Genomic DNA, 72,089 nt, shown 5'->3' on the forward strand with positions numbered 1-72,089 from the left:
CAACTGGCTGAAGAAGGACTCAAACCCCACGGGACCCTTTGAAAGAATGGTGATGATATGTACGGGGTGGATTAACAAACCGTGGGGAGGTGAAAATTTCCCATATTTTTCATGAGCAAAATAAGGTAGGAGATAGGTTAGACAAGATTTTGTGAGGAGGAAATGTGATTGGATTGAGTTCCACAGACCGCAGGAAGAAGTTTAGAGACGGGTGCAGAGACTTCCACACCAAGAGCAATAACTTAGGCAGGCAATAAGCACGTCGGGTCAACCCCTTCTCCATGATCCAAATATATATATATATATATATATATATATATATATATATATATATATATATATATATATATATATATTTGTTCAAAGAAGTGATGACTTTCGATATTAATGTGGCAAATTTATTATGAGAGAACATTCTAATTCAAGAAAAACATATCAAGCTTTTACTTCACTATAAAGTAAGCATAACGTTTTCCCTTATTAAATAACTTGATAGCATAGTTTTCTGAAAATTTAATTGTTCAACAAGTAAATTAGGCAATCAGAAGAAAAAACATATCTAAGACTATGTGGTCTAATGGTACCTGGATTGGACTTTCATTTGGAAGGTTATGAGTTCGAGCACAGATAACATTCAAAAAATAAAATTAGGCAATCAGAAGAAAAAACTAAGTGGGCGTTTGATAAATAGCTGTTAACATTAGTTGTTAACTAATTGTAGAAAAAGCTGTTTTGAGCAACTTTTTGAATTTTAGCATTTTGGGGAAATAAGCTATTACAAAAAGCTAATTAATTAAACATATTGGCCATGCTTAGTAAATGGTTGTTTGTTGTTAGCTGATTGGGTTTATTAGGGGTATAACTAATTGATAACATTAGCTGATTGTAGAAAGATGTTTAGTAAATTAGCTGTTAGCTAATAACTATTTAGTAGAATTTCTTTTCTCAAAAAGCTAATTGAAAAAGTTGTTTTGAGTACCTTTTTTAATTTAGCATTTTGGAATACAAAAAGCTAATTAACCAAATACTTATATTAATTTTTAAAGCAAATCAAACACCTAATAGTGATCAAAAAAGCCAAAATTGACCTATAAACTAACTATTTTACTAAACAGGATCATTGATTGTTTAGTCAAGTCAAACATCTAATAGTGGTCAAATAAGCTAAAATTAATTGATAGACTAACTATGTTTACCAAGGAGGGCCTAAATGTCAATGTATCTTCAAGCAAGGGAGCAAGGGAGCAAGGCAGCAAGCTACCAACCTTAAAGGGGAAGGGGAAGGTATATTTACCAAAATACCCATTGCATACTAAGATTTTTCAGTTCTTTTTTTTTGGGGGGGGGGGGGGGGGTCACAAGTTAATGGCAAAAACTAAACTCAACACTTTACTTGAAATTTGAAATATTACTCCGGAATAAATATGCCACTTCAAATGACATGCAAAACATGAAATGATGTATAAGGATTTTGTTCAACACTGTTTTTCCATGGAACTAACATGATATGCTGATCAAACAAATACTGCAAACCCTCAGGAGAGACTTTCACCGGTTGGCGGAAAAACTTATCTGTGTATTCAAACTGCTGCAGATCATGCCCCTTTTACTTCGAGATGAAGAAAAGAACAATGATATCAAATAATAAATAATGAACAAATTATAATGATAAAACACTCTGTGACACAAATACAATCTTCAGAAGCACATTTTGATCTCGACTTTAGGCTACTCACAACGCTACTGTCCACTGGCTTGTCTTTTTACCCCTCAGGAATCACTGAAAGACGGTGTAGTAAAAAGTTAGCATTTTAGCATCTAAGAAGCAAGAAAGCAAGGGAAAAGAATAGAACCTGTGACTTAGAATACATTTTACTAATAGTGGTAAAGATGATTGACAAGTAGTAATATAAATATATATACCTTATTATCAGTTTTCTTTTCACGTTCTTCATTCTTGTTCATATCATCTTCTATGTCTTCCGCTTCCTCATCATCCTCGTTAGCTTCGTCATCTTCATCATCTGGAACAGCCTCTCCAGTAAACCATGACACAGCGTGAGGAATGATTTTTTCTCGGATGGTTGACCTGCAAGACAAATTATCAGAAAATAATGAGAAGATTTGTTGAACTAGAAGCAATAACTAGATCCTAGTGGCTAAATCAATAATAAGATTTCTGAAACAAAAAAAAAATTAATAATGATAATATAGTTTAGAAAAGCACTTCACAGATTCAGCAGGCAAAGCAAAATAGACTAATGATAATATGATATAAGAGTGACTCTCCTTTGAGACTGTCTTACGGATAAGTCCTTATCCGTGAGACGGTAGGGTCAAGATAGAAATGTAATACTTATACTGGAAAGTTCTTTTTTTTTTTTTTTTGGGTATACCCAGGGTTTCCACCGTCGGACACAGTTACTAATCCCCTCGCTGAATTCTAGGCACCTCTTTTGGGCGGGCAGCTGGCCTGGAGATTTAAGGCTGCTACATACCCAAAGCCAAGGATCGAACCATTGACCTTTGGTTTAGGATGGATGAGTCCCTTCCACTAAACCACACCTCCCGGGAATGGTGTGTACCACAAATATGCATACTTGACTTACCCGATCTCATAATCTTGCTCTATCTGACACTGAAGCAGTTCAGCCTACAGAAAAGTGACACAGAATCAGCAGAGTATTAAAATTTGGGCAGTAATTCTCGGATACTGAAGTGGCATTCTATCCAAGAAACTTACCGTTTCCTCTTCAATTGCCTCTTCATCTTCTGGTAGTTGAGGTGGATCAAAAAAGAGAAAGAAGCTTTCACAGTCCTCAACTTTTGTGATTGGCTTGGTTTCCTTGGATCCTTTCTTTGGTTTCTTCTTTAAAATCTTCCGCGTCAAGTTTTTCCCAGGAAGCCACTGAATCTCAGTCCTAAAAGGTAACCAGGAAAACGACATAAGGGAGAATTAAAAAGCCAAAGCATTTTCAGGGCTGAACAACTTTAGCAGTACATGTACCCTATTGCTTCCTCTAGGATATGTTCCTCCTCGCTAATCATGCGATATGTTTTAGTCAGCACATTGTTGCTAAAATAGGGATTTGGGTCGAAGAAGAACTCAAGCTTAAAACCCTTTTCACCATCAAGTCTACTGCACTTAATATCTTTAAGATAATGGAGGGCACCTTCATCATTCTCAGTAATCTGAAAAAAAAAAAAAAAAAAAAAACATATCACTAATCAATCCATAGTACAGCTACATTAGAGAATCCAGAATAAAACTCTTATATTGAAGTTACCTCTCTAGAAAGTGTTTGATTATTCTTCATTGCTGTGAGCCAGAAATGGGGAATACCTTTTTCTGGATCAAAAAGTATTTGTTAGAGTAATCGAAAAGCCTTCACAAAAGATAAAAATAGATCGGGCTTTAAGGAGTACCTTCAACAGTTCGTTCTAATTTTTGGTCCATTGAACTCTCATCCGAGACTCCTTCAATGTGACTCACACCATTCACAATCTCGTAACGCTGGAAATGGCAAAAGAAAATAATAAAACTCTGAAACATCTGAACTTGAAATGGAAATTCAAAGATTTATTTTAGCAAGGAAGCATAGGACTACCTTGGTATACAGTGGCTCATAAAGCTTCTGGAACTTTGCTTCTAACACCGCTCTCTCTTCAAAAAACTTCGCCTCGAGCTCGTCATGTTCGCTCTGTCAGATAAATAAAAAACCAGACTTCGGATCAAAGTGAAAATGAATGGTAGCAGGCATAGCCTAGGGTTTCCACCGTCGGACACAGTGACTAATCCCCTCGTTGGATTGTAGGCACCTCTATTGGGTGGGACAATTGGCCTGGAGATTTAAGGCTGCTCCATACCCAAAGCCAATGATCGAACCCTTGACCTTTGGTTAAGGATGGATGAATCTCTTTCACTCAACCACACCCCCCCAGGTTATCCAGTACCTTATCTATTCCTAAGGAATTAATGCTTACAAAGGCACATAGTCTATACAACAGGGAATTTATTCCAACTTATTCGTGATCTATAATTATCCCACGCTTCTTTTTCAATAACTGAAACATTCTTTGGCAGAGGTGATTCAAAATAATACGTACCCTCCAAATCATCAAGATCCTCATCAAAGAAATCTTATACAACTACCAAACTAAAATAATATAGTTTATACAATATGCATACTGGTTTTCTTTGCCAGAGAGCAAATATTATATGGTATTTGAGTTAAACTTTATCAAAAGGGGCAATGAAATCCATTAAAAACTAAATTGTGAGTTTACAATTGCATAAACTGAGAGCATATAACAACACAAAACCAATATGTAAAACAACAAAGCGATCGGGGTCAAAATAAATAACAGTAATGAACAAGAAATGAAGTTTATTTTGAACCTGAATCTCCCTTAGGAAATCCACACGTTTCCTAGCTTTGGGGGGAAGAGATTCCAGAAAATCAGAATGGCCCATTGACAACTCCTGAAGCTTATTCTGCAACAGAAATTGAAAAATTCCACAAACCCAAAGCTTAAATAACTCCAAACCACCCTTTGATCCTTAATTCATATTTATGTTAATGTAAAAGCTAAAAGTGTAAAGATTAGCAAAGAACTCATCACCTTGATGGCGTTTACAAGATCTGCACGATCCTCAGCACTAAGCGCTAAAAGCATCCATTAAAAACCAAGAAAAGAACATTCAATATTACCAATTAAATCACCAAAAAGACAGTATGGTACAGAGAGAGAGAGAGAGAGGAGAAGAGTAAAATCATACCCGCAGCAGCAGCAGGGAGATCAGAAGCTTGAGGCTGATCCTTTTGATCACTCATTGCGCTGTGGATTTTGGGATATACTCGGATCAAGAGCAATTCCCAGACAGTTTTTTCTAGCGATAGTAATCCAAAGTATATAAACTATAAAGAGGATGCTAAAATAGAAAATTGAAGAACAGTAATAAAGAATCTTAATGACAGGAAGCAAATAGAGAAATTGTTGATTTGTTGGAGCCTTTTAAAGGGATTCTGGAGAAGGCGACACCTTTTCCCTGAGGGGAAGTCCCAGTCAAACCAAAAGCTGACTTTATCAGAAAGTCAGCAGGATCATTCATCATTGTTTTTTTTTTGTTTTTTTTTTTTTTTGTTTTTTTAAATTTATGGATTTGAGATGTTTTTCTCTTTAGTTGATTTGTGTATGGTACATTGTGGATAAAATTTTAGTTGTTTTGAAAAGCATAGTGATGATTAAGTATTTATCTTTAAAAATGTGTTTTAATTTAATTAGGTCACTGGACTTAAAAAACCAACAATTGGGTCCCTAAACTAATCAATTTCAAACAATTCTTCCCATTTGAAGGTTTCCAACATGTCAACAGGTCATCCTTCTAAATTAATTATTTTTTAAAAATAAATTTTAAAAATTAATCATTTTTAATTTTTTTTTTAAAAAAGGACTCTACCGTCTCCGGCCGGTTTCTTCATCTCCACGCCCGGAGACGAAGAAACCGGCCGGAGACGGTCGTCTCCGGCGGGGTCCTGTTTTTTTTTTTCTAAATTTAAAAATAATTAATTTTTTAAATTTATTATTTTTTTAAATAATTAATTTGGGAGGATGATCTGTTGGAAACCTTCAAATTGAAAAAATTATTTGAAATTAATTAGTTTAGGGACCTAATTGTTGGTCTTTTAAGTTCAGTGGCCTAATTGTATTATTGTGTGCAGTTCGATGGCCTATTTGACCCTTATTTCAATATTTAATTAGAAGGAAAAACGTGTTTCATGTGGTGAAGTTGTTAATTAGTGAACAGTGCACGCCAAACACTCGTATGGAGGTAGGGTGTACGATTTTGAATTCCTCGACAAATACAATTTGTAATATGTTACGCAACCCTATAATTAGCGCACACACAGAGTGTTTTTTTTTTTTTTTTTTTTTTTTTTTTTTTTTTTTTTTTTTTTTAATTTAGATGATCACAATTTCGTCGTACTAATCTTAAGTCCTTAGGACTCTGTCTTTAGAATCACTGTGAAGGTAAATTGTGCATAATGAATTCAATCCAGACCTTTCAACATCCTTGGACAATTTTCTCATACCTACACTGTCACCTCCTGTCATGACATTTAAGTCAGGTGATGAACCAACTACGGTAAGTCTCAGGAGCACATTGTGTTTTTATCATTATATGATATGATGTGATACTTTTTTGTATGATTTTTTTTTTCTATTTTAAATATCAAACTAATTTGACAAATACTGATTAACAAAGAGTGATTTTCATAGAGGTGCATAATATTGCTTTTGAAATTTTATGTCTAAAACCACTATGTTACAATTTAATTTTTTTTAACTTAGTGGTATAAGTGTATGACTTACCCACTATGTTACATATTTTCTTGTGATCATTTCTTGAATAAGGTCACAAAACGAGATTTATCTAGTGCACATTGTTAAATAGTAATTGTGGATTTCTTTCATCACCAAAAAATAAAAGAAATATATTACACATTTAGTTATGTACTTAAACATTATATTATTAAAAAAAATAAATGTCAAATATTCTCTAAAAATCTTGAAAAGCAAACGTTGTTGTCCCATGTATTGGAAAATAAGTTATATACGTTTCCAAATGAAAACTCTTTACTATAAAACATTAGAGTAGCTTAATTGATATATGACCAGGACTATGTGGTCCAATGGTACCCAGGTTGGACTTCCATTTGGAAGGTTGTGAGTTCGAGCCTTAGTGGAGGCGTTATTAGCTCTTTGTGTTATAGAGCTAGTAGCATTCAAAAAAAAAAAAAAGCTTAATTGATATATGAAGATAGTAATGTAGGGAGGATTTTGTGATATTCGGACCCCAATCCACGCTAAGTAGGTCTTCATGAGGCATGTACATTGAGGTGGGGTAGTGTGATGTTGACAACCGCTTTATATTTGGTTTGGTTTCTATTTAATTTTTACTCAAAATTTAAATGTTATTGATATTCTTTAATTTTTATTGTACTAATATTTATACATGTGGTGCTAACTATCATGTGATGTGATGGTATCTCGGTTATCATTCTAAATGGACGGTCATAAGTTAGAACCCCGGTGGTCGAGTTTAGATTTTTTGAGCTGAAAATATTTGCGAAAATATAAAACATATATTATCTTGTAAAGAATCATTAGTATTTCAATAAATAAATAAATAAATTGTTAAGCCTATATGTGGCTGATATTTTCTATATTTGACATGCATGCACCTTCGGAGTGTCGTCACTCACAGGCTGCTAAACGGCTTCTTCGCTATCTCAAAGGTACAATTTGTCATGGTCTGTTCCTTCAGGCCGGTCAATTGTTGTCGTTGGGTATGTATACTGATTTTGATTGGAGAGGTTGCACTACTGCTGGTTGTTCTACTATCGCATACTTGGTGTATCTGGGCAATAATCTTATCTCTTGAAAGTCCTCACGTTAGAAGTCTGTCTCTCATTCGTCTACGGAAGCTGAATACCGTACTTTGGCAAATGCAGCAACGGAGGTTCTCTAGATTAAGAATTTGTTACAAGAACTGAAGTTGTGTCTGGAAAAGCCTCCGGTGGTGTTCCGGGACAACGTCAATGCCACATATGCTTGTAAAAATTCAGTGTTTCATTCACGAATGAAACATATGGCATTGGACTACTTTTTTGTTCGAGATTTGGTTACTAATGGTATGATGGTTGTACAACATATTCCCTCTTCTGAACAGCTAGCTGATCTTCTTACCAAGCCGCTTAGTCGTCACCTGTGTCTTCAGTTTTGGTCCAAGATTGGAGTGTCCGACGGATCCTCAATCTAGTGGGGGTGTGTATGTTAAGCCTATATGTGGCTTACATTTTCTATTTTGTTTAATTTATCTATTCTAAATGTGTTCCTATAGACTAGCTTTAACTTCCTCTAACATTTTGTTGTTCCAGTTAAGAAAAAAATATCGGTGGTATTGCTTATTAAAATGAATGTGTTCCTATAGACAGTGTTGCAAAAATCGCGCCTACGCGCTAGGCGATCGGCTTTCTAGGCGGCCGCCTAGGCGCTCTAGGCGCGCCCTAGGCAGTCCCCAGCTGGCGCCTAGCGATTTTTTCAACATTGCCTATAGACTAGCGTTTTTTTTATTGTGTAATCTATCAAAAACATTATATTGTAATTTATAATGTATTTTCTATTTTAACCTTATTATGATTATTTGATATTTTGTAATTGACATTTTTATCGTCATTTAAACTTCGCTCCCCACTCAAATAATTTTCTTGCTCCGTCCCTGCACACATATATACATGGTGTCGAGTTTCAGTCGTATCCTATTTAGGAAAAGTTCTTTTATGACTATTGCTACATACAGAATTTATGGTTTCACCTTGGTTGGACCCATTCATAACAACTTTCTTAATGACATTTTTGCATACACAGTTGATATAATGATATGCAAGACCTAATATCTCTAACAGATATTTTCAATTTTAATTTAGTTTAACTGATATATTTAAAAACTTAGAGAGGGTAACTTCAATTATAGAATCATAAAATTTGATTCCTTTCATAACCAAAACTGAAAATACTAGTTTTAACAATAATTGATTTGGTTTGACTAAAGTGGCCGGTTTGTACTGAACCTATATCAATACATCATGATTAGTGAGGTGCATTAGGTGCAAACATGTCACGGACATCACATTAAAAAAAATTAAAATATAAAAAATACAGATTTGGTTAATCATGTAACCCAATAGTTATATCGTGAACCAGAGTGCAAGTTACTACATGTATCCAACACATTCTTATTTTTTTTCAACTTAATATTATTTTGCTTGTTTTCTTTTTGTAAAAATAAAATTAGTGTATAACTAAAAATCACTAACTGAGATCTTTTAAATAAAATTCATATATATATATATATATATATATATATATATATATATATATATATATATATATATATATATATTGTAATGTTCTCGTGCGGTTGAATGCTTCCCGTGCGGTTGTGCGGTTGATTAATGTGCGTGAGGTTTGTATTCAATGTGCGTGAGTATTGTGCTTAATGTACCTGAAATTTGTACTTAATGTGCGTGTGTGTAATGTTAATGTGCGTGAGTTTTGTACTTAAGGTGTGAGTCTTGTGCCTAAGGTGCGTGAGTTGTGTGCTTAATGTGCGTGAGTGTGTTCTTCATCCACTGCTGCGAAAATTATGCGCATCCACTGCTGCATTTTCTTCTTGTTTTTTGTTTCGAAGTGGTGGAGGAATGGATTTTGTCTTGTTTTTAACATAAAATCAGCCATATGTGTGTTTACATATATCCATCCATTCACACACAATCAGAAAAGCTTCACTCACATTTTCTTTCTGTTCTGCTTCCTTCTGAGCTCGTAATTCTGAACTCAAGTCACGCACATTAAGCACAAACTTCACGCACATTAAACACAATACTCAGGCACATTAAGTACAAAACTCACGCACATTAACATTACATACTCACGCACATTAAGCACAAATCTCAGGCACATTAAGCACGCGACTCACGCACATTAAGTATATAACCCACGCACATTAATCTACCGCACAACCGAACGGGAAGCCACAAATGCACCCGATCCCTTCCCTATATATATATATATATATATATATATATATATATATATATATATATATATATATATATATATATATATATGATGGTTCACGTGCGAAGCTTCTCCTAGGTTAAAAATGGGGTGAGATTTGAGTCGTTGATTTAGTCTAGATCAACAGCTCAAACTGAATGAAAATTTTTAAAAAATGTGTTTATTAACAACATGAATACAAATGATCAAGTGTCTCGAACTGACGTTGTAATACCGCGTTTGTTCAAACTATATTATTTTCATAAAAATATCCATTAATACAAAAATTATTTTGATAATCGTAATTATTTTAGTACTCATGATATCAAAATAAATTATTTTACTTCAAACATCAAAATAAAACTACTTTGCTAACCCCAAATATCTTAGCATTAATATTTTTAAATTAAATTCTTATTTGAAAACCTAGATGAAATTATTTTATAACATATCTATAATCATAATAGTATATCATTATACTTGTATGTGCAGCTCAATTGATCATAGAGGTGAAAGTTGGAAAGAATAGTATATCATTATTGGCGCAACCATTTGTTTTATTAATTAGCAAATCTCAAAACCCAAGCCTTAACATTTAATTTTTAAAGCTTGATTTACCATGAGCCCGAAATTTATTCACTCAAGCCCAATCAATATTTTCCCAATACTTATGCTGTTGAACCGTGTTCACCATGCGCATGGTGAACACGGGATAGATCCATAATTTCTAAGCTGTAGATTCATAATTTCTATATTGTAGATTCATAACATCTATACTATAGATTCATAATTTCTATACTGTAGATTCTAAATTTCTATATTGTAGATTCTTTATTTCTATACTGTAGATTCATAATTTCTGTACTATAGATTCATAATATATGTATTGCGAAGACGAAATAATGCGATTGCAAAGAGAGAAACGTCGTTAACAACAAATGAAAAACAAAACTATGAATCTACAGCATAGAAATTATGGATCTACCCTTGTGTTCACCATGCACATGGTGAACACGTTTCCACAGCATAATTTGCGATATTTTCCGACAAATTATGCTGGCAACCGTGTGCACCATGCATGGTGCACACGGGTCTAGATTCATAATTTCTATATTGTAGATTCATAATTTCTATACTGTAGATTCATAAAATCTATAGTGTAGATTCATAATTTTATAAATATATGTTCATAATTTTTTATGTTCATATTCCCAATTTTTGAACTCTGTAATAATTTGATAACTATACAGTTTAGAAATGATGAATCTACACTACAGAAATTATGAATCTACAGTACAGATATTATGAATCTGCAGTATAGAAATTATGAATCTACTGTATAAAAATTATGAATCTACTATATTTAAATTATGAATCTACGGTTTAGAAATTATGAATCTACAGTTTAGAAATTATGAATCTATAGTATAGAGTTTATGAATCTACAGTATAGAAATTATGAATCTACAATATAAAAATTATGAATCTGCATGGTGCACACGGTTGCACAGCATAATCATTCATATTTTCTCTTCCTAAAATATGATCCAGCCCATGCTTTGTTATGCCAATCGTTATATCGTGCACCAGGGCGCGCAATGCATTGTGCGTCCAAAAAAAATCCATGTTTCGGTATATACAGAATTGTATGGTAAATTACACATAAACTCCTAACATAATACACATAATCTAACATAATACATAATACACATAAACTCTAAACATAATACACATAAACTCTTAACATAATACACATAAACTTTTACACATAATGCACATGAACCCTTAACATAATACACATAAACTCTTAACATAATACACATAAACTCTTAACATAATACACAAACACAAAAAAATAAAATTGTAACGGGATTGGACGGACGGAACGGTGTCCGTCTCGTCAACTCCCACAACTTATAGAAACGATGTCGTTTTGGGTCAAGCGCACAATGCATTGTGCGCCTTGCTGCACGATATAATTTGCCTTGTTATGCTCTCTACAACCCAACCTAAGATCAAGTTCCCTAGGATTTAGTGACACTATAAATAGGTATTGTACCCATTTGTTCATCTTTATTCCCTTCTCTACGCCACTCTCTATTCCTGAAGAAGTCATATTCACTTCTTAGCTTACAATTCCGACCATGGTAAGCTCTTTCTCCTCTTCTTCTATTGCACTCTCTACCTACTCATTTTCTTAGCTCTGTTTACTCCATTTTCCCAAACCTCAAATAGGTTGTTTGTGTGTGTGTTGGAAATATCTCCTTGAGCAGCCTCTCCTACGCTTCATTAAGGTTGTCTCCTATCCTATGCCTCATTAAGGCTGTGTCTCCTTGAGGAGAGGAGGAGTTGTCTTGGGCAGATTGTTTCATTTATTATGACTCTTCCCTATGCTCTTTCTTTAGCCTATATATTGTTGTAATCTGATGTTCCAAGTAATCATGTCAGAAATAAGAGAGTACTTTCATTTCTTAAGTCTTTCAACATGGTAGTTCCTTAAGTCTTTCAACATGGTGTCGGAGTCACTTTTTTGGGGCCTGAAAATTACTCCAATTTCTTCAGTTTCCTACTAATGAACATTGTTCATCTGTCCATCCCCTTCAAGAAAACCCTTTGTGTTTAGCTCTCAAGACGATCTGGTGCAGCAAACCTCTCGAGACGATCTGGTATCCGCCACGCGCTGCCACCCTTGCTGCCTTCCAACGCCACGCACCGGCGCGTGACTGCAGCTCCGGCAACTTTTTCCGGCCAAAATTTCCAAATCGTCTTAACTCCTTGCTGCGACCCTACCCTGAGTTTTTCACTTTTTTTCTAATCACTATGGCAGATGAAGTTATTAACAGTGTTCAGAATACTCTTCTCCCAGTTTAACCTAAAGTCCATGTTTGAAATCTTTCTAGGAGTTTAACTATCACTAGTGAAAAACTTATTGGCTCCCAAAATTATCAAGATTGGGCATCAACAGTGGAACTATGGTTTATGGGTCAAGGAGTGGTTGATCACCTCACTACCACAGCAGAAGAAATTCAGCTTAAAAGGAATATCTGGGAGAGAGTTGATGCCCAACTATGTAATTTATTATGGCAGTCCCTTGCTCCTGATTTAATCCCCATGTTTAGACCTTTCAAAAACTGTTTTCAGTGTCGAAACAAGCTCAATCTCTTTATATGAATGACATCTCTCGCTTTTACTTCATTGTAAGTGAGATATTAAATATCAAGAAGTCAAAAATGTCCATGGAAAAATTTCTAGGGAAAATCCCAGGACTCATGGCTGAATTCAATAAACTCATGCCTATTGGAGGATCACCCGAAGAGCAACTTACTCAATGCGACAAATTCTTTGTTGTTCTTACACTTGCCAAGCTTTAACCAGAATTTGAGTAAGTCCGAAATAGTATACTCAGTGATGGGGTTGTTCCGAACACAAAGGAAGTGTTCAAAAAACTTCTACAAGTCTCCTCTATTTATAAAGGGAATACATCATCATCAACCAGTATTGATCATTCTGCTTTTACTACTCAAAGTCATCATGGTCACAATAGAGGAAGAGGTTGAGGAAGCAGTCGAGGTGGCCGAAATTTTACTCCTTTTTGCGATTTCTGCAACAAACAAGGGCACACTCACGAAGCTTGCTCGAAACTTCATGGAAAACCATCTATGGCTAACATAGTTCAATCTTGGGATTCAAATACTGAGGACTCAAATACACAAGTTATCTCAAGGGCTGAATATGCAGAATTCTTGCAATTAAAGGCTACCAAGATAACTATTTCTCCCGACATCTCCCATACTGCTCTTGCTTAACAATCAAACTAAGTTTGGGTCTTAAACTCTGGAGCTACCGATCACATATTTGGTAATCCCTCCTTTTTCTCCCAAATTGATTTCTCATATTCTCTCCATCTGTTACCTTTGGTGATGGATCAAAGGGAAAAGCTAAAGGAATTGGAAAAGTCACTATCCATTCCTTTTCTTTAGACCATGTTCTTTACATTCCCTGTTGTCCTTTCAACTTGATTTCAATTCATCAGCTTACTCATTCTCTTAATTGTTTGGTTACCTTTTCTTATGATTCTATGGTTATTCAAGACCGACAGACGAGGGAGACGATCGGTACGGGGCATGAATCACGAGGACTCTACCACCTTCTATGTTCCACCAATACCAACACAGCTTGCATGGCTACTCTTTCACCCCTCAACCATTGTCGTCTAGGGCACCCAAACATCAATAAATTACGACAATTTGTTCCTAGTTTGTCCAATTTAAAAGAAATAGAATGTGAGTCACGTCAACTTGGGAAGCACTCGAGGTCCTCATATCCTAGTAGAGTGAATAGGATGGCTAATGCACCTTTTTCTTTATTTCACTCCGATGTTTGGGGACCATGTCGTGTTCCAACCACTTTGGGGTTCTTATATTTTGTTGTCTTCATTGATGATTTTTCTCGGTGTAGTTGGGTCTTCCTAATGAAAAATCGTTTTGAACTTTTTGATGTATTCCAAAAATTCTATGATGAAATCAAAAATCAATTTGGAGTCTCTCTCAAAGTCCTACGCAGTAATAATGCCAGAGAATATTTTTCACACTCTTTCACTTCTTTCTTTTCCTCACATGGAATACCTCATGAATCTTCTTGTGCTAAAACCCCTCAACAAAACGGTGTTGCTGAACGGAAAATTCGTCATCTTGTTGACACAACCCGCACTTTACTCATTCACTACAAGGTTCCTAAGAAATTTTGGGGGGATGCTATACTTCATTCTTGTTATCTTATAAATTGAATGTCTTCTTCTGTCTTGCAAGGGAAAATTTCTCTTAATCTTTTACTCCCACATGAACCTCCCTACAAGCTTCCATTACGGGTTTTTGGATGTACCTGCTTTGTCCATGATTCCTCACCAGGACGAGACAAATTTGATGCCAAGACAATAAAATGTGTGTTCATTGGGTACTCTCGCCTCCAGAAAGGCTTTGTGTTATTGTCCTAAAATACATCATTTCTATACCTCCTTTGATGTTACATTTTTTTAAACTACCCCATTTTTTCCTTTCCACTTCAGTTGAAGAATCTGACTTCTTAGGAAATGCACTTGAAGCCACATACATTCTCTCTGAAGCAATCTCCACGTGCCTGGTTTGGAAGATTTAGTGATGTGATCCAACAATTTGGCATGATTCAAAGCAAAGCTGATCACTTTGTCTTATATAGACATCTATTTGGAAAAAAAGCATATATTTAGTGGTTTATGTTGATGACATTGTGATCACATGGAATGATATGGAAGGAATAAACGAACTAAAGAAACATATGTTTCAACATTATGAGACAAAGGATCTTGGAAAATTAAAGTATTTCCTTGGTATTGAAGTTCCTCAATCCAAACAAGGTATCTACATGTCACAACGGAAATATGCTTTGGATATTCTTGAAGAAACACGTATGACAAATAGCAAGTCAGTTGACACACCCATGGATCCGAATGTCAAACTTCTTCCAGCACTAGGGGGAACCTCTATCCGATCCAAGCAGATATCGAAGATTAGTTGCAGCTATCAGAATTTTAAGACATGTGAAAAGATATCCAGGTACATGTTTACTCTACAAAGATCACGAACATACAGAAATTGTTGGTTACACAAATGCAGATTGGACAGGATGTCATTTGGATAGGACATCAACATCTGGATACTGTATTCTGTTTGGAGGTAATCTAATTTCTTGGAAAAGCAAGAAACAATATGTGGTTGCACGATCAAGCGCAGAAACAGAATACCAAGCAATGGCACAAGGGACTTGTGAGCTAATTTGGGTGAAACAACTCCTCACAGAACTCAATTTTTGCAAGCGCGATCCTATGAAATTAATTTGTGATAATCAGGAAGCTTTACACATTGCATCCAATCATGTCTACCATGAAAGGACCAAATATATTGAGGTTGATTGTCACTTTATACGAGAGAAGGTTGCAACCGGAGACATTGTCACCACATTTGTTGGGTCAAATGATCAATTTGGTTATATACTCACTAAATCTCTTTGTGGACCTAGGATTGATTTCATTTGTAGCAAGCTATGAGCATTTGATTTGCATGTTCCTTCTTCAAGGGAGTGTTGGAAATATCTCCTTGCGCAACCTCTCCTATGCCTCATTAGGGATGTGTCCTCTCCTATGCATCACTAAGGTTGTGTCTCCTTGAAGAGAAGAGGAGTTGTCTTGGGCAGATTGTTTCATTTATTATGAGTCTTCCCTATGCTCTTTCTTTAGCCTATATATTGTTGTAATCTGATGTTCCAAGTAATCATGTAAGAAATCAGAGAGTACTTTCAGTTCTTAAGTCTTTCAACATGGTAGTTTTTTAAGTCTTTCAACAGTGTGTATGAAAGCTTATGTGTTGACTGCTATGATTTGGGGTGAAACAGTTCCGCTGCCCAACTCGTGAGAAGACCATGGAACTAGTGGCGGAACTCTCTAGTTCATTCACAAGGTTCCTTGGTGACCGTGGAACTCAGCGGCAGAACTAGATAGTTCCGTCACTAGTTCCGTGGTGATGTGGTCTCCCTCACGGAACCATTTGGGTTTCGTGAGACTTCTTCTTTGCAGCACTGCCTTTTGTGTTTCTTTTGAGTTTAGAAATACTTTTTGGGAAATATATATATATATATATATATATATATATATATATATATATATATATATGTATGTATATATGTATGTATGTATATTTTTTAGGAAACAAGTGGTTGGAAGGTTGTGTAGTGGTGAGCTCCGGCTCAGTTGCGAGCTCTAGTCAATTTAGTAAGTCTGTATCCGGTAGAAAACATCCTAGATACCCTATTATATGTGAAGTAGCTTGGTAGAAAACATCATGTGCTACTTGAACTAGTTACTACCCTTTGAGCATGAAAACCCCACTAGGGGTGAGCACACTGACAACACGTTTGGTTCATGGAATGAATTTTGAGGGAATAGCAATACTATTCCACATGGAATGGAATAAGTAAGGAATAGAATAGGAATTGTATTATATCGTTTGGTTCGGTGAAGAATAGACTTTAGGAATTGTATTATAGTGTATGGATGGTTAAAGGAATAAAAGTGGAATAGATTTTTAAAAGACATAAATACCCTTATACAGAATATATAATAGGAAAAAGTGTCAAATTGGCCCATAAGTTGAGTAGATATTGCAATTGGGTCCCCTAAGTAAAAAAAAAACTCTGTTCAAGTCCCCTAAACTAGTAAAATTGTTCAATTAAGTCCAAATTGACTTGTTTATCAGGTTAAATCTATGCGGTGTTGACATGTGTCCTTTTTATTTTATTTTTTAAAACATATATTTTTTATTAAAAATTAAAAATATTATTTATTATAAATAAATTATTTAATTAAAAAAACAACCACCGGCTGTTCGCGCCAAGGACGGAGGACTGGAATGAGGGCGGCGGCCAAGGTCGTAGCCCTTGTTCCAGATCTAGAAGACGGCCATGGTTGTCTTCCTTCGTCGGTCATGGTTGTCTTCCTTATACGATCGTGGCCGTCCTGCCAGATAGCCGTGAAGAAGATTGTGACACCCCGGAAAATTATCATTTAAACAGAATTAATCATCCAATTAATTCTAAATTTCCCTACAATTCCCTTTCCAATTTCCTTGCTAAAATAGTTGGAGGACCTAAATTGACTAAATACCTTAGTCAATTGAATTAGTCAATGGGAGAGACTTTATGCTTTATGCTTTGTACCTAGCCTTTGAGTTCTTCCTAACCTTTTTGTGGACAAGGGAGGCTATTATAGTCTTTTCCTAACTTTTACTTGACCTCTAAGATATTTCCCTAGCACCACCACTCTTGTATTTCCCACATTAGGCAAGAAATCCATTTCTATCTATCTTCTCTCTAAAGTTTAGCTTCTTCCCCAAGCTAGACTAAAACCCACCCCCTATCTTGCAAGGAATCCACCAAGATCCTAACTTTCTTCCTCTACCACCTTAGGAAGGGTAAGTCCTAAGCTTGGCTAGTGTTTTTACTTAGTCTTTCCTTATCTTTTTCTAAGTTTTGTTGTCTTGTTTGGGTTTTTTGTTGTGTTTGATAAGATCTTGAAGAAGAAGACCTCCAAGAGGAAGGATAGGAGTTGGTGAAAGTGTTCTTAGGCTTAAGAGGTAACCCATGTTCTACAAAACCTACTTTATGCTTGCTATTGATGATTTCTTGATGTTCTTAATGTTCTTGAGTAAATTTGTGCATAATCTTGTGTTTATGCATGTTAGAGCTTGTGGTTAGGGTTCATAAATGCTATTCTTTGAGCTATTCTTGTTGTTCAAGTTCCTTTGTTGTTGAATGTGAGATTTTGGATGTTTTGGACTTGCACTTGGACTCCATTTCAATTTTCCCCGAAGGGAAATTCTTCTTGGCTCGGGTGTACCAGCGGGTACATGGGCGGGTGGTGTGCCACCTGCCGGTCTACCCGCTGAGTACGTGGTTGTGGCAGGGGGAGGGCCACGGGTGGTTGGCCACCCGCGGTTCCACTCGCTGGTACACAGTGGGGGGCGTGGCGGGTGGTTGACCCCCCACCGTTCCGCCCACTGGTACGTGATGTTTTGGCCTCCGTTTTGTTGAACCGTTGTGCAATTGTGTGTCTTCTTTGATGTTTTGTACGTCTAGAACGATGTCCTAAGTATCCATGGTAGGATTTATGAGTCGTGAATCATGTTTAAGGTCCAACTTTGTGATTCGTTGGATTAATGTGAAGTCTTTGATGTTCATTTGAACCGTTATGTTTATCATATTGATTTGCATGCTAGTTACGATGTTGTTGGTACTAGTATGTGGTTGTTCATTCGTTCTCAATTAAGATTGGTAACTTGTGTTCTGATGAGGACGTTTTTCACGCATCCATCAAGTATCAAATTACAGTATAGTGTTAAGATATCGTTCCACTGGAGATGGCTCTTGTAATGTTAGGAATTGATGCAAAGTGAAGTTAAGCATAAGCTAGAACTATTCTTTTAGAAGCTAGACCTATCGATAAGGAGTTGGTTTGATATGATTAGGCTAATAACAAATAAGACAAGTAAAACAAAGGACCGGGATTTGGTTGATTCAAGCTAAGATGCCAAATATTGTACTAAGGATTAGGGAATTAACTCAAGGCATAGGGTAAGTGAGATGTACAAAAGTGTCTAAATACCACTCTCGTAGCTATTTGGACTTGCAACCTCACATTGAACTCCACTCTCGTGACAATTCAACCCAAGGATGCCCAACCAAGAACACAAGGCAAAGATTCCCCTTAACACCCAAAATACTCTCGTATTGGGTATTAAGTGTGTGAATGTGTGGCTAGTGTACAAGCCCTACTCTCGTAGCAACAAACACACTCCAAATCAAGCATATAATTGGGATCCAACAATCATACACAAATTTCTCAACAAACCCATTTCACACAACAACCCTAGATCACCCAAATAATCCCCTTTATGCAATACAACTCAAATAGGCATAAATAGCAAGAAATCAAACCAAATCCTAGTCCCAAAATACTTAGCTACTCATAATATAACAATAGATACACAATATTAAAAGAGAAATTGAAAGCATAGATGAAAAGTAAAGAGAAGAGATGAATAAGAAAACTTCTCTATTGAAGCCTTGAAATCCAAGATTTGCAATGTTCTTGAGCTTGGAAATGGAAAGGAAACACAAATCTACAATAATCTAAGCTATTCTAAACTAATCCTAACTAGAGAAATGAAAGGGAAATGAAAGATGTAATGAAAGATATGTTTTGGGGTGGAAAAATCCCCTTAAAAGGGTAAAAAACGGGCTGCAAAAAGTTGCAGAGGGCTGGCCACGGGCGTGGCTTCACCCGTGGCCAGAAATGCAGGGCACACTGCCCAGTGGCCACGGGTGTGGCCACGGCCGTGGCCAGACCCGTGGCCACAGGCAGTGTGCACTGCCTGTGCACTGAGGTCGTCTTTTAGGCCAGTTTTCACCCTCAAAACCTTTTAATTAGTCTTTGGTGCTTGAATCAAAGTTGTATCCCTTCAATTTAGCTTTCCAATGATATAAAATTCACTTGGTTTGGACATTCCTACGTAGAGATATGATCAAAAAACCGAGAAGTGGACGATTTGTGCGGAAATTTCAACTTCTTGCTCTTTTGCTCCACTTTTGCCTTTGTTTGTCCAAATGACCAAGACCAATAAACACACCATAATTTGGCTCTCTAAAAGGTGTTTCTCCATCTTCATAGCTTCTCATTGACTCCCATTGACTCTACATGCATCCGAAATGCCCCAAAAATCACTCAATTCATCTAAATCATCAAGAATTACTCATAAGCACACAAATGAATCAAATGAGGATACTTCGGACAAAATTATAACAAATAACAAGGAAAATAAGCTTAAATGCAATGTGAAATTATAAACTTTTAGACTCTTATCATGTTCACCAATCATTGTAATCTTTGGATTGAAGTCTAACGTTATTGTGCCATTGTCTTGAATGTTCCTTTCATGTCTATTCTTGAAATCCTTCGATTGAATCTCTTGTTGTAAGCTTGTACAAATGTTGTACTCTATTGATTCTTCTTGATTGAGTTATTGTTGAGCCTCAAGTATCTATGTCGATGACTATGTGTTTGTGATTGAAAGCTGGCGGTGAGCTTTGCTCAAATGAAAGGGGTTATATATATATATATATATATATATATATATATATATATATATATATATATATATATATATATATATATATATATATATATCATGATCATGATCATTATGAAAAGTTGGCGGCAAGCAGGCGGTAAAGCAGGCGGGGAGCATTGGCTCCAGGAGGAATAAGGTTGGACTGGTTGTACAGGGTGGCCTGGAGGTACAGGTTGGAACTGAAATAAGGATGGAGCGGTGTAAAGGTTGGAACTTGGTATAAGGTTGGAACTTGGAAACGGTCATTGATTGTGATCCTTGACTTTCATTTGCTTATGAGCATGTATTGATGTTTACCTTTTGATTGATATTGATTATCGTATCTCGATGCTTATTCTGTTGTCCTTTGATTGATATTGGTTATCATATCTTGTTGATTATTTTGTTGTCCTTATCATTGTATTGATCTATTGATTTATCGTTTGGTGGTCGGGTGATTGAGAGTGTTCTATGATGAGTTATATGTCGCCTCTAGTCCTTGCTTTAAAGCCAGTGTTGCTAAGACTATATCTATGTATTCCAAGTCTCAAATGATTTTCTTATATCTATACTATATTGTACTCAACGCGTAGTGGTGGGTTACTTAGCATTATTCGCTAACGGGTGATACCCCTTATGTTTTACAAGTACATAGTAGTTCGGTCTTGAGCGCACTAGAAGAGGATGATGTTTAGCGTATCCTTCCTTTACTCTTAGCCTAGACTTGTGGCCTGTGTGCCCTAAACGTTAAACTTGTGGATTTTATGTTGGTTTTGAAATTTAGTACCTTGGTTTTAACCTGTGCATCTAACAATTAGTAGATGTGGCATAGCATTTCCCGGTTGACTAATTAGCTTCCGCGACTTTTTAATACTCAATGTTTGGTTTAAATCTCTATCTCTAAGCTTTAATTGTCTTTGTTTAGTACGTAAAATCGGGGGTGTTACAAAGACAGCTACCAACTGTTCAGCGCGAACAGCCGGTGGTTGTTTTTTATTTTTTTATTTAATTAATTTATTTATTTATAATAAATAATATTTTTAATTTTTAATAGATAAAAAATATTTGTTTTAAAAAATAAAATAAAAAAGGACACGTGTCAACATCACATAGATTTACTTGATAAACAAGTCAATTTGGACTTAATTAAACAAGTTTAGCGATTTTCGAGCAAATGTTGTCTACTCGGATTTTAGAGACTGCCAGTTTCTTAGATTTAGCTGTTTAAAATTGAAGCAGTATCTATCTTTAATTATTGATGAAATAATTGAACTTTATCTTTTGTGATAATGAAATCTGAAGTTTTAAAATTTGGAAGTAGTATCTAAAGAACATTTTCTGCTTCCAAAAAAAAAAAATCTAAAGAACATTTTTCATTCCAAAAGACTAGTTCAATAGGTTGAATAATCACTCAAGATTAAGTTCCACTTCACGGCACAATTTCTTCTGGAGTTGAGTGAGATCATATCAAAAGAGGTAAGGTTGATTTGAAAATAGTTTATGTTGGTCCTCAGGTTGAGGACTTAACCAATTCAATGAATTTTTGAAACATTTAGATGCCTTATGAGTTATGACTATATAGTACTGATTGAGTATCTACTTGTCTCTTTCCCTATTGTCTCAGTAGAGTAGATACTGGGAGAGGACATGTCACTCATCTGAAATGGATTTGTTTTTTATGCTATTTTTATGTTGTTTTATGTTGTTTTCTGAATGCCATTAATCCAATTTAATGTTTAGAACTTCTTTAGTGTCTTTTACTTCTAAGGGTTTGTGTGTGTGTGTGTGTGTGTGTGTATATATATATATATATATATATATATATATATATATATATATATATATATATATATATATATATATATATCTACTATACTAATAAGAGCCCAAGAGAGTTAGGCCTACAATGGGTAGAAAAAATGGCGGTCAAAATTTGTAATCAAATGAATGGCTCAGATTGATCAGATTTTAATTTTTCCTTAAGATTTCCTAATTTATCCTTAATGAATATGATTATCCGTTAACTTTTCCGTTAAATATTATCTTTTTCGTTAATTTCGGTTAGTTCACCGTTAACTTACTCATTGATTTCAAAAAGAAAGGTCTTAGGTTCGAACCCCATTCCAATCAAAATTGGCATAATTAGTACTCTATTTTACTCTTATTAAATTTAATAATAATTTAGTAGCGACAACAAAAAATAATACATATGCATTTCTTTAATTTAGAATTATGTGTCTACAATGTCTGTATTCAAAAAAAAATTATTCATTATCAATAAATTAAATAAGAAAAATAATTTCATTAGTTATATTGTATTTATTTATTTTTCTCCAATATAAAAATTCTTTACATTCAAATCCATCAATTGATTATATTCGCTACATTGTCTCTACAATATCTTTATTTAAAAAAAAATATTCATTATCAATAAATTAATTAAGAGAAATAATTTTATTAGCTATATTGTTTTTATATTTCTCTAATGTAAAAATTCTTTACATTCAAATTCATCAATTGATTATATTCGCTACATTGTCTAATATCTTTTTTTGTGCACTATTTTTAAATTAAATATCAAAGTTATAATACAAAATAATGCTATATATTTATTTACCAACTATTTTATTAATACCATGAAAAAATTTTAAAAAATATAATTAATAAAAGCCAATCATATTAACTACTTGAGGGATTTGTTGACAAAGAGATTATTCAAATCACACAACAAATTGAAGTGAGAACTACCTCGCAATGTCCTTGTTTGACAATCAGCAGTTAGCGGTTAGCGTTAATGGATTATATTAGCGAATTTGACCAGCAAATTATATCAACAGTTGGCAAAAAGATATTTGAAAAAGCGAATTTGACCAGCGAATTATATCAACGGTTAGGGCTGAGCATAATCCGAAGAAACCGAAAAAACCGGCCGAACCGCGAACCGAAATAGACCAACCGAACCGAACCGATATCCGAGTTGCAAAACCGAACCGACACCTAAAACAACGTCGGTTTACGGAGTTCGGATAGGGTGGGTTAAAAATTCACCCGACCCGTCCGAATACCCGATAAAAGCTAGGGTTGCGTATGTAGATAGCAATACGACGTCGTTTAGGCTTAGTATATATATATGTTGTTACTCCTAACTCCACACTTGCGCAGTCAGTCTCTTGATTCCTTTCTCTTGCTAGGGTTTCCAGACGAGAGCTTCTCTTCTGAGTCTTCTCTCATTCTCTGAGACTCTCAGTTCTCTCTGGTTCTCTGCGCAGTCTCACACTCTCACCTTGCGATTTTAGTCCTCACTCCTCAGTTCTCTCTAGTCTTTCTGTACTAGACAAAGACTACCTTCTTTGTAGTGTATACTCTCCTTGTCCGGTTGGTTCTGTTGGTCACTGGTGGAAGCCCTCATGCCCTGACTGGTGTAGTGGTGCTGTGGTGGTCGTGGACGTGGTGCTGTGGTGGACTACTGGTGTCGTCGAGACGTCGACTTCCAGTAAACTGAAGGCCTGAAGGCTGAAGCCCTCGTTCTCCGGGGTATTTGTGAGAAAAGAAGTAACTCGCTGACCCTATTCTTAAATTTATTGTGATGTATTATGTGGTCTCTGTGATATTGTAGTGGAAGCACTGACTTTGTGTCTTTGTTAGTTGTTACTGCAAACCCTAGTTTTGTAAAAGTTATTTCTTAGATATGTTGGCATATTGCTCTGAGTTTATTGCGAATTTGTGATCTATTTTGTGTCTCTGTGATAATGTGGTGGAAGCACTGACTATGGTTTCTATGATTCTCTGAATTGTGGACTGTGATTAAGTCAATCTGTTGAGAAGTTCCAGATTGTATATCACTTGTCCCTTGTCCCTTGTCCCTTGTTTGTGATGTTATGATACTTGATTATGGTTTCTATGATTCTTTGAATTGTGGACTGTGATTAAGTCAATCTGTTGAGAAGTTCCAGATTGTATATCACTTGTCCCTTGTCCCTTGTTTGTGATGTTATGATACTTGATTATGGTTTCTATGATTCTTTGAATTGTGGACTGTGATTAAGTCAATCTGTTGAGAAGTTCCAGATTGTATATCACTTGTCCCTTGTCCCTTGTGGTGGAAGCACTGACTGTTTTAACTAATAAGAGTCTGTTTAATTTGAGTGTTATAAACTTATAATGTCTCTTAAAGGCTTTAATTGGTGGAAGCCCCTTAGAAATTCAGTTAATGATGTTGATGAAATGAGCTGTTTTTATGTTAATTTGAGTGTTATAAACTTATAATGTCTCTTAAAGGCTTTAATTGGTGGAAGCCCCTTAGAAATTCAGTTAATGATGTTGATGAAATGAGCTGTTTTTATGTTATAACAGTCTCTGATTCATCTGGATATTTGAAATATATCCCTGAATCTGGATTTCTTTGTAAGTTTATGGATGTATTCCCTTAATTGTATTTGTATATTTGTAATTTTGTATTGAATAATGCCCTTTAATTAATTATGCATTCCTGTTTAATGATGACACAAAATGTGTCTGATTCTGGAATGCTTTTGAATCCTGTTGTGTGTACTGATAGTTCACCATTTTTAGATGGATAATATCAGTATGCTTGGTACTCCTGGTAGTCAACCTCCCAGCTCCTCAATTGATGGACCTTCAGGGGTGGAAGCCCAAACTGTTGAGAATCAACAGAATGAGCAACCTCCTACTGCTGTTCCAGCCAAGAAGAGGAAACAGGTTGCTTCCAGATCACCAGTGTGGGATCATTTTGAGGCAATAAAGGACACTAATAATGTGGTTGTAAAAGGCAAATGCATTTATTGTGCCAAAATTTACCACTGTGAGACAAAAAAACATGGGACTTCTTCCTTAAGAAATCACATGGTTAGCTGTTTGAAAAATCCTCACTCCAAGGAAACTAGGCAGTCCCTGTTAACATTTCAGGTTGTTACATCACTTACAGATGGTCAGCCTACTGTGGGAGAAATAGGGACTTGGGTTTTTAATCAAGAGTCAATAAGGAGGGCCTTGGTTGAAATGATAATCATAGATGAATTGCCTTTTAGGTTTGTGGAGGGAATAGGTTTCAGGAGGTTCATAGCTATTGCTTGCCCTAGGTTTATAGTTCCATCCAGGTGGACTATAAGTAGGGACATCCTAGTTGTCTATGATGAGGAGAGACTGAAATTGAAGCAATTTTTAAGGGGAAGCAGTCATAGGGTTAGTATCACTACAGATTCTTGGACATCCATCCAAGGAATTAACTACATGGTAGTTACTGCCCATTTCATTGATTCTGAGTGGAAGCTTCATAAGAAAATCCTTGCATTTGTCCCTGTTACTTCTCACAAAGGTGAATATCTAGCCAAAGCCCTAGAAAATTGTTTGCTTGAGTGGGGGCTTAGAGATGTGTTTTCTGTGACTGTTGATAATGCCTCATCAAATGACACTGCTATGGTTTTTCTGAAGAAAAAAATGTTGTCTTGGGGATCATCTACTGTGAGGACAAAGTATCTTCACATGAGATGTATTGCCCATATCTTAAACCTAGTAGTTCAAGATGGTCTTAAGGATTGTGATAGTTCAGTTAAGAAGGTTAGGGAGGTGGTTAGATATGTTAGAAACTCTCCTGCTAGACTCAAGAAGTTCAGGGATTTGGTTGATTGGTTGAGTATTGAACAAAGGTCTTCTTTGTGTTTAGATGTTCCAACCAGATGGAACTCTACCTATTTAATGTTGCAGTCTGCATTAACTTACCAAAAAGTGTTTGAATCTTTGGAGTCTGATTGCTCTTTTAAGTCTGATTTGGGTAATTCAATTCCTGATTTTATGGACTGGGAATCTGTTGGCAGTCTGGTTCATTTGCTGAAGTGTTTTTATGACATGACCATTAGAATTTCTGGTTCTTTATATGTCACCTCAAACACTTTCTTTACTGAGATTTCTGATCTGTACTGCCTATTGAAAGGCATGGTGGAAGTTGGTGGGCCAGTTGGTGTGATGGGGAAAAATATGAAGGCAAAATTTGAAAAGTATTGGGGTGATGTGGAAAAAATGAATCTAATGATATTTTTTGCAAACATTCTAGACCCTAGAGACAAGTTAGAGTATATGCCTACTCAGTTTAATCATATGTATGGTGAGGAAAAGGGTCAAAAATTCTATGACAAAGTAGTTGCTGGTCTTGCTGAGTTATTTGATGATTATTCTACATATGCCTCTTCTTCTGTCCCTTCTATGCCTGTCCCTTCTGTGCCTGTGTCTGTACAGCCTACATCTGCCTCTTCTGTTTCTGTTGGGAAGCCACAACATTTTCTGAAGTCCCAAATTAAAAAGCAAAGATTGGAGTCTGGGGGTAAGAAACAAACTGAGTTGGATATGTACTTGAGTGAGGGAATAGTTGAAGAGGAAGAATCTTTTGACATACTTGGATGGTGGAAGATCAACTCTGCTAGGTTTCCAGTTCTGTCTAAGCTTGCTAGGGATGTCCTAGCCATTCCAATCTCCACTGTAGCCTCAGAATCTGCCTTCAGTACATCTGGAAGAGTATTGGATCCTTTTAGGAGTTCTTTAACTCCAAAAATTGTGGAAGCATTGGTGTGTACACAAGATTGGCTTAGAAAGCAAAATACTCCTTTATGTATTGAGGAGAATCTGGAAGAGTTGGAGAGGTTTGAAAAAGGTATGACTTTGTAGTTTGAACATTATAATCCTTTATACTTATATTTTAAATTGCTTAAATTGTTAATACTTTTCTTGTTTATTTTGCAGAGTTAAGTGGTGATGGTGGAAGTGGGAGGTCTCTTGGTTCTACACTTGCTACAATTCCTGTAATGTTATTATTTACATTACTTGATTTTATTGATTCTAACTAAATTGCAATCTAATCTCACTTGCTATTTTTTGAGCCCACTGGACATCTCACATCTGTAAGTCTCAGACTCTGTAACTCTGTAAGTGTGAAGGCCTGGTAACTTGTACTAAGTTGCTGCCTCATGTACCTTGGGCATTTGGTAATGTATGGACTCTTTTATTCTGTCTGTTCACTTTAAGTTGGCAAGTTTGGCAATGATGAAGCTTCCACCTTCAATCTGAAAAGGAAAGGATTAAGTTGGTCAGTTGCTCTATACTTAAGGTATATTGAAGCAATAGGCCCTTAATCCAAATGATATGTAAAATATGCTTACTGAGCCAATATTTATATAATCCCTTCTCTGTTTTTCATTTTCTAATGCTTGCTCAGTTGCTTTACTTGTTTACTTGCTTGTGTACTAATTATCTACACTAACTTGCCACAATTCACAGGAAGAAGAATAACTACTCTAATTGTCTGAATTCTAAAAGTCTAGGAGTTGCTGAATGCTGAGTTGCTGATTTTGGGTGAATTTGTTTTTGTGGGGCTTCGGTTTAAAGTTTAAACAGTTATGTAAATTTGTATGTAGTAAGTAGTATACAAGCTAGTATGTATGTACTTCTGTAGTTTTTTTGGAGTCTTAGTCTCTTAGACTCTTAGTCTTAGCCACTTAAGAGTTAAGACTCTTAATGTTAGTTAATAGACTACTTAGTAATACTAATTACTAACTTAGTAACTTAGTATTACACTATTACTGGTATTAGTCTATTACACTATCATTCTATTAATTATTTACTTATTTATTCAGTATTATTCAGTATTTCAAACTTTCAGTTACTTATTATTTTGCTTTTGATTTTAATTTATGAATTTTTGATTTGATTTCAACAATTGTTAATATCCGAAATAATTTCGGATATCCGACCGACCCGACCAAACCCGAACTAGGATATAACCGACCGGATAAGTCAGCATTTTTAAACGGATAGGGTAGTCAAAATACAAAACCGAAATCCGAACGGATGCACCTATCTCTCACCCGATCCGTCCGAACCGTCCGAATGTACACGCCTATCAACGGTTGGTAAAAAGATATTTGAAAAAATTAGCTGTTTAGATTAACATGTAAAATGACCTAAGGGTATAATAATAATAATAATAATAATAATAATAATAATAATAATAATAATAATAATAATAATAATAATAATAATAATAATAATAATAATAATAATAATCCTATATATAATAAAGCTATATGGTCTTGTGAAAATTAAATGGTGATAATCAACATTTAATTTTCACAAGACCATAATAATATTGTTGTTAATTATAATAACAATAACAATAATAATAATAATAATAATAATAATAATAATAATAATAATAATAATAATAATAATAATTGCAATAATAATTGCAATAATAATAATGATAATAATGATAATAATGATAATAATTGCAATAATATATATATATATATATATATATATATATATATATATATATATATATATATATATATTTATTTATTTATTTATTTATTTATTTATTTATTTATTTATTTATTTATTTATATATATTTCAATTTCTACTGGCAAATTATTGTGTGAACGATTGTCCACATAATTGTATGGATCACGAATATCAAATACATTGTTAATATATTAAAAATACATTATTTTTCTATTGAAAGTACCTTACATACATATATAATGTACCCTTAGTATATTTAAAATATACTTTTTATTGCATGCAACCTCAAAGTTCATAAGTTTGAAATTACTATATGGCATAGCTAGGCGGCCTAATATTTAAGATTGTTGATGTGCATATTAAGGACTACGGAGACAAAGATGCGTTATTCGTCGATTCATCGGATACTATCCAACAACACTCTCCAACTTAATTGACGTGAAGTAGGCTTAGTAACATTAAGATTATATTCTCGAATTTTTAGTTCTCATCTTTTATTGATTACACACTTAATTCGATAGTATTTTGAAGAAAAAATCAATGTTTGAACTAAGATTGTGATTTTGGTCTTTAAAGGTCAATTGTATGTTGCTATATCTAGAGTTAGAAATCTCAAAGGTCTAAAAATTGTGATCCGTGGTGACTCTAAATTGTAATTCAATTACTATTGTAGTTTACTAAGTTCTTAAAAATTTGTAATATTAAATATTATCTACTAAATTTTTAATATAGTTTAAGATTTGTAGTAATCACCCACCTTAAATATTATTTTAATTGTAAATATATTTATGTTCATAATTTTATCATAGGAATTCACACATAATAATTATTAAATAACAAAAATTTTATATATAAATAAACCTCATATAGAGTATATTTTTATAACATATTTTCCGTGCATCGTACGGGACAAATACTAGTAGTAGTAATAATAATAATAATAATAATAATAATAATAATAATAATAATAATAATAATAATAATAATAATAATAATAATAATAATAATAATAATAATAATAATAATAATAATAATAATAATAATAATAATAATAATAATAATAATTACTCTATTTTACTCTTATTAAATTAAATAATAATTTAGTAGCTACAACAAAAAATAATACATATGCATTTCTTTAATTTAGAATTATGTGTCTACAATGTCTGTATTCAAAAAAAATTATTCATTATCAATAAATTAAATAAGAAAAATAATTTAATTAGTTATATTGTATTTATTTATTTTTCTCCAATATAAAAATTCTTTACATTCAAATCCATCAATTGATTATATTCGCTACATTGTCTCTACAATGTCTTTATTTAAAAAAAATATTCATTATCAATAAATTAATTAAGAGAAATAATTTTATTAGTTATATTGTTTTTATATTTCTCTAATGTAAAAATTCTTTACATTCAAATTCATCAATTGATTATATTCGCTACATTGTCTAATATCTTTTTTTGTGCACTATTTTTAAATTAAATATCAAAGTTATAATACAAAATAATGCTATATATTTATTTACCAACTATTTTATTAATACCATGAAAAAATTTTAAAAAATATAATTAATAAAGCCAATCATATTAACTACTTGAGGGATTTGTTGACAAAGAGAGTATTCAAATCACACAACAAATTGAAGTGAGAACTACCTCGCAATTTCCTTGTTTGACAATCAGCAGTTAGCGGTTAGCGTTAACGGATTATATTAGCGAATTTGACTAGCGAATTATATCAACAGTTGGCAAAAAGATATTTGAAAAAGCGAATTTGACCAGCGAATTATATCAACGGTTGGTAAAAAGATATTTGAAAAAATTAGCTGTTTAGATTAACATGTAAAATGACCTAAGGATATAATAATAATAATAATAATAATAATAATAATAATAATAATAATAATAATAATAATAATAATAATAATAATAATAATAATAATAATAATAATAATAATAATAATAACTAATATTATTATTATTATTATTATTATTATTATTATTGTTTTAAAAAAATAAAAAATATATATATAATTAAGCAATCATATTAACTACTTCGGGATTTTTTGACGAAAAGAGTAATCAAATCACACAACAAATTGAAGTGGAAACTATCTCGCAATGTCCTTGTTTGGCAATCAGCAGTTAGCTCTTCAATATTAGTATATATTTAATATTTTATGAGCTAATTTTTATTTGCTCTCCCTTATGTCCCGTATTTGGTTTCAACAATACCTATACAATTATTTTGTTGACAATTATAATCAATCTTGACTATATTATCTTGCATTTGTAAACTTAGAATTGCCTATTTAAATACGCAAATTTAACATTCAATTATCTATGTATGAACAATTCCAATAAAATCTTGTCTTGATATATATATATATATATATATATATATATATATATATATATATATATATATACCTTTTACTTAAGGAATTTAGATGCCTTATGGCTATATAGTCTAGTGAGAGTAACAACAAAAGAATCTATGGAGAAATGGTTAGATAAGGCCTGGTTTGGAACTGCAAATCCATTGAACTCACTAACCTTGACTGGCTTGTCTCCAATAATCCTGAGCTCAGTAATTGAGCCTCCCTCACATGCTGTTAAAGACCTGAAACATGTACTCTGCAACATGTCTTTTGCACTGGAATGAATGCAAGAGCAATCTGAGATTATTTTGCTAAGTTCCTAGGGCTTAATATTCAGATTAGTCTCCCTCACATGCAAAGCTCATATAAATCTAATTTTTTGAATAATAAAACATAAACTGATTATTCAACTTGACAATAGAAATTAAGGAATATATAAAATATCAAATATGCAACCACATTACTATTATGATTTGAATACTTTGCTCATTTTAGAACATAGAATAGTCTTTGGCTAACAATATTTTACCATGCAGATTAACTTCATTAGCAAAACAATTAAAATAAATAAAAGATGAAACTATGCATTGCACAAGTAAGAACTGTGTATATTTCTTAGTTTAATAGCTACATAGCAAGTGTTCCATGTACCTTCACCTGCCTTTGATTGTTTTCTAGCTCATCCCTATGGTCTAGCTCATCCCTATGGTTATTGAGGACTTCAGATGCTTTATATATGTACATCCAGAGGAAACTAACAATTTAGTTTCTTGCAAATGATGACAATAGAGTCTGATGCATTTTTAGAAACATCTCTATACATTTGTTTCCATACACATTGTAAAATATGTTATATGAATCTCTTCTCACCTATTTCATACTGTTTGGAGTGGATTTGATCCTTTGGTTTGTCTCATGTGGGCTTCTAGCTTTCTCTTGGGCATTATCTACCATTTTTTGAACTGTTAGATTGAATTTCTTGTACTGTATTTTTCTTTGTTTGCAATGATGTTAACAATTAAAAATGCAGGCAAATGATCAAGTTGAGTTTGATGAGCAGGGATAAAAGTCTAGCAATATAGTATATTAATTTTAAAAACATGAATGCTTCTTGTATTACTTACCTCTCCGTTTTATTTGGCTTAACTTGCTGCTACTTGATTACTTGTGGCATTCTTAGCTTTCCCTTTCTTAATTTAGTTGATCACAGTCTTACAGAAGCAACTGAAATCAAAAGAGAAACGAATTAATGGTTACATTTATGCAGAAAATGTCTCGACGTCAAAAGAGTAAATCGTTGATGTCCCAACCAACAGTATCTAATTCTGAACGAAATCAACTACCAAGTCCATCAAATAATGCCCCAAACTCCAGCCCACCATCAATTAGTTTCCCACAGTCCAGCCGAAATAGTGACTCAGAGCGTACTATATCAGCGTCACCAGATAATAGTCCATCACCTCCAACTTCACCAAGCAACAGGCCCACAATACACCCTGTTGGGAACAATTCGTAAGTTTTATATTGATAATTCTAATGTGTTAACCTTTATCTCTAACATATATAATATATAATTTGTTACAGGTTTGAACCATGCAAGGCGCATAGAGAAATTATCGACTGTGTTACTAAAATATTCCCTGATGCAATAAAGTCATACAGTGCAGCTCCTAGACATATGAAGGATGTTTGGTTTAATGAATTCAGGGTAAATTAGTTTATAACTGTTATTAGTAAATATGTATTAACAGAATATATGCATGCATGCAATTGATATTCATTTACTAATTACAGTTTTTATTTTATTTTTTTTTATCAAAGAAATCATATAAGTGGAAACCGGAAGATGAGGAAGCTATTCAGAGAATATTTCACAGCAAGGCTGCCAGGAGACTGTCTGACACATTGTATGAGGTTCGTAGCAACTTGGCAAAGGGTAATGCACCACCAAAATGGATGCTTGATACGGTTTTAGCTCAATATCGCAGTATTTGGGATAAAGATGAGTTCAAGAAGACTGCAGAAAAGAATAAAAGAAATAGAAATTCTGACTGTGGGGGATTGGGACCGTCGCTACACACTGCAGGTTCAATCCCCATCACCGAGCATAGGAGAAGATTGGTAAGTCATTTACTACTATTTAAATACAGTTTATACTTAAACAACAATATATATATTTGGTTTATTGTTCTTGGATAGAAAGAAAAACATGGAGAAGATCCCTCCCATGCAGCATTGTTCCAAGCAACGCACAAGCGTAAAAAAGATGATGAGTTTATTTGCAAAAAAAGCTCAACTAGTAATGGTAAGATACTAAAACTTTCTTAGCATTAAAACTGTAGCTCTAGCGACTTTCTTATCTTTTATCTATGCCTTGGAGTCATTTCTTGTCTGAATTTCAGATTTATCACACCATGGACATAAGAAACCTTATGATTGTTGGAGTCTTTGGATGTAATTATACTGTAATACACATTGATTAGTAAAGCACACTGCCAGTTTAGTAATACACTGCCAAGTTCAATACACATTAAGAATGATCGGCATGGTTGATTAGCAATACACATTGATTAGTAATACACTGCCAGTTTAGTAGTACAATGCACACTGCCAGTTTTGTAACTACAATTTGTACATACTGTTAGTTTAGTCATTTTATTAAGTAATGTGTTGAAAAAATGCACTTGTTTATTTAGTAATACACATTGCCAAGTTCAATTATTATATCTTTTGATTATACATGTTGGAAATAAGAATGATTGGCATAATTGATTAGCAATACACATTGATTAGTAATCTTATTATTCTTTGATTATATCCTTTGAATATCTGAATATAGGAGACTGCAAATAAGAAACGACAAACTCAACCGGAGCTTCCAGATTCAAGTATATGGTATGAGGTAACCGGTGGCCAACAGAAAAGAGGGAACGTTTTTGGATTCGGATCAGATAGCCTACACTACTTTCCTGAGGTTGTGAGGCAAAAGAATTTAAAATCCGGGTAATCTTCCTCACACACAACTTGTGATGAAAAAATTAAGCAGCTACAAGAAGAGAACAAGCAGTTAAAGGACAGATTTGCATGCTTGGAAGCTCAAATTGCTGCATTTTGTGGTTCAAATCAGTCATGTTTTCAATCTACAAATCTAGTCAGCCCTGAAAGTAATGGTGTTAGGCTAGAGGATCTTGGATTGAATGATGGAACACAATCTCCAATGCAAGAGCAATAGGTCAAGATTCTAACTTTTTTGTGATGCTACTTGTGATGTACAAATTATTTTGATTTGTGTAGTAGCATTTTAGTAGGTCAAGATTCTAACTTTTTTATGATGCTACTTGTGATGTACAAACTATTTTGATTTGTGTAGTAGCATTTTAGAATTGGAAAACTAGTTTTTTATTGGAGTAGATGTTACAATTGAAACATTATGTATGTAATTAAACTTGCTATTGGAATGTATAATATTTGTAGTGTTATGAAATTACTAGTTTTAAAATTGTGAAAGCAGTGGATAATTTGTAGTAAAATTAGCAAAAAAAAATTATACCTTTTTTTTTTAATATTTACTTGAAAACAAAAAATTCTTCGATCTTCATTTTCCGACCACATATTGGTCGGAAACTCCAAGAATATTCTTGGATCCTATTTTCCGACCACAAAGGTGGTCGGAACAATAGGATCCGTCCCATTTGCTAGACCGTCGTTTGTTTCCGACGGTTCTATACAAGGTGGTCTCTACTTCCGACCACACAAGATAGTGGTCGGAATTATCGACTGGGTGTTTTCCGAATCCCCTAAATGGTCGGAAAAGTGATCGGAAACGGTGTTACCGACCGAATTAAGGCCATTTCCCGACTATTTTGGGTGGTCGGAAATCTAATGATTTCTAGCAGTGGGAGACTCAATTACACTATCAACTTGACTTAGTGGGCTAATTTTCACTTGACTTAGTGTTCAAATTTACATAGTAACCCGGTAATAATTATGAAAATACCCACTTTATCAAATCAGAGTATGGAAACCCTTGGAATTAGAGATTCAATTTTTTGGAACAACAAAGTTGGCTTAAATTAAGTATAGCTTCAACGGTCGTAAAAGATTTCGTGAGTGATATATCAAATTAAACGGCGTAGAATGAATTACGGATTCAAATGAAACCACGATGTGAACCGCCATAATTGGCTTCCACTTAGAACGTAGTGGACCAATGGTTAACTCTATCGCTAATGAGATTTCGTCATTTCACTTCAATAATTTGCATTGACACGTTTCTAAGGCCAAGAGGTGGAACTTCGGCAAATTCTACTGTGGAGTGTGGACCATGGTCTATATAGCAGTATGAACAGTGAAGTATATATCATTTTAATTACACTTTAATTTTATTTGACAATATTGTTATGTTTTTTAGTTTTATTTTCCTCCATACTAATTTTATTATAGCAATACAAAATATCATTTTAATTCTATATAATTTCATTTGATAATGTATAGTATTGCTTGAACTGTATTTTTTATTTATTTCATCTCCCACACATACTAGTTTAATTATAGTAATGTTAAAGTATTATTTTAATTGCACTTTAAGTCATTTGACTATATATATTATTGTATATGCTCTGTTTTTTTTGTTTCATTTTCTACACACACTAGTTTCTTTATACTAACATTAAAATATCATTTTAATTCTACTACAGTTTTATTCGACGATCATGGTCCACACAATGTGTGGACCATAGACTACATAACAATTGTGGAACTTCCATTCAATGTATATTTATTAAACTCAAGAGTATTGAATATTGTTAATAATAGTTTCAATTAAATAAAATTCTTTTGGAAAAATGTTCAAATATGCCATTGAACTTTACTCGAAAAATCAATTAGACCTTTAAACTTTCAAAAGTTGCAATTAAATCTATAAACATGTTCTTTTGAAGCATTGAAACTTAAAAACCAGTTGGTGATCTGAGGTTGCAGGTTATTAACATTCGAGGATCCTCCGACAAATTTTCGGCAACAAAACATCGGCGACCTTCGATCGCTAGTCGCGTTTGGAGAAGGAGACAAATTTGGTCACCTTCTCCGGTGACTAGAGAAGGCAGACCAATTTGTATGCCTTTTCCAGTCGCCGAAGAAGGAGACCAACTTGGTTTCCTTCTCCAAACGCGACCGGCAACCGAATGGTCGCCGGTGTTTTGTTGCCGGAAATTTTTTGGAGGATCACTGGAATGCTAATGACCTGCTATCACAAGTCACCAATCAGTTTCTGGGCTTCAATACTCCAAAATAATATAATTATAGGTTTAATTGTAAATTTTGAACGTTTAAAGGTCTAATTGATTTTTTGAAAAAAGTTCAGGGGCATATTTGACCATGTTCCCAATTCTTTTTTCGAAGTGTTGAATTCCCAATCCCGACTCGACAGGACATTTGAGATGATGTAAATCACTGTAATTTAGTGACTTAGTATGCTTATGCGCACAAGGGATCTACCTACTTTGAGCATAATCCAAGTATTGTCGTTGTCAAATTTCGAACATTGATTTCCTCTCCCAATTGTCTAGCTACTTAAACTAATGAGTTAGTGCGAGCACAATTAAATAAAATTGATCTCCTAATTCTACATTCGGTGACACTTTTATTATAATTTGTAATCTATATAATAATTACTAAATATAACTTTACAAATTGGAGACTATATTATTCAAAAAAAATTATAAAAAATGGAGACTACAAGTCTACAACTATAAATAAATAATGCAAAATGGACTTTATCATATCAACACAGCTCAAACACGTCACCAAAATTGTCTTCCATTACAATTTACAAGCAATCCCACGCGGCCAAGCCTTCCACTAAAGAATATATATATATTGCATACTGCTTCAATTCCTTGCTTCCTCTCTACTAAGAACACATGGGAACACTAGGCATCTATAAATGCCACCATATAATTAAGTTTAACTACATTTAAATTTTTTTTTTTAAATCAACTTTTATATGTTTTCACACTCTATCAATCATTATTTATATTTAGGTCATACATGATGGACGACAACTTTAAAAATTGTCAATTATCTTGTCCCAACTAAAGAAGTTATCATATCGTCGTATCAAAATATTATTTACTTAAGGTTTTCTATTACAAAATAAAAATTAAGATTATGATGGCCACCAAATAAAGAGACATCAACATCAAATATGAATTGTTTCACTTGGAATATCTCAATAGTTTTCCTTCAATTCAAGAAAATTAATGTAAATAATTTTACATGCTTCTTCAATGTTCCTTACTTGTATGCCTCCCTTCTTCTTCTTCTTTTTTTCTTTAAAAAAAATAAAAATAAAAAAAATCTTCTATTGAGCATCGGCTGGGTTGGCTAAGTCTAGCCCCTTCTCGATTCGAGACGTGGCGTTGTGGCTTACCATGAAAAGAGGTAGTTAAATGGTTAATGTCTACCTACTTATCACCAATTGGTTTTAAGTAGGATATGACAACCAGACTTACCGCAGTTACAGATGGGTGACGCCCTGAAAAAGTAAGCATAATGCAGCGCATGACACCCTGGCAGGATGAGTGATGTCTTGAGAAGTAAGCATAATACAGCGCTAAGATCCATCATCATCGTCTCCGCTCAAACATTTTTCCTTCCAAAATTTTGCCATAAAACTTGTTAATTTTTCTTATAAAACATGTTTAAGTTTGAATTATAAAAATGATATATATAGTACTTTGTAACAGCAATGTAAAAGTAAATAGTACTCCGTAGTTCATAATAAGCCCAGTATAATGTCGTGTTTTTTATTAGGATTGAATCAACACAAATTATTAAAATATGTGACAAATAATTATTGGTGGGTAAAAATTAATTAATTTCATAGTTACAATTAACTTGATTTGACTCTTAAACAAGTTTGGAAGATAAAATCAAGGCCAGCTCAAAACACGACTAACAACCAAAGGACAAAAATGAAAAGAACCAAATTCTCAATCGTCAGATACCAATTAAATTAAATTAATTGAATAAAGAAAAGAAAATAAAAAATTCAAAGGAGTAATGAGTGAGTTGGGAGTATATTCCCCACCCAAGTCTTCAACTCGCAAAGGAATCTCAGGCATTTGTCATTCTCCTCGTATTCCTTTTATCCTGTCTCACGTACAAACAAACCCAACCCCAATGGTATCAGATTATTTGTATGGGTTAATTTCATTTTTATGCTAGTCTAGATTTATAAGTGTGATATTATTTTTTAGTTTTTTTTTTTTTCAAAATATTTCCTATTAATCTTAGTATTATTATGACATGATCATTTTTATTCTCCGCCAACAAACTTGTTTAAATGACATTAATTAAATACGAGATCATTTTAATGTTTTTATATAAAATGAGTTTACCCATTATATTTTTATTTATTTTTATTTTTAAAAAATAATTAATTCACAACATAGAGTCCCCTATCTTCATTGATTGCAATACGCGCATTCGCAGCCGTCAGCGGAGCCTCCACAACCTAAATCTCCGCAGCAATAGAATGACACATAAATCTAGACCTAAAAAAAAACTAACATTTAGAATTGAATAGACTGAAATGTCCAAATATTAATGTCATTTAAATAGGTTTCTTGACGAAGAACAAAAATAGTCATGTCACAATAATACCAGGACCAACAAAGATATTTTGAAAACAAAACAAAACAAAAAAAAAAGACTAAAAATATTTATAAATCTAAGACCAAAAATAGAATTAACTTTTATTTGTATTTATATATTTTGAATTTCCTATCAATATTATTGTTATCGGATAAATATTTATTTCTCTCCTGACCAGTTGTCCCACTCAAAAGATGTGTCAATTGGGGATTATCATTGTGTCCGACGGTGGAAACTTTGGGTACACCAAAAAAAAAAAAAAAAAAAAAAGATATTTATTTCCATTTCTTCTGTTCCATCTTTCATTCTCATTTTCTAATTTCACTTTATGGAAATTTAGCATTACATAATCTGACTCGCCAATAGTTAAAGTGACAAAATCACTTAACAACAAGGCCCTACCACTATGGAATATGGATGCTCAACACCACCAACAGACATTACATGAAAAAACTATATATATAATACCCCAAGCCCAGAGCCTAGTGAACATCCCAAAGAGGAAAAAAGAAGAAGAAGAAGATGGAGTTTTTAGGTGAAGAAGTGAAGATCTCAAGCATTTATACCATTTTGGGTATCTTGGGTGGAGTTTTAGTGTATTTCTACAGGCCATATTGGGTTGTGAGAAAAGTCCCTGGCCCTCCAGCACTCCCCCTTGTAGGGCACCTTCCTTTGCTTGCTAAATATGGCCCTGATGTTTTCTCAGTCATGGCCAAACGATATGGCCCTGTCTTCAGGTAATCAAACCGACCTTAATCATTATCTTTTTTATATATATCTCCAGAAAAATAGTGTGTGAAAAAGTGTTTCTTTGTTTGGGTAAGGTTTCATATGGGGCGGCAGCCATTGGTGATCATAGCAGATGCAGAGCTTTGTAGAGAAGTTGGGATCAAGAAATTCAAAGACTTCCCTAACAGAAGCATTCCATCTCCCATCTCTGCCTCCCCTCTGCATCAGAAAGGCCTCTTCTTCACAAGGTTTCATTTTTATTTTTAGTAGCGTTGTTATAGACCGTCATCATATTTTTGAGACATTAGGTGCTAGAGTACAGTTGACCTTTTAAGCTCTAGTCTTGGCCTATACGGGCCCTCCGTCCAACAATTTCCCCCTCTTAGCATTTTTGAGATGTTAGGTACTAGACTGGACTTGGCCTTTTAATCTCTAGTCTTGGCCTTTACCGGTCCTCCGCCACACAATTCCCCCTCCCAGCATTTTCGAGACGCATTTTTGACCATCGAGACCCGACTTGTTAGAATCAAACGCTTATCACTTACGCCAAGAGTTGTAGCTATTAGCCCAGGGGCAACTTTATTTCCTTATAAACCGCATCACATTGGATCAAACGCTTACCACTTATACCAAAAGCTATAGCTATTAGTCAATGCGCAACTTATTCCCTTATAGACCGCCATCACATTTTCGATACTATTTTCTTATAAACTGTCATCACATTGGGTCAAACGCTTACTACTTATGTCAAAAGCTGTAGCTATTAGCCAAGGTGTAACTTATTTCCTTATAGACTGCTATCGCATTTTCAATATTTTCGGTGTTGTACTTGACCTTTTAAGCTATTTACCAGGCTCCGTCCAATAATCCCCCAGTCACCAAGCGTTATATTTGGCCTTTACCGACCTCCGCCCAACATTTATTTTATTGCATACTTTCTATGCTTGTTTAGAAGAAGGTAAAATTAAGGGAATTTGCAGGGATACAAGATGGTCAACAATGAGGAACACAATACTGTCACTCTACCAGCCATCTCACCTGGCCAAGCAGGTCCCAACTATGCAGTCCTTTATCGAATCTGCAACTCAGAAACTTGATTCTGAAGGGGACTTCACCTTCTCTGATCTTTCCCTCAAACTAGCCACAGATGTTATTGGACAGGCTGCTTTTGGAGTAGACTTTGGGCTCTCTAAACCCAAAGTGGGCAAAGACTCACTTAACAATGGAGTCCAAGAATTCATCAATCAACACATCTACTCCACAACACAGCTGAAGATGGACTTGTCAGGCTCCTTCTCCATCATATTAGGCTTACTTGTTCCAATTCTCCAGGAACCATTTCGCCAAGTACTTAAGAGGATACCCGGCACGATGGACTGGAAAGTGGAGAGAACAAACAAGAATCTGAGCGGGCGCCTTGACGATATTGTGGCGAACAGAATGGAAGAAAAGCAGCGGGGCTCGAAGGACTTCTTGTCCCTTATTCTGAGTGCAGTGGAGTCTGAGAAAGTGGCAAAGAATGTGTTTACCTCGGATTATATCAGTGCAGTGACTTATGAACACTTGCTGGCTGGATCAGCAACCACATCATTCACATTGTCTTCAATTGTGTATCTGGTTGCTGGCAATCCCCAAGTTGAAAAGAAGTTGGTTGAAGAGATAGATGGTTTTGGCCCTGGTGATCAGGTTCCCAGTGCCCATGATCTTCAAACAAAATTTCCCTACATTGATCAGGCAAGATTCTTGATTATCTGCAGCTACTATAAGTGTTGGGCGGAGGCCGGTAACTGGCCAAGTCCAGCAATTGGTGATTGTTGGGCGGAGGCCGGCAATGGACCAAGTCCAGCAATTGGTGATTGTTGGGTGGAAGCCCGGTAACGGACCAAGTCCAGCAATTGGTAGTTAGGGGAATTGTTGGGGCAGAGGCCAGTGCATGGTCAAATGTAGCACCTTGCCTTTCGAAAATGTGTGACGGTATATAGAAATAAAGTTATGCCGTCGCTACTAGCTATAGCTTGTAAGTGCTTGATCTAACAAGTGGTATCAAGACTAGCAATTGCTGGGAGGGGGAATTGTTGGGCGGAGGCCGGTAATTGACCAAGTCCAACAATTGGTGATTGTTAGGCGGAGGCCTTGTAACGGGCCAAGTTCAATAATTGGTAGCTAGGGAAATTGTTGGGCAGAGATCGATAAATGGCCAAATTCAGCACCTTGTCTCTAAAAAATGCGTGACGGTATATGGAAATAAAGTTACGCATTCGTTACTAGCTATAACTTTTGGCATAGTGATAAGCACATGATCTAACAATAAGCAAGACAGAAACCAAACAAGTGGTTTATGTTTTTTAATTACTCTTTGGACTGCAGGTGATCAAAGAGGCAATGAGATTCTACACAGTTTCTCCACTAGTTGCTAGAGAAGCATCAGCACCAGTGGAGATTGGAGGTTACAGCCTCCCAAAGGTATAGCTCTCCCCACACCCCAACACTCTTTATTTTCAAAGGGTTCCTAATAGGCTGTTTGGTTTATGAACAAGCAGGGAACATGGGTTTGGCTAGCCCTTGGAGTTCTAGCTAAAGATCCTAATAACTTCCCTGAACCAGAAAAGTTCAAGCCTGAGAGGTTTGATCCAAATTGTGAAGAAGAAAAAAGGAGGCACCCTTATGCAAACATCCCTTTTGGAATAGGGCCTAGAGGATGTATAGGACAGAAGTTCTCCCTGCAGGAAATTAAACTCTCACTAATCCATTTATACAGGAAGTACACATTTAGACACTCCTCCCTCATGGAGACCCCTCTCGGGATCGAGTATGGCATCGTTCTCAACTTCAAGCATGGCGTCAAGGTTCAAGCCATCCGACGTTCTTGAAAACTCGAGATTTACATTCTAAGTTGATTTCGAGATGACCCATAAATCTCATTATTTCAAGATGATACTTTAAAAGTTTAAGGTTTAAATCCCCTCCTCTCCTCCCCTTTTTGTACCTTTTTCCCTTGTATATTTTCACCCATGTAATGCAGCAAAAGTGGGGCATATTCAGAGAGACACAAGACATTGTAAAACTCAAAAGGAAATACATAAAAGTGGACCATAGTGATGATCCACTTGAAACTCATAACTTACACAATTTTACAAGATGAAAAATCCTAGTGCACATTTCCAATGTCTCAAAAGATTTGCATCCAGGGTCTCAAAAGCATTTGAGAGACAACAACAAAGAATTGTTTCTCCTTATCCCTTCACTTCGAGAATTTATCCATTCGGGTAGGTAGGCAAAGGGGCCTTGTCAAGTTCACCGACGAAAGATCAGAAGCTGCAGTGCTTTTGGAGTCCCCGTTGCTAAATGCCCCCGACTTCTGAAGGTTAAGAAACTGAAACTCGTCCATGGACTGTCTTAGAAACCTGCTATTTCGCTGCTTGGCCTTCGTCGATTGGGTCAAGTTCATATAGTTTGGCCTACAATTGTTGCATTTCTCGACTGTTTTATCTGATGCTGACACCGAGTGTCCTGAAACTGGAGTCGTGGATGTGCAGAGCGAGGACGAAGCAGAACTCTCGTCGTATCGAAACTCAGAACTCGGGCTCGAGGAGGAACGAGTGGCTTGTCCAACCAAGGGAGGTTTTGCTGACACCCTTTTGGTCACATTGTTCTTTCTGACTTTCACCGAGCACTGCTCAGAAGACTTGGAACGGTTGTCCTTGGTGTAATCTAAGCAAACCTTGGACTTCGGGGTCGTTTCTGTTGCTTCGGTTTGCCTCTGCTCCATCAATCGGTTCTCCCAAGGCCTCGCAGCCATCCATCGCTCTAGCCAGCTCCATCCCCAGCTGTTCTTGTCCAAGTTGCAGCTCTTGAAAGAGGGAACAGATATGGTTGTCTGAGCATCAGAGCTTGATCTCTCCTGCAACAATTATTAATTCAAGAAGACGAATAATTGAATAAACGATCAATCTGTTAGACGGAAGCCAGTAAAGGGCCAAATCCAGAACCCAACGTCTCGAAAATGTGTGACAGTATAAGGAAAGAAAGTTGCGTTAATTACCTTATGAACGAGAGAGTAGACAAGTGCTCGCTCTCTCTTGAAAGCGCCCTCTTGCCTCATATGTATCTTAGCTTTAACCTCTTCAAGTGTTCCTTTACTATTACACCACCCTTCCTACAATAATCCCCAAAACAACTTGAAACTACTTGCACTTTGATATTCATTAGTCACACGAAAACCCGAGTTGCTTACCTCAGCTTCTTTCAAGCAATCGACCATGCCCCGGTGCTCTTCGAGCATCTTCTGCACAGCCTGCCCCTCGAGAGACATACGAACACGACGAGCTCTAACTCGGGCTTGGACCCGAACCAAGGCCTGCATGCACCTAAGAGTAACCGCGGCTTGCTTTCTCACCTGTCTACCACGTACCAGAGCTTGAAGCCTCACCAAGCCTTTCAACGCCCTTAAAGCTCTCCTCGCCTACGATTTCATTCATCACAGCTATAAAATTTGTATTTTGATAAACTAAAGTAACATTCCTTGTGAACAAAAGCCTATACAATTATCCCAAAGTTATCATCCAAAGCAATGCCATATCCCATATGCATAATCATTTTGTTGATATGAGAATGAAAATTTCATTTATTATTCTCTGGATTTACAAAGTTCACAAATTGCATTCAACAGGTCAGCTCAATCAAAAGGACAAGTTCCTTTCTTTAAAACACTTTCAAATCTAGGTTCTGGAGAACTCCCCGGCCTACCAACCTGGTGGTTAGGGGATTGTTGGACAGAGGCTGGTAAAGGGTCAAGTCCAACGTCTAAGCTCTTATGGCAATCTATAAGGAAATAAAATTGTGCCTTTGTGCTACAGGTTCGAGTCCCGGTAAGAGTAGTTAAGACTGGCTGGTGCTAAAAGGGAGACCAGCAAGGACCAAGTCCAGCACCATGTGACTAGGAGGATTGTTGGGCAGAGGCTCATAAAGGCCAAATCCAGCATCCTAGCTCTCGAAAACGTGACTGGTGGTTTATAACGACAAGTTACGGGTTTTGAATCCCAACAAGAGCAGTTAAAACCGCTAGTGTTGGGAGAGGGACCAGAAATGCCAAGTCCAGCACCACGTGACTAGGGGATTGTTAGGTGACACGAAAACATATTCATATCTTTGGTATGTAGGCATTTTTTAGAGACAATGAGAAGCAAGAGAAGAGCACAAGAAATTACCAAGAAGCCACGAAATGCAGTTTGAATCCTAATAGCAGCCCATTCTTGCCTCACAGCCTTGAAATCTTTGGGAGCAGCTCTCACCACTGTAGCCATTGCAGCTGTGAAAGCATCATTGTTGACTGATGAAGAATCAGAGCCTTCAGACCCACCATACATATGGCGCTTCCCTCTCAATCCCTTCCATGAAGAACCCCCACCAAGATCCCCTGATGACCCCCTCCATAGCCTCCATTTCTTGCTCTTCCCGCTCACCCTCTCCTACAAACACCACAAAAACTCAGATTTCTTGGCTAAAACTTAAACAAACACGAAAAATATTGGATTTTAACTAAACAAAATAAGATGTTTAACAGAGATTTGAGCTTACATGGTGGTCATCTTTTTCAGGCTTCTTGAATCCTATGAGAGCTTTGACCCATTTTCCAGAAGCACCCATTCACACAAGATTCTACTCTATCTGCAGAGAGGGCAGAAGAGATTTCAAGTTTTCAACTACCAAGAAGAGAATTAAAGACTGAAACTTGCAGAGAGATTTCAGGATGCAAAAGAACTAGAGAAAACGGAAATGGAGCATAAATGCATCTGAGAGACAACAGACTGGAAATTGGAAATGGAAATTAATGCAACAGAGCAGAGAGAGAGAGAGCTTTACATTCAGCTATGATAGAACGGGTCAAATCAAATCCAAGAAAAGGGAGAAAAAAAAAAGAGACTTTGAAAATTTAGAAAAAGTGATAACAAACAGAAAAGGCAAGAAAACAGCTTCACAGAGGAAGAAGGTTTTCTCAGGTTAGGGGGTGATATTAGCGGGGGGGGGGGGGGGGGGGTGTTGAAGCTATTAGCTATTGGAGTATTGGGTGTGTAGAAAAACTGCATTGCCCAATGTACAGTTGGGTTTATGCATTTTTTTGAAATTCAAACCAAGAAACAGGACAGTAGGACACAGGGCGGGCATGGCGCTGCTGTTTAACGTATAAATTTGTTTGAAAGCCCATATTTTTTTTTTTTTTTTTTAAGTTAACACCTGAATCATTACACTTCATTAAATTACGAATAGATCCCTAAACTTTCATTCTTCTTTATGCGGACTTGTTTGGTAGGTTGTACCGTTGTAGTTGTACTGGTACATTATTGCGTGAATCATATTCCAAAAAACACATATAAAGTATATTATTTTAATTCGTAAAATACATCATTCTAACATATAAAGTACATTATTTTAATTTATATATTACCCTAGAAATTTCATTCTTGCACATAAGTACATTATTCTAACTCATAAAATACATTATCTTATCACAGAAGGTTCATTATTCTAATACATAAACGCGCGGAGAACGGAATTTTTTTGTTAATATCAAAACGACGTAGTTTTGGACCATGGTCACACATCTACACAATAATTTGCCATAGTTGTAATTCAACTATAACCTAATTCTTTGTGGAGCACAATTACATTGTTCAGTTGGAAGATATTACGATTCTTTCTATTTGTCGAATTGAAATTCATAGGACTCCCCTATGAATTCTATGGAGTAATTTGGTGGTGAATGGAAAGATTAAAAAAAAATGAAATTACAACATTACCTTTTTATTATTATTATTATTATTATTATTATTATTATTATTATTATTATTATTATTATTATTATTATTAAAAAAGGGAATTCAATCCAAACTTGAAATAAAAGATGTGCTTGTGTATATGTTTGTAGCAGGAACAAATTTCGTAGTATTGGATATGATATGATGACTTATTTATAGTGTTGAAATAGATGTAGATGTTCATGTAAATAATAATTTTGAGTTTCAAATTCATTTCCATTCAATTAGTGTTAGTTTTTGAGATTGTAAAAGTAATTTATAATATAATACATGTAGTTATTGAAACTTGCAAACATACTTTGTTTGTTATAGTTAATATGAACAAAATAAATGCATTCATGACTGCTATTCTACAGTAAATTTGAAAACAATTCCAATTTACAGGTATAATTTAATGTTGTACAAATTCATCAAAATTACGTACTTTCTACTGGACGGGAAACTGAAAATTATTTTTATTTACCAAAAGGGGCTTAATTATAGTTAAGGACTAAAAGAAATGATATTACGATAACAAATTAAACAATTTTCAATACAAATTAGTCTTAGTAGGATTATATTCTAAAATTCTCTAAATTTTAATTTTCTAAAGTCGTTAATAGAACAAGAAAATTATTACTTTTGGGTGCATTGTAATTTGAGTATTTTGATGTTACATAACCTTGTTCAATTCAAATTATTTAATTATCTCAGTAATCTTATATCACCATGTAGGATTTTGACATTATGATGGAAGTAGATTACCTCTATCTTCAAAAGTATTCTTACACTACTTTTAAATATTTCAATCTTACATTTATCAAACCATTAATAATACTAATAACAACAACATTAATATACTATTCATACATACACGGTTGGAAATTATGGAATTTTCGACCACTTGAAAGTGATCTTAAATCAAGTCGAAAGTCTTGTTCCGACCACTTTTGGTATCCGGAAAAACCTTCGTTGCTATTTTCTACCACTTTTTGCTTTCAACTTGATTTGAGATTACTTTCAGGTGGCCTGGTCAGAAATTTCATAATTTCCAGTAGTGATATATAAAATAATATATGATCATGCATATATATAATTTTCATTTATCCATTTACTTATTTGTATTGATGGCATTTAAGTAATTAAGCAACATAACCTTAAATATAACCTCAAGTGAACATGTTAATCATAAAATCCTCAAGTAAATCTGAATCTTTTTTTATATGTTCGTGTTGTTAGTCTGTTACTGTTGTATACGTTCTAGTGTTCTACTAGGGTTCCCAATGTATTGATTCTATTATCAATATTTGTGAAATGTCTATGATGTTGCATGAACCTTAATTTGTAAGTGAGCCATAATTTTTTGAGTTTTCCATATGCATGATGAATTTTTATAAATTATGATATATGATTGTAACTTGTAAGTTTATAGTTAGAGAACCCTTAAATTTTGTATATGATTGTAAGTTGTAACTGTATGGTGGAAGCCTACTGACTGCGTGTTTATGTATGTTAATTGTTGAATGTTGACCCCTAATTTTTGGACATTTTCATATGAATGATGAATTTTGGTATTGAATAATGTGGTGGAAGCCCTACTGTGTATGTAATATGTTGAGCCCTAATTTTTTAGCATTTCCATTAAAATGATGAATTCTGAAAAATATATGAATTCTTGATTATGGAAATATTATGTACGAGTAATTGAGTATGACTGATTATTGCATGAGTCCAAAATTTTGGGAAATTCCATATACATGATTATGAAAATCTGATTATGGAAGTAAATTTGTAAATGTAATAATGCATGAATGTTGGTGTATGTTTAATGTTTTACATGTGGTGGAAGCCTTATGCTGTTATATTGTAATATATGTAGTATGTATTCTGTAAATCTGTAAGAGACTGATAGTATGACTGATGCCCATCCTTATAGATGGAAAGCAATCAAAGCATCAATGGAACTGGATATCTTCCATCCTCTACAGGAACAAGGAGTACAAACCCCAGGCATTGAGACAAATACTCAACAGCCTAAGGTCACTCCTTTTTGTTCATCCTGCTAAGAAGATGAAGGAGATTGAGTCTAGATCTAAAGTCTGGGATCACTTTGAAAAAAAATCCTAGATTTTGAAGGGAAAGTAATGAAAGGGAAGTGTATATATTGTACGTGCAAAAGTGTTTGCATGTGAGTCGAAAAAATATGGCACTTCATCTTTGAGAAATCATATATTGGGTTGCCTTAAAAATCTTCATTCTAAGGATACAAGGCAATCCATACTCACATTCAATATTCTTCCAACCTCTAGAACAGAGGGTTCTGGGGGGTTTTGGGGACATGCGTCTTTAATCAAGAGGCCATTAGGAGGACTTTGAGTGAGATGATAATTACAAATGAGCTCCCATTTAGGTTTTGTTGAGGGCTAGGGGTTCAAGAGATTTATTCTTGTTACTTGTCCTAGGTTTCAAATCCATTCTAGTTGGACAATTTCTAGGGACATTTACCAAATATACCTAGACGAGAGGCTGAATCTTAAGAAGTTGTTTAGGGTGGGTACTCAAAGGGTCAGTTTAACCACTGATACATAGACTTTTGTCCAAAGGATTAATTATATGTGCATTACTGCACATTTTATTGATGATCAGTGGAAGTTTCAGAAAAAAAATTATTTCCTTTGTCCCTGTTTCTTCTCATAGGGAGAGTATATTGCAAAAGCCCTAGAGAGTTGTCTACTTGAGTGAGGAATTAAAAATGTGTTCACTATCATAGTGGACAATGTTTCTTCTAATGATACAACTTTGAGTTTTTTTTTTTTTTTAAAGCAAGTTGTTATCTTGGGATACATCTTCTGTTAGGGTTCAGTACATGCACATGAGGTGCATAGCCCATATCCTCAACTTAGTGGTGCAAGATGGTTTGCGGTTTGCTGATAGTTTTATGAAAAAAGGTTTGGGATGCAGTGAGATGGGTTAGGAACTCACCTGCTAGATTGAAAAAGTTTAGAGATCCTGCTGATCTCATTGGGGTGGAAGCTAAATTAGCTTTACAGCTTGATGTCCCAACAAGATGGAACAACACTTACATTATGCATAATACTGCAATTCAATACCAAAGGGTGTTTGAAGCATATGAGAAAAATGATCCATCTTTTTCTGTTGACTTAGATGAATATGCTCCTTGTTTTTTTGGATTGGTGTTCTGTGCAAAGCTTAGTCAAGCTTTTGAAAACTTTTTTAGCATAAGTGTCAAATAGACCCATCTACTACTGCGAATTGCTCAATTTCCACCACGAACTAAATTAAGTGTCAAATAGGCTCATCTACCAGCTAAATTTGTTCGATTGGCATTTTTTACAGGTTGCCTATCTAATTATTAAAAATAAATAAATAAATAGAATTAAAAAAAATTAAAAAAAAAAAAAAAGAATATCATCCACCGGCTATCCGGCGAGGACAGTCGGCGGCTGCTCTTTCGCAGACAGCTGGACAGCCATGGCTGTCAACATTGAGGTCCAGATCTGGACCTCAAACAGCCTGGAACGAGCCTCCGCCTCGTTCCAAACGGCCATGGCCGTTTAAAAAAAAAAATTCGAAATTTTTTTTAGACGGCCATGACTGTCTGGGGCCGTTCCAGGCCGTTTGAGGTCCAGATCTGGACCTCATTGTTGACAATCGTGGCTGTTCGGCTTTTCTCGCCGGACAGCCACGGCTGTCTGCGAAAGGGCAGCCACCGGCTGTCCTCGCCGGACAGCCGGTGGCTGATATTCTTCTTTTAAAAAAAAATTTAATTTTTTTAAATTTTTTATTCTATTTATTTATTTATTTTTAATAATTAAATAGGTAACCTGCTAGCAACCTGCAAAAATACCAATTGAACACATTTAGCTGGTAGACGGGGCCTATTTGACACTTAATTTAGTTCGCGGTAGGAATTGAGCAATTTGCAGTAGTAGATGGGTCTATTTGACACTTGTGCCAACTTTTTTTTTATGAGATGACAGTGAGAATTTCTGATTCTCTTTATGTCACATCTAACACCTTCTTCTCTAAGATCTCTGATATGAGTTGCATGCTGGAAGATTTGGTTCAAGTTGAGACTGGTTGTGAAAAGGTAAACAGTTTACCAGTTAGTGTCTTAGTTATTTGATTTGTTTTCTGATTATGTTTTAACTTGTGCATTGTTTTAGTTGTTTATATGTTTACTGTTTTTAACAGACAATGGGGATACAAATGAAAACCAAGCTTGAGAAATATTGGGGGGATCCAAAAAAAAAATGAATTTCCTCATTTTTTTATGTCAATATTTTAGACCCCAAAGATAAGGAGGAGTATATTCAATATCAATTTGTCCAGCTGTATGTAGAACAGGAGAAGTGAAAGGCAAAGCTTTTTTGCCAAGGTCCAAGATGCAATGGTTGAGTTGTATAACAACTATGCATCTACATACTCTATTAGTTCTTCCCAGTTTGAATCCTCTAGGCAGTCTACTCAATCTGTCCAGTCTGAGGCTACAAATCCTACAATTGGTAGGCTTCATTCAAGGTTGAAGAGTCAATTGAAAAAATAGAGATTGGAGAGTGGTGGTGGAAGCAGTAAGTAGACTGAGCTGCAAGTGTACTTGAGTGAAAAGGTTGTGGATGAGGATGAATTTGCTGATTTTGATGTTCTGAGGTGGTGGAATGTGAACAGTGAGAGATTTTATATTCTCTCCAAAATGGCTAGAATATTAAGGAGTTCCTTAACTCCTATTTCCACAGTTGTCACATCTGAAAGTGCATTTAGTACAAGTGGAAAGGTGGTCCTAGATGTATTAAGGAGTTCTTAACTCCTAGAATATAATTGTGGAAGTCCTACTTTGTGCACAAGATTAGTTGAGATTACCAAATCAACCAATATCAGTTGAGAAAAACTTAGATGATGTTGAAAGATTAGAAAAGATTACATTTTCTTCTACCCGTCTTTATTTCCTTATTGTTACTTATTCTTTATTTCTTTAATTATTTAATCAGTTAATTAGTTCATAATGTTTTTTTTTTTTTTTTTTTTTTTTTGTGTTTTGCAGAGTTGCCTACCGGAGCTGCTTATACTCTACCATCAATGTTGCCAACAATTTATGTAATGTATTTACTATTTGTATTAGCATTCCCCTTCTGTTAATGTGTAAATTTGTTATGGTGTTTTTTGTTGTGGTTCTTCACAAGATGACAAGGACACTATTGCTTGGCCCAAAAAAACTTCTAAGTGGCTTGGCAACTTTCTGTTATAGAAATGTTGCTGCCATTTGATGAGTTTAGTCCAACTGATGTCTCAATTCTGGAATTCTTATAAGAAAAAACTTAAACCTCTACTTGATTGCCATTCTAGATTTCTGGTATCCAATCACTCTCTCCTGGTCTCTTTTAAGTTTTAATGCATTAATTTGTTTAGTAAGTTATTAATGTGTGTTTCTTGGCTATGATGATGCTTCCACCTTTGTCTTAAAATGAAATGGAGTTGGTATGTTACTAATGTGATTTGGTGCTACCATAACCAGGGGCTGAGCTAGAAAGTCTGAGTTAGGGGGGGCCAAATTTATAAAAAGAATTTATCATGTTAGTCAACATAAGTACCAACCATACAATATCATCATACTATGTGCAATAATATATGAAATATATAATTATATGAGTACGACGGCTAAGGTTGTCAAACATTACTTCTGAATTTTCACATAACACAAAATATATATAATAGCAAAAAATAAGGACAATTATAATTTTTTATCACTAAGTTATAAGATAATTGTAGAATTCGTCTCTAATTGTTGGTCGTTCTCACTTTTCGTCCCTAAGATATACTCCGTAATTGACGTTGCAAATTTCGTTTCTTTACTAACAAAACATTAGGAGCAAAATTTACAATGTTAGTATAGCTTAGGGACGAAGATTGAGCACAACCTGTTATTAAAAGGATGAAATTTGTGACGTCAATTATAGGTTAAGGAAAAAAAGTGAGCATTGACAACAATTATGGACGAATTATACAATTACCATATAACTTAGGTACGAAAATTGTAATTTTCACTAAAAAAATATGTACATTTACTTAAATATGCATTGTCACTCTTTTATCAAATAAAAAGTTGTCAATTGTTTGGTACTGATTAATTGAATATATATTTCAAAATTTAAGGGATGAAGTAGACGAAAACCAGTATCGCGAAATAAATAATCATTATTAATTTTTGTAAATTTCAAAGCTAATCCTTTAACCTAGCAAATTTACATCCAAGTGTAAATACATAATAAAAACACACATTAAGTTATCAATTAATTAATCAACTAATAAAACAAAAACATATATACTTCAAATTTAGAGAATAATTAAATTAAATACGTAATACATCTATTATTGAAATTTTGACAAAAGAAATAAGCTAATTAATAAAGAAAAATGGTGAATTTAATTATTTGATTTATTTACTTTCACTTAATGAATTTTGGCGCATATATATATATATATATATATATATATATATATATATATATATATATATATATATATAAAGAGAGAGAGATCATTTAATATATACATAATAGATTTAATATCTATTATGTATATATTAAATGATCTCTCTCTCTTTATATATATATATATATATATATATATATATATATATATATATATATATATATATATATATATATATAGGGGCGGAGTTAGGGTGGGGGTAGTGGGGGCAGCTGCCCCCACTCACCCCACCTCCACCCCTAGCCCTTGTATATATATATATATATATATATATATATATATATATATATATATATATATATATATATATATTACGTGTATTAGATATAAATATAAACAAACAGCTAAAATTAACAATAGAAGTGTTAGATGAGTTGGCAGATGTGTGTTTAGCCTCGTGAAAGGTCAAGGGTTTGATTCCCATTGCTGTAATTTTAGAATTTCAACTATTTCCACAACCCATTATATATATATATATATATATATATATATATATATATATATATATATATATATATATATTAGAAATTTCAACTGCTTCCACATCCCATTATATATATATTAGAAAATCATATGATTTTATCAAATTAATTACGATTTTTGATCAAGTTTCAAATGAAGCAGTTTTACAATCCATTTCAAAATATGAGAGAACGTAGAGGTGTATTATCCCGTACGTAGTTGATCATAAACCTTGTATTGTAATTTATAATGTATTTTGTATTTTGATAATATTGTATTTGAACTTTGTATTTAAACATTTTTGAATTTATTTTCTCTTTGTATTTTAATAATATTGTATTTGAACTTTGTATTTAAACATTTTTGAATTTATTTTCTCTTTGCTTCTTCGCCCCCACTGAAGAAAAATCCTGGCTCCGCCACTATATATATATATATATATATATATATATATATATATATATATATATATATATATATATATATATATATATATATATATATATATATATATTATCTATTTAAAATTAAAATGGGAATGGGGGTGGGGGTAAGGCCCCTCAACCTCAAGGGGTAGCTCTGCCCTTGACCATAACATGTTGCAATTTGCCCCATCCTTACTTGATATGGCATTCTGAGCCTAATTGTAAACTGTTGAACATATTGTTACATATATTTTACAATTTTACTATTTTACTTGCCTAAGCCTAATGTCTAATATATTTGGCATTTTAACCGTTGATATTAACCGGAAGAAGAAGAGTAGAACATGTTGAAGTGCTAACTTCTGAACAGATTGATTATTTGAACTAATGAACTCATTTGAATTTATGCTTTGTGAAATGTTTAAATTGGATTTTTGGTCTGTAAAATTACTAAATGTCTAAATTAGAACTTGTAAATTTGTAATAGACTAATAGGAGTAATAACTATGGTTGTAACTTGTAAGTTTTATTCCGTTTTATTATTTTGGCTAATATAGTTGTATAGTAGAGTATTTGTAAATTAAAATTGTATTGCATGTTGAATTGTTTCAGTTTTCATGAACTTTCTTTTAAAAATTATTTTAAAATTATTTTAATAATATCCGAATACAAACCAAAATATGATATAGCATAATTGCAATCCAAAGTTAAATATCCGAATAGGTTTAGCATGCAAATATTGAAGGAGCGGGTTACAAAAAATAAATTTGAAACCCGATCAGACTAACATATAGGATATCTGATCTGTCCGAATCCGACCGATGCACAGACCTACATGCAGAAATATTGGTCCTATTGGAGTCCTATTTTAATATTTTATAAAGAATAGGGGTGCACTTGTAGCTGGGGAAAAGCACCAGGGGTACATATGAAAGACTATTAAATTATTGTTTTCCCGCTCACAAGGGAATAGTATACCCCCCTGGAGTTTTATGAAACTACGAAAATGCCCCAGGGAGCTTTTGGATAGATCCTAAAAAGGCACGACTCGTTTTATTAATGCCTTGAAAAGGTTTAGAAAATGCCAATAACAAGCAGACAAGGAATCCTAAAGTCAGTGCTCGTAAGATCTCTGTCCCAAAACAAAAATAATAATAACAAAAAAATAAAATAGAATAAAATGTAAGGTGATTGGTTGAATCAACTGAACTAATCTCTCAAAATAAGTTACATTTAAAATAATGAATACATAAGTAATGCTACTTGAACATTTTTTTTTTATAACACATTTAGTATACATCAACACTATTTCATCTTATTAACTGATACAGAGTAATATGCTATTGAAAGGTGTTGGCTCAGACTAATAGACAACTTCTATGAAAAGTTGAACTTAACCAAATTAACTATTGAACAATTTGACTGGGGTTGCAACCATTGTTGCAAAAATCAGCCTAGGTGCTAGGCGCCCCAAGTTAGAATTCGATCGAGTTAGCCGAGTCAGCCGAGTTAATTGATGCTAATATATATATATATATATATATATATATATATATATATATATATATATATATATATATATATATATATATATATATATATATATATATATGACATACACCCACACACATGCACTGTTTTTTTTTATAGCTAGCCGCCTAGACAAAGTTTAGGTGCCGCTTAGACAGATTAGGCGCTATTCTACCGCCCGACTAGCGCCTAGCGCCTACAAGTATGGTTGCCACAACAAGTTCTTAACTATAATTTATGTAATGACTCAAATTTAAACTTTGTGACAGAGTAATTAGCATTAAAAGATCCTACTCATTTAATGTATTTCAGTTACTCGACTTTAAATTAATTAGAGCGTAATATAACTATCGGATATTAGAAATTCTTGACTAGGTTACCAAAAGTCCCAAAAAAAAAATAAAAAATTAAAGATGCTATAAAAAATTTCCAGAACTTTTTGAAAAAAGAAAATGTAGTTAGCAACATTGGATTCGATATTGGGACCATTGAAATGAAATGCAGTGTGGTCAGGAAATGGCAGGTTCAAATTAGCAACACATGCAACTTAACAAACAGCTCTTCATCATTTTATTCAAGAAAGGGGTTTGAAAAACATATTAAATTAGCGAATGTGTGTTGACAAAGTTGTTAAATTATTTACTACAAATAATGACATAATGTCAGTGTGGGATTTGAATTTGATTTGCTCTTTAACTGAAATAACATTCCCCAAAAGTACAGTAGTAGTTAATTTTGGATGAATGATGCTTTTTAGTGGTAGACTTCAGTACTTTTGGTAGCTAGGCTTAAACTATATATATATATATATATATATCACGCCTACATGGCTACATTTTGTATATTAGTAGTTTGGACTTGGGATGACAATAATTTTCATTCTATATTCTGCAATTTATTATTTAAGGATGTTTTAAAAATGTTTGCTTCAAATAAAACTTATGAAATTTTACACTTTAAAAAAATAAAATAAAATTATACCTTTGACTTTGACAGATATACTAAGAAGAGAGAAGCAGCCAATCACCTTGTACTCAAATGGTATGTAGTGACTTCTCCCTGAGATCAAGCGTTGTTGACTCTGTGTGCTTCATTAGGTTGAGAAAATATGTTTGAACAGATACTACAATGTAATAGAGTCAGTAGCATTCAAAAAAAAAAAAAAGTAGCATACCATACCACATACAGGTATATCACGAACTAGAATAGTTAACCAATCCGGTCAATTGGCGGTGGATTTAGAGAGCGGTCAACAGCAATTACAATGGTCAACGGTGTAGATTTATCGATAACCTGTTGGTTACCAATAAATTGGATCTATTTGATCAATTTTCGATGATTTTAATGTAACTTTTAAATGTTTAGGGGTCTAATTGTTTTATCGTGCAAAGTTCAAGTGCTTAAAGTTTGATGATTTTAATTACAACTTTTAAATGTTTAGGGGTCTAATTGCTATATCGTGCAAAGTTCAAGTGCTTATTTCATCATTTTTCCTTTTTTTTCTTTAATCTTTTTTAATGAACTTTCAATACTGATTTAATAAAAATGATTTACCTATAATAGTAATTTAATGAACTTGAAATATTGATTTAATGAACATGTATATCTGCATTCAAAAAAAAAAATGAACATGTGTATATTCATTTAAAAAAATTTTAAAAAATTAAATACCTATAATTATCATTTAAATGATTTCAATTAGATTTTTTTAATGATATATTTGTATACATTAATTTTATTTGTGCAAGAAGGGGGGGGGGGGGGGGGGGGGAGGGGGGAATAAATTTAATTAAGTACAAAAAATTAAAAAGAAAAAGTTAGAAATTATTTTTATTTTGGAAAAATGGAGGGGTAAACCTGGATGGAAAGTTGGAAACTAGTGATTGCCACCGCGTCTGGTTCTGGCAGCCACATTAAACTTACAAACTAAATCACACATCAACGCAAATTATTTATACTAGTCTTTTACACGTGCATTACACGACTGATTTAATGCCCATGTTTGTATTTAAATAAGTAATTCAAAGTATAAAAATGCAATACTATATACGAGAAGTTCATTATAGTTGACATTAAAATTAATGTTTACACTTTTTCTAAAAATAATTATCTAATTACTTATTATTGTAGTTGGTATGGTATTAGGTAGTAGAAATTACTTTTGATTAGAATTACTCTGATCATGTTTGGTTAATGGCGGATCCACCATTTTAGCGTTTTGACTTCAATCAAAACGTAAAAAAAAAAAAAAAAAAAAAAAAAAAAAAAAAAAAAAAAAGCTTGGTGACTCAGCGATTTGAAGCAATAGTTTGTTCCAAACTCAGCGGTTTGAAGCAATAGTTTGTCCCAAACCGCTAAAATCCCAAACACTGCATGTAGTAGCGTTTGGGGTTGGCGTTTTTGAGGAAGGATAAAACCTTCCCCAAAACACCCTTCATTATATATATAAAAAAAATTAATATTGTTACAAAAAGAAGGGTTTCTCAACTCTTGCCCATCCGTTGTGGGATGGGCAAGAGGTAAAAGAACTGAAGGGTGTTGAGCTCCCTTTTATATGGGAGCTCAACGCCATTTTTTCTAAACTTCCGATATGGGATCACATCTTCTTTGTTTATTATTCTTCCAAAAGGCTAAACCCCAACTCTAAGGGCCCCCCACACCCTGACCCGACAGAGCATTTGGGAGGATCTAAATCATGGTAACTCAACTGAACATGAACCACAGAGGCTAGACCTTTGCTCACTGCGCACAAGGAACCCCCCTCACTTTGAGAGGTTGCTCCCACACTACTGCTGGTGAGACTCGATCCTTAGTCATTCTTCTTTGTTTATTATTATTATTATTATTATTATTATTATTATTATTATTATTGTTGTTGTTGTTGTTGTTGTTGTTGTTGTTGTATGTATATACCCTTTTAGTCATTTTACATGTTAATCGCTAATCTAAACAGCTAATTTTACCAAACATCTTTTTACAAACCGCTAATACAATTTGCTGGTCAAACCCGCCAACACAATCCGCTATTTGTTAACTGCTAATGCAATCATCTACCGCTAACCGCTAACCGCTGATTGCCAAACAAGCCCTATGTTTTGTTAATTCGCTTTTGGATAGGTTTGTCATTGTCTTTGTCTTCATTGCTTGTCCGCTTCTTTTTTGTTGGTAGTGTACTAGTGTCTCATGTGCAATTAGGTTACTGGTGCTAGTTTGCAAAAATAAAATATTTGAATCTAAAATATGTCAATAATATTATTGTTATTTTGGGTGATTGTTGTTTCAGTTTCATAATTATATTGGATTTAAAGGTGTTGGCTTTGTTGTATGAGTTGCAAACATGAATAGCGTCAGAAGAATGGGTATGCATTAGTTGCACAAATTGAATGCTGAAAATATACCAAAAGAAGTGATAGAGAAGGGGCAAAATCATATTATCGGCGTATCTCTTTCACTTATATCCGGGAGAGGGCTAAGCTAAAGGGAGCCAATGATGCACATTACCTTCAATCTGATTCACCCAACCAAAAAAGCACTTGAAGGCTCAACAAATTACCCAACTTTGGAGGACTCAATCCTGAAATCTGGTTTGTATAAAGCTGCAATTGCATTAAACTTTTTGCATTTGACAGAACAGAGGGGATTGAACCAGAAACATTGTTGTTATTAAGAAAGAGCCACCACTTATATATCGTGATAACATTAGTTGAAGAGGCAAGCAGTACATGCCAAATAAATGTCTTAGGAATCAAAGATCTTGATGCAAGTGAGCCTCAAGCAATTGATGTCACTCCCCCGTCTCCTATGTTTGCTTCAATACTCCACAAGGTTGATGAAGTCACAGCAGATGCTGGCCACTTAGATGCAGTTGGTGACTTCAACATCAAAGAATCAATTTCAAGCTTGAATGAGTTTGACATTGACATCGATTCCAGTGGAGTAAGTGTTCATGTTCTACATAATGTTGACTTTATTGCTCCGTGGCAATCTGTATGTGGATTAAAATTTGGTTTATGCAGCAAAAGCTTCATGAAATCATAATTGTAGAAACGATAATGGAGGAAAAAATACTCTTCTGTTTATAATCTAGCTAATTTCAGTCTATATATACACGTACATAGCTTCCTACACTATGGCCTAAATCTAAGCAAATCAATTAAATAAGTAAATACAATATTTACATAATATAATCAATTATAAATAAGTAAACATAATATTTACATAATCAGTCAAATATTTTGGTAGCATAATTTCTTCCTAAGATTGCTCACGCCAACACTCCCTCTCAAGTTGGTGAATATATGTCAATCATTCCCAACTTGTATAGTGAGCTTTGAAACTCTTTTCCAGATACAGCCTTTGTTAGGACATCTGCTAGTTGATCTTTTGATGTGACAAATGGAAGAGCAGTTGTACCTTTGTCAAGATGATCTTTGATGAAGTGTCGATCAACTTCCACATGTTTAGTTCTGTCATGCTGAACAGGGTTATTTGCAATTGCTATGGCTGCTTTGTTATCACATAATAGCGTCATTGGTTTTGACGGACAGATACCAAGATCGTGTAGGATACGTTTTATCCATAGCAACTCACATATACCTTGAGCCATTCCGCGAAACTCTGCCTCTGCACTTGATCTTGCTACAACCTTTTCTTTTTTGCTTCGCCATGTTACCAGGTTACTCCCAACAAATGTAAAATATCCCGATGTAGATTTTCGATCAGTTTGACTTCCAGCCCAATCTGCATCTGTGTATCCCTTAACTTCTAGATCTCCATTTTTTGAAAAAAATAATCCTTTTCCTGGAGAAGATTTTAAGTATCGTAGGATCCGATACACAGCTTCCATGTGGTCTTCGCTTGGTGCATGCATGAATTGACTAACAATACTTACTGCATATGCAATGTCAGGACGTGTATGCGATATGTATATTAATCTCCCAACTAATCTTTGATACCTCTCCTTATTGGTTGGAGTTTGATCTTGTTGAATGGCTAATTTGTGATTCACTTCGATGGGAGTTTCAACAGGTTTACAATCAAGCATACCAGTTTCTGCTAGTAAGTCTAACACATACTTACGCTGGCAAAGAGAGATTCCGTAGCTTGATCTTGCAACTTCAATGCCTAAGAAATATTTCAAGTGCCCAAGGTCTTTAAGTTCAAACTCAGTTGCAAGGTTTTCTTGCAGGGCAGTCATTTCAATTGTATCATTTCCTGTAACAATCATATCGTCAACATACACAATAAGAGCAGTTACCTTTTCATAACCTTGCTTGATGAAGAGTGTATGATCAACATCACTTTGTTTGTATCCAATCTTCTTCATGAAAGTTGAGAGCCTTCCAAACCATGCTCGAGGGGATTGCTTCAATCCGTATAAGGCCCTTCTTAGCTTGCATACTTTGCCATCACAATTTATGCCTGGAGGAGGATCCATGTATACTTCTTCTTCCAACGTCCCATTAAGAAATGCATTTTTAACATCAAATTGTCTTAGAGGCCACTCTCGATTTGCTGCTATAGAAATAAGTACACGTATGGTGTTTATTTTTGCTACAGGAGCAAAAGTATCTCCATAATCAATCCCGTACTTCTGTGTGTACCCTTTAGCAACAAGCCTTGCCTTGTAGCGATCTATGATTCCATTTGGACTGAGTTTGACTGTAAAGATCCACTTGCACCCTACTGTTTTCTTCCCCACGGGTAGCGATACAAGATCCCATGTATGATTTGTTTGCAAGGCTTCCATTTCATCATTCATAGCTTTCTTCCATTTTGAATCCAGTAATGCTTCCTGCACATTACTAGGAATAGAAACAGGGGATATTTGATTTATAACAAGTGCATGCGATTTTGACAAACGATGAGAGGAGGTATAATTGTTGATGGAATATTTAGTCTTAGCTTTAAAATCAGGATCATATTGAATTTTCGGAATCCCTCTGTTTATCCTAATTGGATATCTCGGTTCATTTGTGAGAGGAGTTGACTCGAGTATTATAGGAGATAAAGGCAAAGATGTTACCTGAGGAAACACATTCGAAGATGAAGGTAAAGATGTTACCTGAGGAGACACACTTGGAATTTCTGTGGTTGTTGGTGTGTCCTGGGAAGTTGTACAATCTTGGTTCTCAAGAGTGCCATTAATAATCTCGGGAGATGTATCAACATCTGGTTCATCTAGTTGCAAATCAATCCCAGCTTGTTCATGAAAAAATTCATGAGTGTTGTCTTCACTTAAATTAAGTGTTTTCTCCCCCTGAAGAGAGCACTCATGTCCACCGAAAAAAAGAAGGTCTTCATGGAATGTAACATCTCGAGTTACATACATTTTATTTCCAATAGGGTCATAACACCTATACCCCTTTTTAAAGACTGCATATCCAACAAATATGCAACGGACAGCTCGTGGATCTAGTTTTCCTGCTACCTTGTGTACATATGCAGTGCAACCAAACACACGGGGTTCAAGATTTGGCTCGACCGGTGTTGAAACAAGTTCGTGGAGTTTTTGGTATGGAGTTTTGAAATCAATGACTCGCGATGGAGTTCGATTGATAAGATATGCAGCAGAACGAACAGCTTCGCCCTAATATTCTCGAGGCACTTTCATTCCAAACAAGGACGCTCGAACAACCTCAAGTATTTGGCGATTTTTCCGTTCTGCCAAGCCGTTTTGTTGTGGTGTACCAGTACATGAAGTTTGGTGTCGAATCCCATTCTCTTGACAAAAAATCTTCATGTCAGAGTTTATGTACTCCCCACCATTATCAGATTGAAGAACTTGAATTCGGCATTGATATTGAGAGGCCACCATTTTATATAGATCCTGAAATACAGAACAAGCATCTCCCTTGTTTCGTAGGAGAGAGATCCATATCATACGAGTACATTCATCAGTAAAAGTCACAAAATAACGAGCACCAGATAAAGTAGGGACTTGAGCAGGTCCCCAAACATCCGAGTGGATAGTCATAAAAGGTGTATTATTTTTATTATAACTAGGCTGATAAGAAATTCTATGGCTCTTTGCCATTTCACAAATGTCACAATTAAATGTAGAATTTCTATGTAAAAACAAACTTGGTTTTAATTTGCGAAGATAATTAAATGAAAGGTGACCAAGACGGCGATGCCACAGCCATGCCATATCTTCGTTTCCTTGCTTCCCTCCGGTAGTATTTGCTTGACCAGGCATCTTATTGTTTGTAAGGTTCAAATCAAGAAAGTATAAATTTCCACGTCTAATACCACAACCAAGAGTCTGTTGTGTTGCAATATCCTGAAAAATACATTTGTCAGGTCCAAAAATTACATTACAGTTTAAAGCTTTTGTAAGTTTGCTAACAGATAAGAGATTGGAAGAAAGAGAAGGGACTACAAGTACAGTATCAAGATTAATAGAATTTGACACATGTACTGGTCCTTCACCAGTAACGAGTGCAACTCCTCCATTTGCGGTAAGTATGTGAGGTTGAGTTGAAGAACGAATAGAGGAAAGATGGGTAGAGTCATTTGTCATGTGATCAGTGGCACCTGTATCAATAATCCATGTATTATTCATAGTAAGAAAAGTTTTAGACAGACCTGAATCGTCAGTCTTGGCAAAATGTGCTGCAACTGTATTTGGAGGAGATGTAATCACTCCCTCATCTGTTGTGGTAGTAATAGCAGCTTGTCCAATTTTCTTCCGAGGTTTTTTTGTAAAATCCCACCATTTAGGATACCCGATAATTTCATAGCAACGTTGTTTGGAATGTCCCTCCTCACCACAATGAGTGCAAATATAGTTATTTGCTTTAGTGCCAAATTTTTTACCTTTAGCTTGATGGGAATTTGCAGGACGTGTGCGGGCGTTCAAGTGAACCATGCTATCTGAGTGAACTTTAGGTTCCTCCATAGTTTGTCTCTGGTTGTGATCTTTACGAACATACGCGTAGCATGACTCTAGATCTAGAGGTGGGTCTTTTCTCAAAATTTCACTTCGAGCTTGATTGAATTCTGAGTCAAGACCAGCCAAGAAAATATGAACTCGAAGTCTAGTCACATGTTTGTGCAACTTAATGATTATATCAGCGTCATCTTCTTGTGTTTGAACACGAGCATCAATTTCCTGAAATATGCCTATCAGTTCATTATAATATAAAGATAAGGGTCTACCATTTTGATGAGTAGTAAATGATCTCCGATTCAGTTCAAAGATTTGTGTTTCATCTGAGCCATCATAAAATGTCTTTGCAACTGCTTCCCATATTTCTTTGGCTGTTTGTAGACGAATGAATCGTTGCATCAAGAGCGGACTCATAGAGTCAATAAACCAACTCTTAACCCGGTTGTTATCAATAAGTCATGTTTCTAATTGCTTGTCATCTGCTGTTGGCTTTGGAGTTGTGCCGGTAAGAAACCCAGATTTGTTTCGAGCTCCAATACGCATCTCCATAAGTTGAGACCATAATGGATAATTTGTATCATCTAAGATGATTCCGGATGGGAAGGGAGTATTGTCTTGGACAATGATTCGAGGTTCATGAGGAATAATAGAAGAGGATGGGATGTTTTCAGTCATGATTGCAGAAAACAAAATTCAGTTTCTACATTCACAAATGCTCTAATACCATGTAGAAACGATAATGGAGAAAAAAATACTCTTCTATTTATAATCTAGCTAATTTCAGTCTATACATACACGTACATAGCTTCCTACACTATGGCCTAAATCTAAGCAAATCAATTAAATAAGTAAATACAATATTTACATAATATAATCAATTATAAATAAGTAAACATAATATTTACATAATCAGTCAAATATTTTGGTAGCATAATTTCTTCCTAAGATTGCTCACGCCAACAATAATATCATAAAAAACCATGAAAATTTTCTATGTATTATGCAGTTCTTTAGCTCTCATATGAGGATTCAATTTGTTCTTAATATTTCAGGTGGTGTAGGGTCTTTTGGATTAAGAAAGTTTAATTTGCTCATCAAATTCTCCAATTTACTGTTGGGGAAGAATTAAATATGCAGACCCCAAAAGCTAGGTGATTCATTGACACTTTTGTGTTCTTGATGCATTGATTTCACTACATAAATGGTAAAAATTGGTGAACTAGAAGGGGTGATGTTTTTTTTTTTTTTTTTTTGAAAGCCAAAATGAAATATATTAATCACGAATAGTCAAATGCTGAATACAAGCAGGATAAAAAGAAAATCAAGTATGAGGACCAGACTGAGAAGCCGTAGCTCTAGCCAAAGCGTGAGCCAACATATTTGCTGATCTAGGAATAAAATGAAATGACACATCAACAAAATGTCGTTTGAACAATTGCGGAGAACACAACCAGTGTAAGAATAATTCGGTGAAGAAGTCTCCAACATCGTGAAAACTAACTGACAGTCTGAATGGATAACCAACTTCTGTCAGCCACATCCCTTAGCCCAAGAGAGAGCCTCTTTAATTGTCATAGCCTCGCCTAAAATGGGGTCATGCAAACACCGAACAAAACCATTCATAGCTTCAAGAAACCTTCTACTACCATGATGGACTACTGCCGAAATAAAGTCCCCCTCCTTATCCGAGAAAACAACAACATCCACATGAACATGGACTCCATCACTCTCATTCATTGGAATACTATGATGTCTGGTAATAAAATTGACTTTAGACGGACTTGATACCATTGATTAGAGAACTTTTGGCAACTCATTTAGGGTTGGTAACTTCTTGGTCATTTAATTTGTTTTGTGTCTCTCAACTGATTTTTCCCTTTTTTGAAAGTTCTGATAAATGGCATAATTTACTTTTAAAAATGAAGATAATTCCTAAAGCATTTTACACCTTACACAGTGTAATTAGTTTTGTTAAATTAAAGAAATAGATGCATAGAATCACTAAGTTGATTCTCTTATACTAATATTAATTATAAAACTGGCCCCTTCATTTTTTAGACTTTGATCATCATAGATGGATGAATTAAATTACTTCACACTTATTACGAGAAACATTGTTCACATTTGATCATGTGTGTATATATATATATATATATATATATATATATATATATATATATATATATATATATATATATATACACCACCCTTCTCCCTTTTGAACTAACTAACGGGTCTGAGTCATGGGTCTCAGACCCTCAAGAAAAAAACTTTTGAACTGAGGGGTCTGCCAGACCCTCAAGAACAAAACTTTTAAACTGAGGGGTCTGTCAAACCCCTAGCTCAAACCCTCAAGAACAGAACTTTTGAACAAAACTTAAGGTGTGCCGTTTTATCACTTAATTAAGGTGTGTTGTTCTAACACTTAAGGTGTACCATTGTTATAAACTGAAGGTGCGCCATGTTAATACTTAAGGTGCGTTAACCGCACGGGAAGCTATACCCGCACCTGAACCCTTCTCTCTCCCTCGCTCTATATGTGTCACACACACACACACACACACACACACACACACACACACACACACATATATATATATATATATATATATATATATATATAGGTATGAAACTTTAATGATGTAAGAATAATTTTGTCCGATAAATGATAATAGTACGATATTTGTAAAGTAATTTACAATTGTACCATTATAGAAATATAAAAGAAAAAAAATTATTAATATCATAATGATCTAAGTCATTCCAATAATGCAAAATCATAATAAATTATTGAGTCTTTTTCTAAATAATTTAAAAAAAAAAGATTAATTAAACGGAAAAAAAAACGTAACCTAAATTTGTTATAAAAAAAAATCAAGAAAATGATTTTCAAGGTTACTTATTTGTAGTCGTTGAGACTCATATTTGAATGCTATATATATAGGCTGACTAATTTATTAACTAAAGTTCATGTTTAATTTTATATTGTATTTTTTTAATACACTCTAACATATTCATATATAGTATGTCTTTAACAATTACGCTAACCATGATTGGGATGAGATTTGAATTAAGACCTTAGCTTTCTTATGGAAATAAATGAGTAAGTTCAGAATAATAAATATTTAACGAAATATTTTGTTATTAAAGTTTACACTGACAGAATGTGATGAGAGAAAAATAAAATAATAAAACAAAAATCGTAAAAAAAATACAAAAACAAAAATAATATCAACTACTAATTTAAATAAACAATTACACAAATATTTTTTTATTCTCTTCAGAGACCTAACTTTATTGATTCTTTAATATATACTAATTACTAAGTACTTAATAAATTTAAACCTACAAACTTAATGGCACTTCAACGCAAATTATTTGATATATTTTAGTTGTAATCTAAGTCCACAATGTTCTAGTCCATGATATGATATTGAAGTTTTTAGCGATACAATTGATCTCAACATTGAATTATAACACCAAGAAAAAGAGTTATAGTGTTATGATAATTCAAACAAGGCTCACAATGTGAGATCGTCTCACGGATCCTTATTTGTGAGAAAGATCGTGTCTGGTCGAATCAACATGCAAATGACATACTTATATGCGCAAATGTCATACTTATATGCTCAAATACTAATCAGAAATAATATTTTTGTTACTTATAAGGGAAAATATAATACTTTTGGGAAAAAATGTAATACTTTTGCATTTTGATGTAAGAGTATTATATTTTTCATAATAAGTAATATTAGCAAGTGCCCCTTACTTATAAGAAAAAATATAATACTTTTGAGGAAAAATGTAATACTTTTAAATCGAAATGTAAAAATATTACATTTACCTTATAAGTAACAAAAATTTTATTTCTGATTAGTATTACATTTGAACATATAAGTATGACATTTCTGCGTATAAGTATTACATTTTCATCTTAACCCTAACCCGACCCGACCTGTCTCACGGTGAGACGGTCTCACACAAGTTTTTGCCTTCACATTTGTATATATGTTAATTGTTTACTACGTATCAAACTTAATCATGCACGCATGATGCACCAAGCACGCACACACATGACACAACATTTCAAACCATTGTATTTCAAATTCCAGTCCTTACCAAATTCAGTTGTTCATTATGCCTGCAGCCAAAGGAAAACGACACCTACATATCACATGCTGCTCTGCTAGCTAGCCAGTACTATTTGGAGTTAAACACCATTTTCCTGTCTTTTTTTTCCCCCCCTCTATCTTAATCAAAATTGATAAATATCTTTTTCTGTTAGAAAATTATTTTTTTCTATATAATTGAAAACCATAAAATTATATTTGTTTGGACATTGTGGTCCAATGGCACCAAATTACTCCCTCATAGGGGAGGTTGTGGGTTCTCGTCTCAGTGGAGGCGATATTAGCTCTTTGTGCTTCGTGCTTCATTTGGGGCAATACTACATTGTAATAGAGTCAGTAGTATTCAAAAAAAAAAAAAAAATCCCTTGTTTCTATTTGGTTTATTTACCAAAAAAATGAAAGAAATCTATTACAAAATTATTTCTTATAAAATATTCATTATTATAATTAGGGAAAAATGGTCAAATAGGTCATGAACTTTACTCAAAAAATTAATTAAGCCCTTAAACTTTTAAAGGTTGCAATTAAGCTCTTACACATGTTAATTTAGAGCAGTGATGCCTAAAAATCGGTTGGTGACTTGTAATTACAAGTCACTAGGCCAACCCACATCGGTGACTGTTTCGCTAGTGTTTTTTTTACCGGAATATGGTCGGAGGCCCGCCGGAACCCTAATGACCTGTAATTACAGGTCACAAACCGGCCGATTTCTAGGCCTTAATGCTCTAAATTTACATGTTTAAGGGCTTAATTGCAACCTTTAAAAGTTTAAGCGTCTAATTGACTTCTTGAATAAAGTTCATAGCCTATTTGACCCTTTTTCCTTTTAATTATTATTATTATTATTATTATTATTATTATTATTATTATTATTATTATTATTATTATTATTATTATTATTATTATTGTAATACAATAAAGTTTCTTATTCTAACATAGCAAATATACTCTCTTGATGCAACTTATATTATGATTTTTTATTAAACTTTATATAATTAATTAGTTATAAAGATTAACAATAACTTTAATAAACAGAAGTTAATAAATAATTTTTAAGTTGTAACTCATTATAATAAAAAAAATACATAAATTAATAAATGTAATAACTTAAAATTAAAGAAATTTTTAAAATAAAACTTAATATTAAAAAAAAGGGTTATGGGTTAGGTTGCACCCATATTTTATTGTTTAGCCACGTCTATTCCAGTATTTTAGGTTGAAATTGTAATTGTGTTGAAAAAAAAAATTGTTTTAATTTTTTTTTTTTGGGGTGGGGGGGGGGGGGGGGGGTGGACTATGTGCCAAGCAGTGCACATATTTTTGTTGTTTTGACTAGTCCTGAACCTAATGAACTAAAGAAATTGAAAAGAAAAAAAGAAAAAAAAAACTTTGTTAAAAACAAATTGGGCTGTAGGATGGGCCTAGATTTTTATTGTTTTACCCAACTTGTATAAATTGAATTTTAATTAGGCCAATTTAGTACATCCAGCAATTGCTATACCATGGAGGCAAATTACGGTCCATAGTGCATTGTGGTCCATGCATCAAATATGCACTGTAATTTCATTTCAACATAACTACAGTATCATTTTGATATAACTACAGTTTCGTTAGATAATATACACTCAAATATGTGAAATTGTTATTCAGTTTCATTTTGTATACACTGCAGTTTCATTTCAACACAACTACGGTTTCATTTCAATTCAATTGTAGTTTCATTTGATAATATAATAAAAATAATACGTGAGATAATGTTAGTTTAGATACACTATAATGTCTGTTGTTTTGAACCATGGTCCACAAAGCTTTGTGGACCGCGTTCCATAGTATAATTGCTGATACCATAGACGGATGGACCCATGTCCATCTTGCATAGTTGGCTACTTGGCTAGTTGCACTATAGACCCTACCCTGATTCAAAACAACATTCAAATGATAGGAGTAGTTGACATTCTACACGTTTAATTAACTAATGCATATATTAGTATGTTGCTTCAATTGGGAAAATGTTACATTCACTCTCATTTTGTACTCACAACTTGTACTCCCTCACACAAAATGGGAGTGAATGTAGCATTTTCCTAATAATTAGACTCACATGAAAAAAATAACTCATCAGAATATGCCATATCAAGGAGTAAAATTTAGGAAGTAAGATTATAGAATACATATAGTAGAACTCTTACAATTATTAGAGCAATCTCAATAAGGCTAACCGAAAGTGGGTGCCCTTGCTAAATGATGTGACAAGAGAGAGAAATTTCTTTTGCTCTGGTTTTTAGCTTACATGGATAGCAAGAGGGGAGAGAAATTGCTAATTTAGCAAGTGGAGAGAGAAGCACTTTTGCTGCCATTCCTGCCAACAATTTCACTTTTTCACTTTTTGTTTTGTTTTTCATATCTTTTAATATTATTTTATTATTATATTTATAATATAATATGAAAGTGGGACCATTTTAGAAAGTGAGAGAATATTGCAGAGATGTAAAATAAATAGTAGATAATTTGTAAATTTGGTGATGTGGAAGTGAGACTCATTTTAGAATGTGAGAGAAATTTTTGGGATAAGGATAGCCTAACGAGTTTGTGCACAAGTTTTAAGGAAAAAAAATGGCAAGGTGGAGAGAGAAGAGAGGAGAGAGAAGGGAGAGTGCTTCGTGCAAAAATAAGAATTTTGTCATAAATGTGGGTCCCATCCTTTTTTTTAGATGACAAGTGTCTAAAAAGACTACTTTTTTACTTTTTTTAATTTCTTTTTTTTTTTGGTTTTTATTTTTTTATTTGTTCCTATTTTCTCTTTTCTAATCACTCATACAAAATCTCCTCAAAAACTACACTAAAATCCCCACTATTGACGATGCCCTTACTAATATATCCCATTTTACCTATGATATTATTCTTCCAAAAGGTTGTACCCCAACCTTAAGGGCTCCCACACCGCGGTCCGACAGAGCATCTGGGAGCATGTGAACCATGGTAACTCAACTGAGCCCTCCTCACTTTGAGAAGTTGCTCCCACATTATCGTTGGTGAGATTCGATCCCTGATCATTCTTCCAAACTGTCACCTCTATAACAAGTTGAGTTACCCATATGGGCACCTATGATATTATTCATCACTTAATCAAACACTTATTTCTTTGTTTTCTTTTAAACATTTTCTTATAATTTTTAAGTTCAACTTTTTTTTTTTTTGGGTGTGTGTGTTTAATATATGGTATTTTTTATATAGTTTCTAAATATATAAATTAAATTTTATATACTTAAACTAAACTAAATATTATTAAAAATTAAATTATAAATAACTTAGTTAGTTTTATTAATTGAATCAAATATTAAAAAAAAATGAACGGAATGAGTATTTTAATTTTGTAAATTACATACTCAATTTCTTCATTATAAATTATGCTTCAATTATAGAATTACTGACTGCTACAAGAACTAAGAAGCTTAGAGGACAATAATTATTAGTCTATGCAGTTTATTGATCTTTTTTTATTTTAACTTATAAATTATAGACAATCTAAGGTGGTTTATTTCATTGTGATTCTTTATCGATTAGGGTTATAAAGTGGCGACTTTCACCCAAAATGTACATTCAAATATCGACTGCAAGCTTTCGTATAAATCAAAGAGGACAATAATTTCTATACCTCATGCAACATAAGTACAAATATTTTTTATTTGAAATGTTAAAAATATTTAAATTTGAGGGGTAAACTGGTCCAGTAAACATCTGCACATAACACAGAAGTCAGTGTTCAAATAATCAAATCCAAACAAATTTGTGTTGCTGCCCAAGAATTCGAAGCATATTTTTCATTCGAGGTTTGACCAAAACTGTGAGATGCATTTTAATTTCCTGAGTTTATATACATATGAATTAAAGGGCTTGCAGAATTACATAATACAAAGATATTTTTATAGAGAAGTGTTCCCACATAAAAAAACATATCCGAAACTTCTTGGAGTCATTGATGTAATAAAAAAGGTTAAATAGGCCCCTGAACTTTACTCAATAAGTTAATTAGACCCTTAAACTTTTAAATGTTGCAATTAAGCTCTTAAATATGTTAATTTAGAGTATTGAGATCTAGAAATCGGTAGATAACTTGTAATTATATGTCACTAAGATTCCAACAGGGCTCTAATCATATTCTGACAAAAAACACCGACAAAACGGTTGCCGATATGGGTTGGTCGCTTCTCTAGCAAAGGAAAAGGCAACCTGTTTGGTCGCCTTCTTCGGCGACTAGAGAAGGCGACCAATTTGGTTGCCTTCTCTACTTGTGGAAGAAAGCAACTGGAGAAGGTGACCAAACTGGCTGCCTTTCCCGGTGAAGGAGAAGGCAGACCGATTTGGTCTGCCTTCTCATTCACCGAAAAAGGGGACCAACCCATATTGGTGACCGCTTCGCCAGTGTTTTTGGCCGGAATATGGTCGGAGGTTCGCTAGAACCCTAGTGACTTGTAATTACAGGTCACCAACCAGTTTGGTTTCAATGCTTTAAATTAACATGTTGGGAAAAGGGTCAAATAGGCCCTCAAACTTTTGCTAAAGAGTCAATTAGACCCTCCAACTTTTTAAAGGTGCAATTACACCCTTGAACAATGCATTTTAAGGCAACGAAGCCCAAATACAGGTAAATGACCTGCTATCAAAGGTCACGGAAGATCCAACATACTTCCGGCGTATTTTCCGGTAAAAAGTGACCGGCGACGGTCACCGGTCGCCAGTCAAGAACCTTCTCCGGCAATGGTGGAGAAGGTTCTTGACCGGCGACCGGTGACCGTCGCCGGTCACTTTTTGCCGGAAATACGTCGGAAATACGTTGGATTTTTCGTGACCTTTGATAGCAGGTTATTTACCTGTATTTGGGCTTCATTGCCTCAAAATGCATTGTTTAGGGGTGTAATTGCACCTTTAAAAAGTTGGAGGGTC

General features: G+C 34.2%; 4 protein-coding genes across 7 annotated transcripts; 2 read left to right on the top strand and 2 right to left on the bottom strand.

The window, feature by feature from the left end:
- Nucleotides 1–1,388: 1,388 nt before the first annotated feature.
- Nucleotides 1,389–5,036, bottom strand: LOC109184981 (nucleosome assembly protein 1;2-like). 2 transcript variants are annotated; one of them, XM_019334975.1, is made up of 11 exons: nt 4,781–5,036; nt 4,624–4,667; nt 4,400–4,495; nt 3,609–3,701; nt 3,427–3,514; nt 3,288–3,349; nt 3,008–3,192; nt 2,744–2,921; nt 2,610–2,653; nt 1,929–2,089; nt 1,389–1,782 (listed from the first exon to the last, which is right to left on the bottom strand). In XM_019334975.1, the coding sequence occupies exons 1-11, from the start codon at nt 4,833–4,835 to the stop codon at nt 1,778–1,780; spliced, it is 1,011 nt and encodes a 336-aa protein (XP_019190520.1). In that variant the 5' UTR covers nt 4,836–5,036; the 3' UTR covers nt 1,389–1,777. The 2 variants fall into 2 exon arrangements, with proteins under 2 accessions (XP_019190520.1, XP_019190519.1); XM_019334974.1 differs by having other exon boundaries at nt 1,389–1,780; nt 1,924–2,089.
- Nucleotides 5,037–24,890: 19,854 nt separating this feature from the next.
- Nucleotides 24,891–27,718, top strand: LOC109184997 (zinc finger BED domain-containing protein RICESLEEPER 2-like). The gene is made up of 3 exons (XM_019334993.1): nt 24,891–26,982; nt 27,072–27,130; nt 27,650–27,718. Exons 1-3 carry the CDS (start codon nt 24,891–24,893, stop codon nt 27,716–27,718), a joined length of 2,220 nt encoding a protein of 739 aa, XP_019190538.1.
- Nucleotides 27,719–39,161: 11,443 nt separating this feature from the next.
- On the top strand, nt 39,162–42,520 carry LOC109184984 (cytochrome P450 711A1). The gene is made up of 5 exons (XM_019334978.1): nt 39,162–39,411; nt 39,499–39,651; nt 40,384–41,137; nt 41,771–41,866; nt 41,944–42,520. Exons 1-5 carry the CDS (start codon nt 39,197–39,199, stop codon nt 42,271–42,273), a joined length of 1,548 nt encoding a protein of 515 aa, XP_019190523.1. The 5' UTR covers nt 39,162–39,196; the 3' UTR covers nt 42,274–42,520.
- LOC109184985 (protein IQ-DOMAIN 1) lies at nt 42,399–45,565 on the bottom strand. Of its 3 annotated transcripts, none has more exons than XM_019334981.1 (6): nt 44,981–45,565; nt 44,611–44,871; nt 43,638–43,865; nt 43,446–43,559; nt 42,946–43,304; nt 42,399–42,909 (listed from the first exon to the last, which is right to left on the bottom strand). In XM_019334981.1, exons 1-6 carry the CDS (start codon nt 45,047–45,049, stop codon nt 42,645–42,647), a joined length of 1,296 nt encoding a protein of 431 aa, XP_019190526.1. In that variant the 5' UTR covers nt 45,050–45,565; the 3' UTR covers nt 42,399–42,644. The 3 variants fall into 3 exon arrangements, with proteins under 3 accessions (XP_019190526.1, XP_019190525.1, XP_019190524.1); XM_019334980.1 differs by having other exon boundaries at nt 42,399–43,304; nt 44,981–45,070; nt 45,266–45,562; XM_019334979.1 differs by having other exon boundaries at nt 42,399–43,304; nt 44,981–45,562.
- Nucleotides 45,566–72,089: the final 26,524 nt, after the last annotated feature.

The sequence above is a fragment of the Ipomoea nil genome, unplaced genomic scaffold (assembly GCF_001879475.1).
Source record: "Ipomoea nil cultivar Tokyo-kokei standard unplaced genomic scaffold, Asagao_1.1 scaffold1303, whole genome shotgun sequence".
Taxonomy (NCBI): Eukaryota; Viridiplantae; Streptophyta; class Magnoliopsida; order Solanales; family Convolvulaceae; genus Ipomoea; species Ipomoea nil.

Bases quoted from the DNA above. Each gene is read 5' to 3' on its own strand.
- LOC109184997 (XM_019334993.1), top strand. From the start codon at position 24,891: ATGGATAATATCAGTATGCTTGGTACTCCTGGTAGTCAACCTCCCAGC. The intron at 26,983-27,071 runs GTATGACTTTGT...TTTATTTTGCAG, and splicing joins GTTGGAGAGGTTTGAAAAAG to AGTTAAGTGGTGATGGTGGA. The intron at 27,131-27,649 runs GTAATGTTATTA...CTAAAAGTCTAG, and splicing joins CTACACTTGCTACAATTCCT to GAGTTGCTGAATGCTGAGTT.
- LOC109184985 (XM_019334980.1), bottom strand. From the start codon at position 45,049: ATGGGTGCTTCTGGAAAATGGGTCAAAGCTCTCATAGGATTCAAGAAG. The intron at 44,872-44,980 runs GTAAGCTCAAAT...TGGTGTTTGTAG, and splicing joins CTGAAAAAGATGACCACCAT to GAGAGGGTGAGCGGGAAGAG. The intron at 43,305-43,445 runs GTAATTAACGCA...TAATTGTTGCAG, and splicing joins TCTACTCTCTCGTTCATAAG to GAGAGATCAAGCTCTGATGC.
- LOC109184981 (XM_019334974.1), bottom strand. From the start codon at position 4,835: ATGAGTGATCAAAAGGATCAGCCTCAAGCTTCTGATCTCCCTGCTGCT. The intron at 3,515-3,608 runs GTAGTCCTATGC...TGCCATTTCCAG, and splicing joins ATGAGCCACTGTATACCAAG to CGTTACGAGATTGTGAATGG. The intron at 2,922-3,007 runs GTACATGTACTG...GTTACCTTTTAG, and splicing joins ATCCTAGAGGAAGCAATAGG to GACTGAGATTCAGTGGCTTC.
- LOC109184984 (XM_019334978.1), top strand. From the start codon at position 39,197: ATGGAGTTTTTAGGTGAAGAAGTGAAGATCTCAAGCATTTATACCATT. The intron at 41,138-41,770 runs GCAAGATTCTTG...TTTGGACTGCAG, and splicing joins AATTTCCCTACATTGATCAG to GTGATCAAAGAGGCAATGAG. The intron at 41,867-41,943 runs GTATAGCTCTCC...ATGAACAAGCAG, and splicing joins GAGGTTACAGCCTCCCAAAG to GGAACATGGGTTTGGCTAGC.